Below are 71,250 nucleotides of genomic sequence, written 5' to 3'. Positions count from 1 at the left end.
CTTCTCATGGTGGATTCCATATTCTTTCTTGCCTGATTTATGGACCGTGTCAAATCCCTCACTTGAGTTTATGGGTTTTCTCCCAAACATTCATCACATAATGATAGGGTCAGGAGAAGATTCAGGGGAAAGTCCTGGGCACTCATGAACAGAATCATCTTACCATGTTTTTGAAACGAATTAATCATCTAATGAGATGGCAACCTCCCACATTAAACCGCTACATCTGGAACCCAACGTCATCTACCTACAGCAGTATTGAATAAATAAATACTCACCCCTTGAATGAATCCCAGGAAAAGCTTCCTGTCTGCTTCTGGAATCCTTGCTTCTTCTCCAAGAAGTTATGACCTTGAAAATGAAATGATTCTTCAGGCCCAGCTCAGTGTACCAGGATACGTCAGCTCCAACACCAAGGCAGATCTGCTCCCCGGGAGAAAGAGCCTCATCACACAATGGGCTCCTATGTATACTTTGTCCTGCTGAAGAGCAGACGCAAGATGTCAGGATGAAGTGATGTGCAGATGTGGACGATGTCGTGACTGGGCTTACGTATGGATGGCAGGAGGGGAGTGATGGGGGATGGGGAGAGAAAGGGGGGACAAAAATCCCAGAAAGGAAGCAACCAGGCATTTAGGCATGAAGTTGTTTGAATGAGAGTTTTAAAGAGAAGAAGATGGATGGAATTCAGGAAGACATTATCAACAGGGAGCCAGGCCCCAGCGCCATTTTTTTTTTTAATTTGATTTATATGCCGCCCTTCTCCGAAGACTCAGGGCGGCTTACAATGTGCTCAGCAATAGCCTTCATCCTTTTGTATATTTATACAAAGCCAGCTTATTGCCCCCACAAACTGGGTCCTCATTTCACCTACCTTAGAAAGGATGGAAGGCTGAGTCAACCTTGAGCCTTGGCGAGATTCGAACCCTGCAGTAATTGCAGGCAGCTGGTCTTAAGCAGCTTAATAACAGGGTGCCTTAAACCCTTGTACTACCAAGGCTCTTGAATGGGTGTTGGCCTAGCCCAAAGCTGGGAGGTTCGTTTCACCTGCTGCAAGTTAGCCAATACTGCGGTGGGTTTCACATTTTGTTACCACTGGTTCGCGCACCTGCGCACCTTCCGTGCATGTGCTTTGCGGTTCGCCACGTGCATGCCAGTGGTGGGTTGCTCCTGGTTCACCCCGGTTTGGGTAAACCGGTAATGGTGGTGGCCCACCCACCAGATATCATCAAAAACACTCTGTGCATAGACAGAAGCTACCGCACGAATACCGCACGAACCGGTAGCTCCGGGATTTGAATCCCACTACTAGCTGTGTGTGCCTTCTGCCCATGTGCCTGTCCTTCTGCATATGTGCTTTGCTCGTGCATGCGCCTTCTGTGGCCTCAAAAACATGCCTAAATAGGACGGCATAAAGCCGGGGCGGGTGGTGGGTTCACCCATGATCTCCACTACCAGTTCGGGTGAACCCATCCAAACCAGCTGAATAACACCTCTGGTTTAATAAAGGGTCTAAAAATATTAGCGATAAATGTCGGCAGATCCGTTAGCCTGGTGTGCCGAGCCTAGTCAGAATCTGAGCTGGAAAGATAGATTAAAAATCTCTTTATGTGCGCAAGCAAAAAAGGCACCTTCCTTACCCATTTGAGGAGCCTGTTAGAAAGGTGGAGAATCACTTTATATACAATTCAAACATGGTGAGTTTGGAGTGAGTTCTTTCATTGGTTAATATCATTTGACACATCTCTGATGCAGCACGCGGGCTCAAAGGTTGTAGCATGTAACATGTAGGGTAAAGGTTCCTCTCGCACATACGTGCTAGTCGTTCCCGACTCTGGGGGATGGTGCTCATCTCTGTTTCAAAGCCGAAGAGCCAGCGCTGTCCGAAGACATCTCCGTGGTCGGCATGACTAAACGCCAAAGGCGCATGGAACACTGTTATCTTCCCACCAAAGGCGGTCCCTATTTCTCTACTTGCATTTTTTATGTGCTTTCAAACTGCTAGGTTGGCAGAAACTGGGACAAGGAACGGGAGCTCACCCCGTTACGCAGCACTAGGGATTCGAACCGCTGAACTGCCGACCTTTCGATCGACAAGCTCAGCGTCTTTAGCCACTGAGCCAACGCGTCCCACCGATGTAACATGTACCATCCCACAATTCCTTAGTATGCTCATCAACATGTTCAGGAAGTGTGTTTGCCACATGATCATGAGGGATAATGAGTTTGCAAGTAACTAAAAGTTAAAGCCAATCCTTTACACCCTTGAACAGTTTTCTTATCTGGCTATGGATAGCTTTCTTTGTTCCTTCAAGAATTAGAAACATCAATCAAAGAACCTCCTAGTTACTGAAAACATTAATCAAAGAACCCCCCTTTTCCTGCTGCTATCAGTAACATTGGGGGAAAAACCGCATCTGCCTAGCAGTTTCACAGCTAATACATTTATGGCTAATAAATCATAAAATAGCGATCTCCATGCCAGCAATAGCATCTTCTGGAATACTGCCAGCCTTGTAAGGTAGACCATGTCAGGAAACTGATCCACAACGAGGCCAGAACTATATTGAGATGAACCAGAGTAACAGAATTTTGAAAATCTGCCTCTGTTTTCTCTTCTCGCCTTCTTATACTCCAGGAAATCAGGGGAAGTTCAGCCTGAGTCTTTTTGAAATAATTTCCCACCTCCTTGGACTTAACACATGCTTCTTTGAGAACCTAAACAAATAATTCCCTCAACACTGTCAAACTAGTTACTAAGTCTGCATTACTATTAATCTTCTCATCGTTCCTGTCACCCATCTCTTCCCACTTATAACTGTATGACTGTAACCTTGTTGCGGTATCCTTAAGATTCATATTGACTGTTTCCTAATATGATTTGATTGCTTATTTGTTCCCTATGACTACCATGTACCTTATGATTCTTGACGTATGTATCTTTTCATTTATGTACACTGAGAGTGTATGCACCAAGACAAATTCCTTGTGTGTCCAATCAAACTTGGCCAATAAAAATATTATGTTCTATTCTATTCTATTCTATTCTATTCTATTCTATTCTATTCTATTCTATTCTATTCTATTCTATTCTATTCCATTCTATTCCATTCCATTCCATTCCATTCCATTCCATTCCATTCCATTCCATTCCATTCCATTCTTATTCTTATTCCATTCCATTCCACTCCACTCCACTCCACTCCACTCCACTCCACTCCACTCCACTCCACTCCACTCCACTCCATTCCACTCCATTCCATTCCATTCCATTCCATTCCATTCCATTCTTTTGTTGTCCTAATGGCTTCTGGATTCTTGTTCTAAGGTCATTTCCCTGGGTTCCTTCAGAGACAGATGGAGCTACAGAAGTATCTCCCTGTGAAAGTAGGGCTGTCTTCAGGGGTGGGATTCACATAATTTACCTACCGGTTCGCCCAGCACCAAAAATGTGAGCGTACCATGGCTCCCACCTCCGTGCATGCACAGCCTTCCACGCATGTGCTTTGCTTGCAAGCATGGCTTCCACGCATGCGCACGGCTTAAAAATGTGGTTAAATAGGACGGCATAGCGCTGAGGCAGGTGGGAGGGCCCACCTGCAGATCGCCACTACCAGTTCGCCGAACTGGTCCGAACCGGCTGAATACCACCTCTGGCTTTCTTGCGTACTTACAAATTGTGGATAGTGCCTTCAATAGGGCAAGCTTTCAATTTCCCCAGGAGATGGAGAAGAAGAGACAAAATCCATCACCTTGGTTAGATGCTTCAACCTTGAGATCTGCAGATGAAAGTCAGTTTCAAAATAGAGATTGTTTGGCTAGAATACAGTGGTTACTACAAGAACTAGTGTCAGATGCAGGTAGCTTTCAGGGACAAAAAGTGTTTATCGCCTTTACTCTGCCTCGGCTTCCTCCCCCCAGACTCTAACAACACGACAGATGTCATGTTTTTTTAAGCAATGCATTTGTGATTCCAACAGTCCTCATGTCCTGGTTATGTTATGAGTAGCTTTCCCAAAACCGATGGAGTTTGGCAAGGTGAGGATGTTGGGATCTGTAGTTTGACACATCTGGAAGGTCCAGGCGGAGGAAACAGGTGCCATGACCCCAAAAGCAAAGCAGTTCTGCAGATGTGGCTTAGTTGCATGATGGCAACCATCCAACCAGGCCTTGTAGCACATGCCAAGCCCATGTTGACTGGCTAGGTCATTTCTGTCCCCCAGACTGAGCTCACTAAACATGATCTATGAGCCCTATTGAGCAGACTAGATATGTTTTTTTTGGATAAATCTCGGGTTGGTTTAATTCAACCATACGAAGAGTCTGGTGCTATTGTGGGAGTGAAGCTCATAAGGCCTGGAGCAAAGCTGTGTCTCTTCACTCAGGCTTGCCAATTAGCAATTAGGGACATTAAAATAAAAAAAAAAGAGTTGGCAGGTCCAAGTGCCTGATTTCTCCCTGGGAAGACGGGCAAAGGAATTGTTTCCTCAGTGATAAGATGAAGTGTCCTTGCACCCTGAGCGTTCCTGGCACGGAGAAGAGAGAGAGTGGTGTCAGTCACCCACTGTGCGTCCTGGGAGTTGTAGACAAAGAGGCAGTTGTGATCGTCCATGAGTCAATTGACGACAACCGTGTGCACCGGGTGGGTGATTCAGTGATTCATTGTAAAGACAAAAGCTGCAGGGAACGTTCACTCTGGCTGCTAAGGCCTTACACTTTGGAGCAGAGAAAGAGTTTATTGTCCTCGTCGGAGTATAAATATTTCTATATGTTGGGAGGGTGGCATTGAATATTTCATTGGCCCTTGGGCATTTTATTGTGAATTATCACATCCTCCAGCTGCCCAAACCTTTACCTCTAACCCGTATTTGTAAACATGGAGTAGCCATAGAAACAGGGGTGCATTGCCCCAAGTTGAGTCTTCTTAACCACCATTGGCAGAAATGAAATGTAATCGTATGCATCTACACAATATTTCATCATAAACCATGCTGGTTGGATTCATACAATACTCTTAAATAAAGACCAAGCAACTTGTGTTACATCTTCATGCAATTAGGGAATTCGATGAAAGCCTAGCATGAAGACAGCCAGTATTTCATTGGAGAAACATGGGTCTCATGGGGGTCGGGAACTGAAATGTTGGCTTATTTGATGCCTTTGGATGGACAGGTAGCACTTCTCTTTGAGCTGTTTTGCTAAACTACATCAAACATACAAATATTCTCAAGAGCCGTAGTGGCACAGTGGTTAGAATGCAGTAATGCAGACTAATCCTGCCCACAGCCAGGAGTTTGATTCTGACTGGCTCAATATTGACTCAGCCTTCCATCCTTCCGAGGTCGGTACCATGTTTCCCCGAAAATAAGACCCTGTCTTATATTTTTTTGAACCCTGAAATAAGTGCTTGGCCTTATTGCCATGCGCTCAAAAGTCCGATTGGGCTTATTATCAGGGGATGTCTTATTTGGGGGGGGGGGAAGCAGGATAAAATGAGGAACAATTTGTTGGGGCAATATGCTGACTCTGTAAACCGCTTAAAGAGGGCTGTAAAACAATATGGAGCTTATATAAATACTATTCTAAAGATGCTATTCAAAAGAGGGAAACTGTAGGGGGGAAAAATGCAACAGGATGTTACTTAAAATATTTCCTGCTGGTCAAATATTTTTGACCTTAACATTTTTAAATTTTTTATTCATTAAGAAAATTTATATGGCTGCCCAACTCAGTCGTGGTGACTTCCAGGCGGTTTACAGAAGCAAAACACTGAAATTAGCTGAATGAAACCATAATGGGTTCACTAAAATAATCTAAGCAAGCCATGTGCCGGCTTCAGCTGGTTATCCCATCTTCTTGATGTGTACAAAACCGGTACAGATAAAAAAAAAAAAGCATCTTTAAAAAAAAAAATCAGGATTGCATTATTTTTCTAACTGGGACACAAACAATCAGAGTGGCTCAGCTGGAAACCGGTTTTCAGGATTATCTGAAGATATAATGGCCACTAATAAGGAGTGGACTTTAGTGGATATAAAACAGTCTTCATCTTCATTTTTTTTTTCCCATTGCAACCCAAAATACAGAGCGCATCTTATGCCACAGTGACCCCTAGTGTCACAGTGGTGCACTGTAGCCAGCAGCCATTGCCCAATTTCGCACTGAACCAGGGTTTTTTTGGGGTGAGATGGGGTGGGGTGGGGGGGAAAGTGTAATGTTTTTAAGGAACCCTGATCTATATTCTGGAAGAGAAAGAGGGCCCAATCCAGCCCAGCAAATCCTGATCGATCTAGTAATGTTGCCAGGTGTTCACTATTTGAGCGGACAGTCCGCTTTTTTCACATTATGTTCACTATTTTTTTTTCACAAAATAGTGGACATTTTTTTTATTCAAAAGCTTTATGATGAAATTAAAATGTAATTTAATATTTTACATATTATTATAATATATTTGATGTTTTGAATTTTAAGTAAAGTTTTGAAGTGATTATTTTAATACGTGTTAAAATGTTTGTAAGAAAATATATAATTTAATTGTAAATTTTTTTTTTATTTTTTTACGACTTAACCACCCCACCCACCCCTGCTTGTCCGCTATTTTTTGGAAGCAGACCTGGCAACCCTATCGATCTACTATAGATCAATCCGCAGCTGTAGAAGGTTCACCATAAATATCTCTTAGGACAAGGGTATCTAAGTCAATTTCATTGAGGGCTGCATCAGGATTATGTTTGACATTGGGGGGGATGGGTGTGGCCAGGGTGGGCATGGCCAGCTTGACATTACTCATGTTGAGTGGGGGGCACCTGTGGCAGCTCTGGGGCTCTGCCAGTGAAAACAAACTCCTGAGCTCTGTTTTCGGCTGCAACGGCCTCCTGCAACCCTCTGCCAGTGAAAACGGAGTTCCATTTTCACTGGCAGAGGCACTTGTGGGCCGGTCCTTTGCTGTTTCCAGGTCGGCCTCATGGGCCAGATCTAAGCTCTCTGCGGGCCGGATCCAGCCCTTGCCTTAGAGTCAGTCACTTATCTGAAATAGTATAGGTCAGTGGTGAAATCTAATTTTTTTTTACTACCGGTTCTGTGAGCATGGCTTGGTGGGCGTGGTGTGGCTTGGTGGGCATGGCTTGGTGGGCATGGCAGGGGGATACTACAAAATCTCCATTGCCTCCCCACTCCTGGGGGAAGGATATTGCAAAATCTCCATTCCCACCCAACTCTGGGGCCAGCCAGAGGTGGTATTTGCCGGTTCTCCGAACTACCCAAAATTTCCGCTACCGGTTCTCCGAACTGCTCAAAATTTCCGCTACCGGTTCTCCAGAACCTGTCAGAACCTGCTGATATAGGTCCATGATGGCTAACCTATGGCATGCATGCCAGAGGTGGCACGCAGAGCCCTCCCTGCTTCCCCATGCACCGTCACCCCAGATCAGGTCTCCGTGGCGTTTCTTTCGTGAGCTTCTGTTTCCCTGCAAACGACGAAAAAGAAGCTCACGAAAGAAAAAGATCTTACCTCTTGCCATGCAGCCGGTGTTGGGATGCCAGCCAGCTGGTCTTTGGGTCTCTGCTGCACATGCGCACATGTCTGTGCATGCGTGCATTCGCACATGTCTCCACATATGCACATTCATGCATGTCCGCATGTGTGCACATTCACACGTCTGTGCATGGTCACATTTGCGTGCACGCACACCTTTCAGTTTGGGCATGCACGCGCATGCACAGTTTGGGCACTCGGCGTCTAAAAGGTTCGCCATCACTGCCTTAGGAGGTCCTTAGGTGGACACTACTAGGTGTTCTGTGCAGGGTGATGGAATTGTGCATTGCCTTCTCTGTGTGATGCTGCATATAGAAGCACTGTATTCAACCCTACTGACCTTAACCCTTCCTTTTATGTAAAGCCCAGGCTGTACCTGAATGTATACTGTAGTCAGTCAATATCTTTATTAATCAGCAATTCACACCTTCTTTCTTAAGGTGTCCACCGAAGTTCACACACCGTCTTCTAGACCACAGTAGTTTCTGGTTTCCTCCTGCAGGACTCGATTATGCTGAGAAACATCAGGAACACCAGGAATATGGAGAGGCCCACCACCAAGGCCTCAATGATGGAGTAAGTGTGAGCCAGCTCCCCTGGTGGGCTCACCGTGCCAGGAGAGGTAACTAAAAACTTGCCCGCTAAATGTCCATTCACGAAACACTGGTAGAAAGTGCTGTGCGAATCGTTCTGGAAGGAGAGGTGTAGGATCCCACCACCAGTGGCTTTGTCCAAGCTTTGGGAACTTGTGGAGAAGTTGACGTCCTTCTGGAGAAGTTGAAGGTGTGTCAACGTTGTGAGACCTACCTGCCAGTAGACAGGGCTGATGAAGGCAAGAGACAAGGTCATTCATACAAGGTGAGGAGTCAGACATCAATCCCAAAAGTGTATGAATAAAAGCAAAGGATTGGAAGCCAACAGAGGTACTATTTTTTTTTTTTTAATGCCCAGGTTCATCTATCAGGCTAAGCCCATAGTTGGTTGACCAAATTGCAACTGACAGGACTCTCAAACATCATGCAAAACTAACGGTTTCCAAGCCATGATACTTTGGTTCATATAGCACTCTTCAGTACCAATCACCTAACCACACTGAGGTTGAATGCAATGTGTGAACCCAGCTTCATCTTAGAAGAAGCTTTCCGTGCAGTGTGTGAGAGACAAGAGGAAATGCCTCTTCATAGAGGGTTCTGCTGTCTGCAGTTTTGAAGAGTTTTTATATGGGGCTACCCTTGAAAAGTGTTCGGAGACTACAGTTGGTCCAGAATGCAGCCGCGCGAGTTGTCGTGGGTGCACCTAGGTACACCCACATTACACCAATTCTCCGCGAGCTGCACTGGCTCCCTATTGGTCTCTGGTCACAATTCAAGGTGTTGGTTATTACCTTTAAAGCCCTACATGGCTCAGGGCCAGGCTATCTTCGAGACCGCCTTCTGCCGCATAGCTCCCAGCGACTGGTAAGATCCCACAGAGTTGGTCTCCTCCGGGTCCCATCAGCTAAACAATGCTGGCTGGCGGGCCTGCGGGGAGGGCCTTCTCTGTGGCTGCCCCAGCTCTCTGGAACCAGTTACCTCCTGAGGTCTGGACCATCCCCACCCTATTGGCCTTCCGAAAAGCAGTGAAATCAAGATCGTTATTAAGTACTGAGTCACGCTTGATTTGATGACCTTTTTTCGCTGCAGTGATTAAGTGAATCACAATGGTTTAAGCAAATCTGGCTCCCTCCACTGATTTTGCTTGATGGAAGACAGCTGGAAAAGTTGCAAATGGCGCGACGTAAAGACGCGGCAACGGTTGTAAATACGTGCTGGTTTCCCAAGCACCCAAATTTCGATCATGCGATTGTGGGGAATGCTTGTAACGGTTGTAAAAGTGAGGACCGGTCATAAATCACATTTTTCAGCATCATCTTAACTTCAAACAGTAGTGGTGCGATGGCCTAGAGGTGGAGCTCTCGCCTCACAATCAGGAGGCTGTGAGTTCGATCCTAGGTAGAGGTAGATATTTCTCTCTCTGGGCACACTGAGAATATATCTGCTGAAAAAAAACTCCGCATTGGTGACAGGAAGGGCATCCGGCCACTAAAACACTCTGCTAGCTCCATTCAGTTGCCCAGATTCCATCCCGCAAGGGATTAAGGCAGTGGTGGGCTTCAAGTAATTTAACAACCGGTTCTCTGCCCTAATGATTTCTTCCAACAACCAGTTTTCCAAACTGCTCAGGAAGTTAACAACCGGTTCTCCCAAAGTGGTGCGAACTGGCTGAATCCCACCACTGGATTAAGGGGTCATCAAATGAAGATGACGATGAACTTAACTTCAAACAGTCGTGAAAAGAATGGTGATAAATCGAGAATGACCTGTATTAAGCCCCAGACAAGGATGATCAGATGTTACCACCTGGAGGAGAATAATAGGTCAGATGGACTTGCAGTTGAATTGCTTACTCTGCTAACAGTAGCTTTAGCTTAGCTCCTGCAGCTGTTTCTATTGTATGTGCTTCATTCAGTTGCTCCTGATTATTTATTTCTTTATTTTTTTTTAATGAATCTTGCTGCCAATAGCAGAACTGGAACTCCATCTGGCATCCGAAGGTGAAAGGTTCATGTATCTCGTCAATGATTAACTTGACTTTTTTTTCCTTTTTTTACAATGTACAAGAGATACAAGCAAAACCAAGAGAACTAAATCAACATTTCCTGTTTCTCCTGTTCCTGGTGTTAGGGCTGCTGGCGACAGACTAAGTGGAAGCAATTAAATTTGGATAAGGAAAACTGGTATCCTGAGTGCACTAATTCGACAAAGTTGGCTTCTGAAAATAAAAGCCCGCTATATAATTAAGCGTGGCAAACATAATAGCTGTACTGTATTAAAATGTCTCTGGGTGATTGCAAAAAGCTAGCAGGAATTTGGACTCCTTAGGAGTAATAATAGAAACAATAGAACAGAACAGAATAACAGAGTTGGAAGGGACCTTGGGGGTCTTCTAGTCCAACCCCCTGCTTAGGCAGTTCATTTAGTGACCGTTCAAAGTTACAACGGCATTTTAAAAAAGCGACTTATGAGCATTTTTCACACTTATGACCACTGCAGTATCCCCCATGGTGGTGTGATCCAAATTCAGACACTTGACAACTGACTCGTATTTATGCAATGTCCGGGGATCATTTGCGACCTTCTGACAAGCCAAGTCGATGGGGAAGCCAGATTCACTTAACTATGACCTTAACTTAACAACTGCAATAATTCACTTAACGCCGGTGGCAAGAAAGCTCGTAAAATGGGCCAAAACTCACTGAACAAACCTTCCGCTAAGCAACAGGAATGTTGGGCTCAATTGTAGTCGTATGTTGAGGACTACCTGTACATTAAGCCTACACCGAAGAGAATCTACTACATTTTGTGCGTATGCTAAACAGAATTGGAGGTCTGCCTGATGGAGGCAGTAAAAGCTTTGGTACCTGTAGATGGAAGACGCTGGGCAGCGAAGGTGAGCGGTGGATTTTTGTTGGGGATGGTAGTTGGTAAAGACCAGGAATGGTACCCAGTGGGGCTCCTCTTGGCAAGCCAAGTATGATGTGTCACAGGGCACTTGACAGGTTTCTATTCTCAGCTCTGGTCCCCGTTGTGGCAACATCAAGTACTTCCGCCTAGCCATCCCACAAGGCAATGGCATTTCCTCCTCAGAGTCCATCGTAGTCAGCTGGGCATAGCAAAACCCCACTTGCTTCCGTTCCCCGGGATGGCCACAGCGATCGCAAGACTGCCAAGGACTCCAGGAGGTGAACAGGGTGGCCTGGGCTCCATTGTCGAGCTGCACCGTAGAGTTGCCCAAGGTGGCCTCTCCCAGGCCTGCGTGTGACACATGGAGACGCTCGGCATCCTGAAAGTCAACCTCATAATAGCCAAGGGTGGCGTCTCCTGCACGACAGGTGTACAACCCAGAATCTTCTAGACTGGGACTTGGGATATACAGGTTGCCGGCAATCAGTCGGGATTTGAAACTTAGTCTCTGCAACTTGTCATAGGTAACTAAGGGCCAAGAAGTCCCGCCTGAGCGTAAGAAGGTGAGTGGTTGCTCATTGGTCCAAAATGGGTCCAGGTATTGCCAAGTGATGTACCCTCTGGATGAAGAGCGCGGACAACGTAGGATGACGGGGTTATTGGAGATAAAGGCTAACACGCAAGGTTGGCCAGCGAGACATGGCTGGCCCAGCGAGTGGCCTTCATAATGGTTACCTTCAGCGATGGTTAAGAACAGACCCAGAAACAAAGCCAACAAGGGTGCCCAACAGGACATGGCAAGCTGGATACTGACCTATTAAGAAAACCCAGGGAAGGAAAAATCTAGCTGTGACACCATTCCTGATGTCATAATAGGCAGAACAATGCTGCTGTTAAAACTGGCCCTTGTTCTGGAAGACTAGATACCCAACCAGGTACAGAAGTGGTGGCGAACCTTTTCGGCACCAAGTGCCCAAACCGGAACGTGCATGCATTCTGGCACATGCCGGAACCCTGAAGACCAGCTGGCCAGCACACATACACTGGTTTTTTTGGCTGTTTTGGGGGGCATTTTCAGGCTGTTTTGAGGCCGTTTTGGGGCAGTTTCCAGGCTGTTTTTGGCCCAAAAAAAGGCCTGGTTTTTTTTGCCATTTTTTGAGGCGTTTTCAAGCCATTTGGGGGCCTTTTTTTGGACATTTTCCAGCCATTTTGGGGACCATTTTCCAGCCCTTTTAGGCTGTTTTGGGGGCTATTTTCTGGCCATTTTTTAAAGCTGTTTTCCGGCCATTTTTCAGCCATTTTCAGAAACCAGAAGAGCAGCTGATGATGGTGCGTGTGCCCACAGAGAGGGCTTTGCGTGCCACCTCTGGCACGCGTGCCATAGGTTCGCCGTCATGGAGGTACAGTATTGATTTAGCATCCTGGATGAAATCTATCTATCTATCTCAGCGAAGATTTCACCTGGAAAATCAACACGATCTAGATGGCCAGAAAGGCCCAACAGAGACTCCACTTCTTTAGGGTCTCGCGAAAAAACAAAGTGGAACAACAACTGATGACCTCCTTTTACCGGTCCGCAATAGAAAGTGTCCTCACTCAGTGCATGACGGTGTGTTATGCCGGCTTGACAGCCGCGGATAGAAAGACATTACAGAGGGGGGTGAGCACAGCACAAAACATTGCGGGCGGTCCCCTGATACCACTAGACGACATCGCTAGGCCTCGCTGACTGAGAAGAGTGAGGAAAATCCTCAGGGACGACTCACGCCTTGGTCAGCGCTTCTTTGCCCCTCCTTCCATCGGGGAGGAGATATAGAAACATAGCCAGCCGCACAAAAAGGCTGAAGAAGAGTTTTTATCCATGGGCGACTCCTGAATGAAAAATAACTCTGCAACAACATAGTATGATTGATTCAGGGGAGGGGACGCGACGACGTGCAATAGGTTCACATCAGTGGTGGGTTTCAAAATTTTTACTACCGGTTCTGTGGGTGTGGCATGGCTTGATGGGCGTGGCAGGGGTAGGATACTGCAAAATCTCCATTCCCACCTCACTCCAGGGAAAGGATACTGCAAAATATCCTCAGGACCAGGGTACTTACGAGACCGCCTCCTGCCACCAATAGCCTCTCACCGACCAGTTTGCTCCCATAGAGAGGGACTCCTCAGGGTGCCGTCGGCCAAACAATGTCGACTGACGGCCCCCAGGGGGAGAGCCTTTTCTGTGGGGGCACCTACCATCTGGAACGGGCTTCCCCCAGAGTTACGAAACATCCAAGACTTATGCATATTCCGCCGAGCCCTGAAAACATTTCTATTCCAACAAGCTGGTCTGGCCTAACTCTCCCTTTTTAATTGGCTTTTAAACTGTCTTTTAAATTGGGTTTTAAACCTCTTTAGATAAATTTGGATGTTTTTTAATCTTTGAGCCTAAATTACTTAATCTGTTTCTTAATAGTTTTTAACTTCTATATGTATTTGTATTTATTATGGCTGTTCACCGCCCTGAGTCCTTCGGGAGTAGGGCGGTATACAAATATGAAAAATAAATAAATAAATAAATAAATAAATAAAATGTCCATTCCCACCTCACTCCAGGAAAAGGATACTGCAACATCTCCATTCCCACCTCACTCCAGGAAAAGGATACTGTAAAATCTCCATTCCCTCCCCACTCCAGGGAAAGGATACTGTAAAATCTCCATTCCCTCCTCACTCCAGGAAAAGGATACTGCAAAATCCCCATTTCCTTCCGATCAGCTGGGACTTGGGAGACAGAGAATAAATGGAGGCGGGGCCAGTCAGAATTTTTACTACCGGTTCTCTGAACTACTCAAAATTTCCGCTACCGGTTCTCCAGAACTGGTCGGAACCTGCTGAAACCCACCTCTGGTTCACATGGTACAATAGGACTTGAGTGGTTGTTAGTAGGATTTACTGGGCTAGGGATTTTTTAAAATCTTTCACTGTGGGTTGTATTATGTTGGGGGGGGGTGCACAAAGGGAGACTCAGTCAGTCTCACTGTGCACATGCTACACTCTTGACAATAAAGATTTGAATTGAATTGAATATATATATATATATATATATATATATATATATATATATATATATATATATATATCGAGTGGCAATTTTATTTCCTTTTCAATATTTTGCTATATGCAATGTATCTCCCGAGAGGCCAGTTTAACAAGACCGCTTTATATTATTAATATTTTTAAAAACCCGATTGCGTCTCAAAGACATGTTTACAAACCACTTTTTTTTTAAAAAAAAATCAACACGTAGAAAACGATATATTAAAAAAAAAACAGGTAATAGGAAACACAAAAGTAATAATATCAATGAATAAATAACCAGCAGAGATGTTTTCAGCTTTTCCACGATTTATATTCCAGCCTCTGTTAAAAGTTATCAGTAACATAGACGCCCGGACCAACAGTCTTTTTTTTTTTTTTAAATCAAAGCTCGTAAACTTTCACCTTTCCTGATATTTGAAAGTTGTATTTTTTCCCCCTCTCGGGCAGTACCTGGGCGAGTTCACTTTTTCTTGGGAAGGGGAGCAAAGAGAGGGACTTCGCAAAGTTTCCCTCTCTTCCCCCCCCCTTTTCCCAAATAGTTTGTCTCCTTCTCAAGCCATTCAAAGGACGCCTTGAGGCTTGACCATCGTCCCGAGGGGGTGGTGGACGAAGTCTGACCTTCGTTTTTACTTTCCCTCCACCTTCCTTCATTACTCATCTCGCCCTTAAAAAGTGAAGCCGAGGTCAAGAAACGAGTGAGTCGGTTTCCGCTGTTAAAAAAAAACCTCCTTCCCCGTGAGTAAGCCTCGGCGCGAGGCTCCCCGCTTCCCTGAAGGAGTTGGTACTTCCCGTTCCTTGGGCGAGGTTGCCTTTTGGAAGGGCGGCAGCACCTGTAGCGCGCGCGAGGACCGAGACGCGGCTTAGCTGGGGGCAGCATCGGAGGAGGAGGAACGGAGCGGGTGGCGGAGTCTCACCGAAGAGCTCCGAGGGCGAAGCGGGGCTTTGGAAACGAAGGAGAGCCAGGGAGCGATTTTTATATCCCAGCCTTCCTCCTTCCCGGGCTCAAAAGTCCGTACAAAGGTTGGGAAATGGAGACCCGGAGGACGCGTCGACCGGCCGCCGCGCTTCCCCTGTTGTGGTTCTTGGGCACCGCCTGGATTTTAGGTGAGCGAGTGAGGGGAATAAGGGAGTGGGTGGGTCGCTGGGTGACTGGGTGGGTTTCCCGCTCGACCGCCGGACGGCGTGACCCCACCGCCCTCTTTGCCCCTCCGCCCGCCTCTGAGGGGGGAGACTCCTCGGGGACCCCTTCTTTAGGGCGCAGGGGAGGGGGAGACTCGAGAGCTGATTGGGCGATCGCCAATCGCCCTCCGCCAATCGCCTTTCCCCGCTGCTGCTTCTCCCGCGCGGACTTCGCCGTGGGGGGGGGGGATGATGACCAGAAATGGTTGGTGCCTCTTTTCCAAGCCCCCCCCCCCGCTGCCCCCTATTAACGGCGGAGGTGAGCTCTTTCTCGGATCCCCGATTTTCTGGAGAGTCGCAGTAAACAGCGCTTTTCTGGACAAAACGGGATCCGCACCTGTTGACTGCGCGCAGCGCATGCAACCTGCTGCATTGGGGATTCTGAATGAACCCACTTTCTAAGCGTTAAACAGTAAGGGTAACAGAGTTGGAAGGGACTTTGGAGGTCATCTAGTCCAACCCCCTGCCCATGCAGGAGATTAGATTAGATTTTTTTATTAGATTTTTATACCGCCCTTCTCCCACTGGACTCCGGAGACCTGTACTAGGGATTCGAACCGCTGAACTGCCGACCTTTCTGATAGACATCCCAAGGGGGGGGGGTTGTATACAGGTAGTCCTTGATTTACAACAGTCCGTTTAGTGACCGTTCGATTCCAAGTTACAGCGGCATTGGAAAAAAAAAGTGACTTACGGCCGTTTTTTCAGAGTCACTGACCTTTGAGGCATTTCCCCACGATCATGTGATCGAAATTCAGATGCTCGGCAACTGATTTATATTTATGACCGTTAACGGTGTCCCGGGGTCACGTGATCACTTTTGGGGACCTTCTGACGAACAAACTCAACGGGGGTAGCCAGATTCACTTAACGTCCGGGTTTATACTGCAGTGATTCACTTCACAGCTCCGGCAAGAAAAGTCGTAAAATGGGGCAAAACTCACTTAACAAATGTCTCACTTAGCAACAGAAAATTGGGGGGGGAATCCATTGTGGTCGTAAGTCGAGGACTACCCCTCCACGAAAAGAAAGCCTTTTTTTAAAAAAAAAAAATCCAGTCTACGAAATGCATTTAAAACGAACTCGGTTAAAAGCGATGGAAGGAGCACATGTTGTGCAAATGCAACTTTTGGGATGGTTAATGGACGCGGGCTAAGGGAATGTAGGTGTAGTGAATTGTTCTCGTGGGTGCTGTGATGTTGTGATGGTGCGGTTGTACAAAGGCAGTAATGGGCTTGGTGTGGAGACCTAGGTCTGCAGTTGGTGTTTTTGTGAATGTGCATTTGCACATTCACACCTTCATGGTGGTTTTTGTTTTGTTTGTTAGATTGATAATCCTCCTTTCCACCAGAAGCATATAAAGTGCTTCCTCCAATTTATCTAACAACAACTCTGCAAAGTATGTTGGGCTGAAGGACAGTGACCGGTCCAAAGACACACAGTGGATTTCTGTGGTTGAGAGTGGACTTCAGTCCTGGGTTTCCTCAGCCCCTTAATCACTATAATCAACCATACTGTTTGCTACTGGTGATAAAATGTTTTCTTTCCACCCTTCCCCGAGCCCTTCTTTTCTGACTGAAGCTAGCTAGTTGGCTTCCTTTTCACAGGGAAAATGTCCTTGGCTCTTCTCAGTTCAAGGTTTCTTTACATTTACCTGGCTCATAGCCCAAAGATAGGAGGAAAATACCTCCCACCTCCTCATTTTGCTTTTCCTGTTCGTCATTTGCCTTTTATCTTGCCTGCTGGAAGGAACAAAGAGTAGATCCTCCGGAGCAGGAAATGGGGTGGTTTGAAGCTTTTTTCCTTGTGCACTCTTGTACCAGTGATGGAAAATTAAATGTTTTCGAACTCATCTGGGGACAGAAAGTATAGCTTTGAGGTTCTCCAGCCAGAGCCAAAAATACAGCATCTCTGCAATATCCAGTGTTTTGGGTATTTGCACAAGTCCTGAGGCTACCGTAAGAGTTTATTCGAGTAGCTCTACAGTAAGAACTTTAAGAAAGTTGGACCATAAGAAAGGCTGAGCGCCAAAGAATTGAGGCCTTTGAACTATGGTGCTGGAGAAGATTCCCTTGGACTGCAAGGCGATCAAACCGGTCAGTCTTAGAGGAGATCAACCCTGACTGCTCTTTAGAAGGCCAGATCCTGAAGATGAAACTCAAATGTTTTGGCCACCTAATGAGAAGGAAGGACTCACTGGAGAAGATGCTGGGAACTGGGAAGATCCTAATGCTGGGAACAATTGAGGGCAAAAGAAGAAGGTGGCTGGATGGAGTCACTGAAGCAGTTGGCGTGAGTTTAAATGGTCTCTGGGGGATGGTAGAGGACAGGAAGGCCTGGAGGAACGTTGTCCATGGGGTTGCGATGGGTCGGACACAATTTCGCAACTAACAACAAAAAGAACCATAAAAGCATTTGAAATGCAAGATTTGAAGCCCAAATAATTCCATTTTTTCCCATTGTTGTTTTTCACATCCCATGTGATCAGCACATGGCCTGGTGTGTGGTGTTTGGCATATTATCATTTTCTTGCAAGGTAAAACGAATGACCCATAGAAGGGAAGAGCCAGCCAGCTTCTAACCCTTAATCCCCCTGAAAAGGGGGGAATGTTTCAGGAAGAATCAAGGAACTTTTGGTTTCTGTGGCAAGATCTATTGTGTGTTTGTTTGAAGCCTGTAGGTGTGCCTTATTAGACTTTTCTTCCTGGAAGGCTGATGACTGATCCAGACTGGAGCTGCAGTTGTCACACACATACACACATCGAAACTGCAGGTCCTTTGTGGGAGGAAACTGATCTTGATGCCAATCCCCTTTCAGACTGGAATGAAACCACAAAAACAAATAAAACGAGGGAGGAAGAATACGAGCCTACGAGATACGCATGGAAATAGACTTGCTTTGTCAGAACAAAACTAGAAAAGTGAAAAGGGTTTTCTTTTTGGACAATTTGAAAACAAATGAGAAAATAAAACTTGCCATTATTTTGCCAAGGTGATAAATGCTTGCAATTGGCTGGTACATACAAACAGAGCTCTTAAGAGGCTTTTGATCTTGAATGTTGTTCCCCAAAGAGTAATGGAGGTATGACTGTCTGTCTTTTTAGGCACCAAATAAATATACCCTTCCAAGCTTTTTCAGTGAATATTGATATATTTGGATTTTTTTAATATTGTGCAGTAGATGCATCTTTGCAGTTTAGATCCCTTGAAATTTATGTTCAGGACTTGTAATGAATAGTACCTCAAATTGCTGGGGAGGATGATAGATGCAACTTCGTTCTGAACATTGAAGTGTTATAAAAAAGCAAGGGAATCTTCTTTCTTTCCTCTTGGTCCCCCTTAAGCTTGACTTGGACTTGTCCGTAACAGTGAGTAGGTGGTCAACGCATATCTGTGCTGTGAAGGGGTAGATGGGTAAGTGTAGGCTGCTGATGGTTGCAGACAACTGATGTACACACCTCCCAATTCTCAACTACGTGTTTAAGAGCTGAGGTGGCACAATGGTTAGAGTGCAGTACTGCAGGTTACTTCAGCTGACTGCTAACTGCAGTTCGGCAGTTCAAATCTCACCAGCTCAAGGTTGACTCAGCCTTCCATCCTTCCGAGGATGAGGACCCAGATTGTTGGGGGCCATAGGCTGACTTGTAAACCGCTTAAAGAGGGCTGTAAAAGCACTATTAAGCAGTAGATAAGTCTAAGCGCTATTGCTATAAGTGCTATTTTGTGGAGATGTGAATGCTGCACGCTTATTGGCTGATCCGACTTCCTGTTGGGAGTGGAGAGGGGGGAAGAAGGCCAGGCTCATTCAAACTTTTACAAGTTATGGACAAATTAAAAGTTATAAATTGGACAAATAAGTTATGTCCAATTGACATAACGTAATGGTTGGAAATTTGTATGTCCTGAAATAATGCTCTTGACAGGCTCAAGGAAACTATGCTGAGAAGATAAGCCAGCTCTGGCTGTCTTGTCATGTCATAATTGGAAGGAAGGAATGCTGTAGAAAGAAAGTGTGTTAGCATTTAAGGATGTTGTATTTACTCACCGTTCCTTTCTGTCTGCTCCAACCTACAGATTCTGCCATTGCAATACAGGTCAGTGTGCTGAATCCTTTCAATGTAGCCATCCTGTTTCAACCTGTGACTCTGCAGTGCAATTACCAGACTTCAGCAACTCAGCCTCCTATTGTCTTGTGGAAATACAAATCTTACTGCCGAAGCCGCATAGCTGATGCTTTTAACCCCGGCAGCCAGGAGAGCCAGCTCAACAACCAGCTACAAACGAACAATCCAGGATACAACCCTTATGTGGAATGTCAAGACAATTCCAGGACCGTGCGAGTTGTGGCCACCAAGCAAGGCAATACAGTCACCCTGGGGGAATTCTACCAGGGCCGGCGCATTACTATCACAAATGGTATGTACAGGACACCAAAATACTGGCTCACAGTCTTATCACATAGTCATTGTTGTTTGGTGAAGACAGAGAGCATAAACAAGAATGCCAGGTGGCAGATTTAGGAAAGTTGTTTTTTTTAAATAGTCCATTACTAATACAGGTGTAGGTAGGTGAGTGAGCATATTTCTGTAAACTGTGTCTGTGTTTACCAATCCCAGCCGAAGTTAAAATCATCTTAGCCTACAGAAAGGTGTGTAGAAAGACATGCTTTGAGAAATGGATGCATTGCTATAATTTACCTTACGTTACAAATCCTCATAAATCTTTTTTGAGAGGGTAAGACTTCATAGCTGTAGGGCTTATTTTTTTGTAGCATGAACCCAGAATTCTGGCTTATTGTGACATGTAATCTACAGCAGTGGCCAAAATGGTGGAAACCTTTTGGGAAAAGTGTATTTTTGAGGTTTGATGGCTAATAACACCACTTTTTTTTTTTTTGGAGTTTCAAGATAATCCTATTCCACTGCTAGAATGGCCTGGGAATAGCCCAGACCTTCACCCAATTGAAAATCTATGGAGCCCACTAAAGAAACTTGTTAGTCAGAAGCGACCCAGCAATAAAACCCAGTTAATAGAAGCAATCATTCAATCTTGGTTTCATATTATAACAGCTGCAGAACTAAAAGACTTGGTTCACTCCATGGGAAGACGTTGTAAGGCCTTAATTCATGCTAAAGGTTACCCAACTAAGTATTAACTGACATGGTGATCATTTTTGTATATCTCATTTCACTTTTCTTTTTTTCATAAAAGTTATTGCATTACATTCTTGATTAAAGTATCTTTCCATTGATAAATAATATCCATTGATACTACTCAAAAAAAAAAGTGGTGTTATTAGCTAGTTTTAGAAAATACACTTTTCCCAAAAGGCTTCCACAATTTTGGCCACTACTAAACTCAGTGTTATTGGCTGAGTCGTGTTATGGTCCTTGTTTTCTTAGTCTGATAATTAGCAACGGTTGGGTTCGTTTTCCCAATAGTGGTATCCTTTCCTCCCCATTTCCAGGTGGATATAATGATATTTGCTGCTTTTCACTATTTTAAGCACTAATGTTACAAGAATTAACTACAGGATTTTGCTGGAAAAAAACCAAACACATAAATGCTTTCCTGAGGGTTTGAACTTTGAGATCCCCTTGAATTCAGAGACCTTTCAACCATGAAACTGTGAATGAATGGAGAGTAAAAGTATTAAAAGTTCTAAATCGAAATAACTACTGCTATGCTAAAAAAAAATCAGGTAAAACTTGCTTTATAAATAATAGACATTCAACTGATTGGTCCAATTTTCTATTGGGGATATAAACTTTTGTTATTTTATTAGTTTTAATGCTTTTCAAGTTTTTTTAAAAAAGTTCAAGCTAGATTGCAATAAAGGGATGCTCAGTGGCTAAGATGCTGAGCTTGTCGATTGAAAGGTCGGCAGTTCAGCAGTTCGAATCCCTAGTGCCGCGTAATGGGGTGAGCTCCCATTACTTGTCCCAGCTTCTGCCAACCTAGCAGTTCGAAAGCACGTAAAAATGCAAGTAGAAAAATAGGGACCACCTTTGGTGGGAAGGTAACAGTGTTTCGTGCGCCTTTGGCATTGAGTTATGCCGGCCACATGACCACAGAGACGTCTTTGGATAGCGCTGGCTCTTTGGCTTTGAAACGGAGATGAGCACCGCCCCCTACAGTCGGGAACGACTAGATTGAAATATCCAGCTGAACATGAGAAGCTAAGGATATTTGAACCTGATTAGTATTTGAGTGGTAGATCAGAAGAGACTTCCTGTCTGTAGGCCAGATAGGGAAGTGACGCCTACACCCTGATTTCTACAGAAAGAGTATCGTAAAACTTTGCAGACAGGAAAATTATATTACAAAATAATATGAAGGACCCTTTGAAAAATAAAAAAGCTGTAAATCCCTTCAGCACAGAATAGAAAGCTGGCAAAAGACCAGAATTTTGTTTTTATTCCTCTTTAAAGAACAAAGAAAGTTAGGTGTGGCCAGATTCCGTAACTTCCCCATGCCCTAGTTTCCTTTGGCGAGGAATATGTTTACTTGTATTGGAATGCAAGGAGCAATTTTCAACAGAGAAATCTTGCTTTTCCTCTAAAGTACAATAACCATTATAAACATTTTTCAGAAAAAAATGTATTTCTAAATAAGTGGAGAGAAATATTTTAGTTTCAGCCTACTCAACCTCAAGCTATAGATCTTTGTCTAACGTGTGATTTCTCAGTCTTACCAAACTTTAAGAAAGGTGGACTTCGACTCTTAGAATTCCCCAGCCAGCAAGACTGGCTGGGGAATTCTGGAAGTTGTAGTCCACACATTTTAAAATTGCTGAGCAATACCTTGTATTCCATGAGAAGATAATTTGGTAACCTCCAGGTGTTTTGCACCACTTATCTGGTCAGCCATAGTGTGGCCAATAAAGAGAAACTGTTCTTCTTATTCAATTTATTAATCTGTAGTCTTAAAAATGTTGCAGTTGCAAATATATGGAATATATATATGACTTATTGGTTAACAACTTGTGCTATAAATATTTCAGTTTCCTACAGCTGGAACTAATCTTTGGTTCTTCGGCGTAATCCTTCTGCTATTTACTCCATCGTAATCCTTTTGTAATTTTCTCTTGTATGTTGTGTGTCTGAAAACCACTGCCAGACTCTGAATATTACTTCATTTTTAATGCGGGTGTTGTTTTTCATAACTATTGCAAGGACCTGAAGGGAAGTTGAAAACAAGAATGAGCAATGCAGATGAATTTAGCAGGTCAAAAGTCCATGGCAATACCCCACAGCCTTGTGATAACATGTTCTAAAACAAGCACCAATGGTCAGTTTTAGAAATGCTACATGTTTTTTCTCTCATTTACTGCATGACCCCTGTCCCCCAAATCATAGTGTAATCATCAGGAGCTTTTCTTTCAAGTTCTAGCAAGATTAGACTCATGCTACGACTGTTACATTTAGATGTTTTCTGTTTTGGTTGTACAGGGAACAAATACCCTGTACAACCAAACAGAAAACATCCAAATTTTGTTATTGATTCTCCCTGTTTATATTCTTTTTCTACTCTTGTAAAAACAGATTCTGGCAATGCACAACACAGAAAACCAGGTTGAAGTCTAGGGGGCATGTAACAATCATATTTTAAAAGCAGCTATCTTATAAATAATACAGTATATGTTTCTTTGCTTCTGAAATTCATGCTGTCAAACAGGCATGATGGTTTCCTTATTAGAAGTTATTCACCCAGCATTAATCTGTTTTTTTGGCTTTCCTACGGAATTTTAATTGTTAGTGCAGTTTAAAGTCTTGCTCAAAGTTTTATTCTTAGTAAGAAAAATAGAAATAAGTTTTAAGTAGTAGAGCAAGGATACACTGGGTTTTGAAACTAATGACCTATTTCTGTTTCTACACATGCTCCATAATTGCATGAGGAAGAAATTGTATTGAATGAGAAGTAATAGAACTGACAGTTGTAACTTTTAGGCTGGAGCAGTATTTCTCAATCCTGGAAACTTTAACGTTTTGTAGACTTCGATTCCCAGAATTCCCCAGCCAGCATGCTGGTTAGGGAATTCTGGGAGTTGAAGTCTGGACATTTTAAATTTGCCCTGGTTCAGAAACAAAAGAGTTGTGGGAATAATGTTTTGAACGTCTCTTGCAGAAAAAAGTATTGTACTACTAGAAAACTAGCATGCATACTTTCTGCTTGAAGTTAGGTAGGGGTTTGTTCTCCTCCTCATTTATTTATTTATTTATTTATTTAAATTTCTATACCGCCCTACTCCCGAAGGACTCAGGGCGGTGAACAGCCACAGGATAAAACACATAAATACAAAAATTCAAAATAGAATAAAAACAAATTAAACAATTTGGCTGAACAAATTTAAAATACCCCATAATTTAAAAACAAATTAAAATTTACATTTAAAAAGGGGAGAAGATTTAGGCCAGGCCAGCTTGATGAAATAAAAAAGTCTTAAGCGCGCGATGGAAGGTGCACAGATCCGGGATCCTCCGTATCTCCGGGGGGAGCTCGTTCCAGATCGTAGGTGCCCCCACAGAGAAGGCTCTCCCCCTAGGGGCCACCAGTTGACATTGTTTGGCCGATGGCACCTGGAGGAGCCCCTCTCTATGGGAGCGTACTGGCCGGTGGGAGGCTATTGGTGGTAGCAGGCGGTCCCGTAGATAACCAGGTCCTAAGCCATGGAGCACTCTAAAGGTGATAACCAAGCGCACTCGGAAGACCACGGGGAGCCAGTGCAGCTCGTGCAGGAGAGGTGTTACATAGGAACTCCACGTCGCTCCCATAACCACCCGCGCGACCGCACTCTGCGCCATTTGGAGCCTCCGAGTGCACCTCAAGGGGAGCCCCATGTAGAGAGTGTTACAATAATCCAGACGAGAGGTGACGAGGGCATGAGTGACTGTTGACTGTGTGTCAACACTCATGCTGACATGGTGTTGCACTAGGAGTGGGGAGACCCAGGTTTCAGTTCTCCCCCAGCCATGGAAGCCCCCTGAATGAGCTGGAGTCTATCACTTTCTCTCAGCCCCCAACTGGGAGGTAAAAGAACATCTCCCTGCAAATCTATATTGGACCAGGGTGGTAGATCATGGTCCATTACTTTCAGTGAAGAGGCCTTCTTCATGCAATGGCTTGATTCAGGCTGATTATGGCATCAAAACCAACATTGGCAGGTATCCTTCCATGTTGAATATTTTAAAGCAATATTTCCTCATTTGAAATGTTACAAACTTTAGCCTACAGATTCAACCTTACTGGCAATGTTGATGGATTTATTTATTTATAATAAGGCTATCACCCTACGAGAGAATCTAAATTATATAGCAGGGTGATGTCCTGAACCAAAACTGCTGTGTACATGAAAGTGCCTTTCAGACCTATAATTTATGTCTGAAAGGAGACGTAGAAAACTCAAACTAATTTGCAGGTTTTATTGTCCAGTTGCTAACAAAATTGGTAGTTTTTCAGCATCTGCAGCAAGCCACCTGCACCTGATGAACTTGGAAGATCGTGAGTTGGATAGATCCGTTCACTCAGTTACCGATTCACATATGAACTTCCTAGCAGTTTTGCTGTTATTGTGTCTGTTCCAGGGATGAAATGCTCCCGGATCGGACCGGATCGCCTGATCCGGTAGCAATTTTTCCCTGTGGTTCGGCGATCCGGTAGCAATCACCACCCCGGTGTTATTACTTCCTGGTTTTAACCAGGAACCAGAAAGTTTTGCACATGTGCAGAAGGTGTGCGCGGGTGCAGTGCGTGCGCTTCTGAATCGGTAAGGAAGGTAAGTAGATTTCACCCCTGGTCTGTTCCTGAGACTGTGGCACAACTGACATGTTTTGTGCACTACCTTCCTTAGTCTCCTTACTGAAACATTTCATAAGGGGTTCCATAAATTCACTGCGGTTGCAAATAGTTCTCCCTCTGCATTAGCCTTGCTGATGAATTTGATTGCAGTTTCTGAACCACGCCTGGCACATTGCCCGTGTTTACACCCAGACATATAGATTTACTTGGGGCCACTCTCTTGAAAGGTTTGCATAAAATAGCATTGAGTCAGCTCAGCTCAGCTCAAAACAAACTTTTATTTTTGACTCCAGCGAGAAAAGAAAATCACATTTCATATGAAAGGCTACTTAATAAGTAGTTCTGGTCAGTGGCCCATCACTAGTATGCTGCATACTACCAAATTATTTTCCTCTCCCAATGGCCCCTTGCATCATTGGCGACTGTTCTTTTCTAAGTCCAAAGAAATTGCTCCTTGGAGAAGCACTGACTTGAGCAAATATAATATTGTCACTCTCTCGCTATATATGGTACAGGTCATCCTCCACTTACAGCAGTCCATTTAGTGACCGTTTAAAGTTACAACGGCATTGAAAAAAGGGACTTATGACTGTTTTTCACACTTATGACCATCACAGCATCCCCATGGTCATGTGATTTACATTTGGACAACTGGTTCATATTTATGACGGTCGTTGCAGAGTCCCGGGGCTATACGATCCCCTGTTTGTGACCTTCGGGCAAGCAAAGCCAGTGGGGAAACCAGATTCACTTAACAACCGTGTTACTAACTGAACAACTACAGTGATTCCCTTAACAAATGTGGCAAGAAAGGTCGTAAAATGGGGGCAAAACTCACTTTGAACACATTTCTCACTTAGCAACATCAATTTTGGGCTCCATTGCGGTCACAAGTCGAGGAGTACCTGTGTATGGCTTCACAATGTACAAATTGTCTTTTGTACATTGTACAAAAGAACTCTCTGTCATTTCACATTTCTTCTTTCTCTCGTATAGAAATCCATGGGTGCCTTTAAGGACTTCTACGTCCCATGATGGCACTGAAAATTTAAACATCTTGCTTGGGGTGAGAAGCTAAGCAGAGTTAAACTTAATCAATATGTTGGTCAGGAACCTGTTTGAGAATGGCCTGCTATAAAAATCGAATAAATAAATGAATAAACTTGCAACATGTCAGCTAAACTGGGAGTTTTATTTATTTATTTATTACATTCCTATGCTACCATCTTGCTGAAGGCAATTAGGCAGTTTACAGACATAACAATTAAAACATACCATAAAACATTAAAACGATAAATAGGAATCTTAAACTTGGAAAATTCCTGGAAGAAGGCAAACTACTGTTCGGTGGCCAAGGGGATTAAATATTTATTATTATATATAATATTTATAATATTAGATTTATAAAGGCCACCAAACTTGAATGATATGACTCCGGATGGTGTAAATCTATTCATGAAGTCAGTACAAAATGAGATTCACTTGAAGGCAGGGTGGATTTGATTTAAATCGAGTTGATTTAAATCACAATTTAAATCATGATTTAAATCACTAGTAAAAAGGCTTGATTTAAATCAACTCGATTTAAATCATAATTTTTAAAGAGCAACTGTCATCTCTGCTACTCCTTTGACCCACTGTTGACTCACTGATAGTCCCAGTGTTGCAGAATATACAGCCTCATGCTACATAACTAAGCTCCATTTCATGCTGAATAAACTAAATTATTTATGTATCTTAAATAGAAAACTATCTTACGATAGATTTTTACCCCAAAAGTTTTTTATTAAAATAAATTTGATAAAAATAAAAAAAAATCCGATTTAAATAAAAAAAATCCGATTTAAATTTTAAAAATCTGATTTTTTTTTATTTTTTTTAAAAAATCATTGATTTTTATCCACCCTGCTTGAAGGACAACTTACTTTCATATAGCCTTTTGAGGAAAGGACTAGCAGCTCCAATGAGGAGAACACTGTAATTCCTCTCAGCCAAGGCTTCTGGTGACCAATTGTTTATGATGTTGTTTTTCCCATGTTCTTTTGTAATTATATTTGTATTTTGGTCTGTGACCGCAAATAAAAGTTAATTAAAGAGGTGCCTTTTATAAGACGTTAGTAGCACCACACCAGTGGTAAACATGGAATTTGGAGCCTGGAGAAAACTTTTGGTCAGTTTCATGCTTTATCTCCTGGATGGAGGTTGCTTTCATTGGAATTTGATTTTTTTTTTCTCGTCTTCTCAAACAATTATTCTTCTGCCAGTTGAGAACCTTCCAGAAGTTCTCTCCAATTAATTTCCCATTGTAGCTGAAACCTACAGTAAATTTTGAACAAGAATTTGGGCAAAAGTAAGAGGGCAGCTCCATCCTTTGAGTTTATGCTGTTAGACAAGAGAGTCCAGATTTTCAGTGTTAATCTAATAACTCTCTTCAGCCAATAGCCAGGGCTTCTAAAACCGACACATTAAAAACCAAAAGACCATAACAATAATTTGTTTGTTTGTTTATTTGGACTGCTTCCTTGATATTGTAATTTGATACATATTTTGAGTTTTCCTCTAGTAGCAAATTGGTAAGATCCCTTTTTTTTTAAAAAAAAATGGCATTCATGTGATTAACAAAAGTCTCAAAATCCTGGTGACTTTGCAAATATGTCCATGTTGTTTTCATGGAAACAATAAAGAAGATTTTTGCCTCTGTCCGCTTCTGAACCTGGTACAATAATTGCTAAAAAGATGGACTTTATGAGATGCTGCAGTGTGAGAGATACAGGAGATAGATAAGGGTGTATGAGTTGGAAACCATCATAGAACAATTATGACTTTAGATCCCCTTAGTGGTTACTTCTTTAAGCACAATTATTTATACATGTTAAAGTGGTTTTTATATTCATAGGGGCTTGAAACATTAGGCGAAATGAAAACAGATTCTGGAAGCTGCATTGAATAGGTAATCTTATTTGAGAGTCAGATTCTGATTTTTTTGTGTTGCAGTACAGTATTATATCCTCCGTAATTTTAATCCTTTTGGCTGAAGTTGTTAAGTCCTTCCAGAATGCAAGTCACAACATTCTTGTTCTAATACTCATTAAAGAAGACACTGATCTATAAATTCAATCTACCCATGTAATAGCTAAGAGATGACTCTTACTTTATGGCATGTAAGCATCATTTATAAGTTCAAAACCAGATCAGAAATGTGGAAGACAGAGCTACCATTCTTCACTTTTCTTTGTGTAAACTGGCTTATTCCTACGCAGGAGAAGACAGAGTTCATGATTTCCAAACATTTTAGGTGTAATCTTTCATACAGACTGTATATTAAGGGAGAGAAACAACTTCGGTTGGGCTGAAACCAGAGAAAAATGAAACTCGCAAGCCTTTTCTTTTACATCTTTGGGCATAGTTATCTAACGTTCCCAATATTTTGTCCTCCTGTCATTAAAATACACAGCTTTCAGGTTGGAGTGGAATACTTTTCTGCCTTGTTAAGCCTGTTGCGGTTGGCTGTGTATATAGATTTAAGCAATGTAGGGATCTCGTGGATCAAGCTCAAATCTATATCTCACTTTGGGCACAAAGCCAGCTGTGTGACTTTGGGCTAGTCACTTTCTCTCAGCCCTAGGAAGGAGGCAATGGCCAGCCATTTCTGAAAAACCTTGCCAAGAAAACTGCAGGGATTTGTCCACTTCCCATTAAGTGTTCATAATATTGTTTTAGCCCATTGCTTATCTCAGTTCTATAAGGTTTGGGGGGGGGGATTTGTAGATTTGGTTCTGGTGTACCCCTGTATTACAGAATGAGAAAAAATTTCTAATATAGACCTTTCTATAGAATAGAATTTCAGGGACGTGGTGGCTCAGTGGCTAAGACACTGAGCTTGTCGATCGAAAGGTCGGCAGTTCAGCGGTTCAAATCCCTAGTGCTGCGTAATGGTGTGAGCTCCCGTTACTTGTCCCAGCTTCTGCCAACCTAGCAGTTCGAAAGCATGTAAAAAATGCAAGTAGAAAAATAGGGACCACCTTTGGTGGGAAGGTAGCAGCGTTCCGTGCGCCTTTGGTGTTTAGTCATGCCGGCCACATGACCACGGGGACGTCTTCGGACAGCGCTGGCTCTTCGGCTTCGAAATGGAGATGAGCACCGCCCCCTAGAGTCAGGAACGACTAGCACGTATGTGCGAGGGGAACCTTTACCTTTACTATATAATAGAAGGGTATTTTTGTGAAATAGCACATTACTCATACTTTTTTGAAGTTACTCATACTTTTTGAAGTTACTCATGCGCCACAAGATAATTATACATAGATACAGTGATGTAGTAATGGGATGGAATGAACTAATAGCTAAAAAAAATTCCAAAGAGAGGAAATTGCTAATTCTCCCCCTCCCCAAAGCCTTGCCAATATTTTGTAATAGCAAGGATACAATTAAGTTATAGCACATTTTAGCTGTTGGTTTATGATGCTACTGATTGAGTAACCAGGTCAGCTGAATCTGTTCTTACGTTATGCTGAGAATAGAACCAGAATTGATGCAGTGATTCAGATGTTGGGTTTGAATGAGAGACCCAAGTTTTGTTCCTCCTTCAGAAGTTCGCTGAATGGCTTTGGGCAATTCACTTTCTCACAGTCTGCCTACTTCACATAGTTTTGATTGAGGGCAAAAAAAAAAAAAAAAGAAAAAGAAAGAAAGAGGAAGCACCGAGGATGCTATCTTGAACTTCTGAAGGAAAGTAGAATACAACTATAAGCAATACACAAGCATTTCATCAGCCAGCTCTGTTCATTCCTTTATTCCAACGAAAAATGGATTTGGATAATAGGAAAATAGGTAAATAATAACGGATTGGCCTTCCTCATCGTTTCTCTACTCTTTATCATGGGCACATTCAGCTGATGATTGTGAAGTTCATAAATAATTTCTTCCTTTTAACCATCCTCAGGTTTCTGTATTGCGGTGCTGCAATCTTGAGCAAAGACAGTACAGCAGAAGCTCTGGTTACGACCATAATGTCAGCTTTGGAATCCATATTAGGCCGGAAGCTTCCACGCTGCCACCTTCTTGTGTGTGGGAAAGTAGGAGGGGGGATTTAGTAGAAGGGAATGTATTTAGACAAAATAGCATTCTTCCTTTTGGTCGAGGTCAGGACGATCCTGCATCTGGAGGAGGAGTGGTCGGAGTGCTGTCTCGAGATGGGACGGATGGTGATTGGAACATGTGATCGACTGAGGAGTGAGGGGATTGTTTTGGGGGGTTTGATTTACTGAGGGAAAACCCGGACTTCTCAGATTTGGGTTTTCCCAGATGTGCCAGTTATTACCTACTCTAATAAATGGAGCTTTGAGAAAATGCTTGCTTCGGAGTTTTTAATTGGAGTTGGGGTTTTCTGGAACGCTGACACATAATTCGTTTCATAATTTTGGTCGCAACCTGATTTGGTCGTGACCCGAACCTACTTTTGGAAATTCAGCGCTTACCCCCCCCCCCCCCAAAAAAAAAAAGGTGTGGAAGGGGAAATAGCCGTGAAAAAAAAAATGTGAATTTTTTGGTCGGAACCCGATTTGGTCGTGGCCAGAAGTGTTCGTGACCAGAGGTTCTGCTGTATAGGGAATGAATATGAAGAATATTCTTTATTTGAGCATCTGTTTGAGGAATTGATTTGGGGGTCCATTTTGACAGTTCCTTTTTTTCCCCTTCATTCTTCCTGTAGATGCTGACCTCAGCATAGAGCAAACCGCTTGGGGGGACAGTGGTGTTTATTATTGCACCGTGACATCTTCCCAAGACTTGCAAGGCAACAACGAAGCCTACGCTGAACTCATCGTATTGGGTAAGTGAGGACACTCTTATTGAATGCAAATAATAGGAAGGACAACAGGACACCTTAATTACATTAGCTCCCCCAAAGGTAGGAAGCCAACTTGGGTGGCAAACAAGATCTCACTCACAAAACTGGCCACATCACCTCCCATCTATTAAAAGGGTAAAATTTGGTTTTGATTTGCCCGTAGAAAGAATGAGTTCACGGCATGCAGCTCCTATTACTGAAAAAGTGTCCTTATTGCTCACACAGAAATGCACACGGCCTTGGTTCACACCTACACCAAAGCATAGCGTGGTTGGCTTGGGTTTGGTTTTACAAAGCATATTGGACAAATCTAGCCATTGTGGTTCGTAAACCATGGTTTAAGGCTTTGCATGTTGTAGGGACCAATATTTGGCTCAGCAAAGCATGACCGATGAACATTGTAGTGTGAAACACATCTATAACCACGGCAACCACAATTTTTCTCCCACCTGGCCCATTTTTTTTATTTACAGATGGGCTTTTCTTGTTTTTAAGTAGGAGGGAAATTTCACAATTACCATCTTCCCACCCCCAATCATTTGTGTTCTAAACTGAAGCACCCCAATCTACTCTACTCTTGTTTCCCCTCCCCCCCCATATCTGTATAGGTCCAGCCTGAGAGTTAGAGTGTATGTGTTTCATCAGCACTGTTCTGCTTCCTTTACTGTGTCCTGGCCTTGCACTGTCTGCTTAATTTCCAGCTGGGTCAGTCCCAGTGCCTTGCCTGCCCAAGGTGCTACTTCTCTCTCTGTCGCCATCTTTTTCATTGCGAATGACAGAATTTGTATCATTTCTGGGTTGATAGAGATATCTGGACATCATTTGGTTCGTCCTGGACACTTACAAGCTTTTCCCAACCTGGCACCTTCCAAAATATCTGCAATTACAGCGCAGTTACCTCTGAAGGATACCAGATGTGAGAAAACTGCTGTAGATTCAATTACTTATATGACAACCAAAGTTAGATGCTGGGCTTATTGGTATGACAAGGTTGGATTTGATTTAAATCAACTCGATTTAAATCATAACTTTTAAAGTGAACGTTTCCTATTTAGCTTGCAGAGCTTGGATTCATTGAATGAGTTTACCAAAAATGTAAATATTGCAGAATATACAGCCTCATGCTGCATAACTAAGCTCCATTTCACACTGCTGAATAAACTAAATTATGAATGTATCTTAAATATGCAAACTATCTTTAGATAGACGGTTACTCCAAAAGGATTTTATTAAAATAAATAGAATAGTAGAATAGAATTCTTTATTGGTCAAGTGTGATTGGACACACAAGGAATTTGTCTTAGGTGTATATGCTCTCAGTGTACATAAGGAGAATAAAATACATTCATTCATCAAGAATAAAAAGATACAACACTTAGTGATAGTCAAGGTTACTAATAAACTATCAAATCGTACTAGGAAACAAAAACAATATAGTTGAAACATACAAGCCACATGATTATAGTCATAAGTGGGAAGAGATAGATAATTAGGAAGGAAGAGAAGATTGATAATAAAGACTTAGTGAATAGTTTGACAGTGTTGAGGGAATTATTGTTTAACAGAGTGATGGCATTCTGGAAAAACCTGTCCTTGTGTTTAGTTGTTTTGGTGTGCAGTGCCCTGTAGCATCTTTTTGAGGGTAGAAGTTGAAACAATTTATGTCCAGGATGCGAAAAAACTAAAAAAAAACTAAAAATAAAAAGATAGAAAACTATCTTTAGATAGATTTTTTACCCCAAAAGCATTTTATTAAAATAAATTTGATAAAAATAATAATAAAAAAATCTGATCACACCCTGGGTGTGGCTTCTAAAGTAGCTTCTAAAGTACCGGCTGGTGCTTGTGTCCTGATTTTCTTCCCACACATTGGTAATGTTGTCATCAACATGCTCCCTGCAGAATTGTATGTGTGAGTTCCTCCCGCTAGAGGGAGCAGACCAAGCAGAAGCTCGTGTGTCCCCGGGTAGCGTTGATGCACAACATTATTATCTTGAGGGGGGGGGGGCTGTTTCCTTTCAGATACCAGAGTCTCTGGAGATCGACTGTCATTTCCTGTTTCTGCCAAACTCCTTGCTGAGAGCTGCGATGGATGGTGTACCTGGTAGTGCCAGGATAAATTGTTCAAACAAACAAAAATATATATGTAGGGCCTTATCTGGGAAGGGAAATCTTTCAAACATACTGCTCAGTAAGGGTGTGTTAGGTGTGTGTACGCACCTTCCTTTTCCTGACTTAGAGGCCCTTGGCAATGCTCTACATAAGCAGTTGGTACCTTCTAAGCCAGGGGTCCCCAAACTTGCAGCTTTAAGACTTGTGGACTTCAGCTGGCTGGAGAATTCTGGGAATTGAAGTCCACAAGTCTTAAAGCTGCCAAGTTTGAAGACCTCTGTTCTAAGCTTTCCTCATATCTCGAAGATGAAAGCCGTAAACTTAAACACTCATCACTTCTCTGCTGAAAGAATTATGCCTTGCTTGTCTGGAGATAACCCATTGCGGCAGGAAGAGTACGTTTTTTCCATGTTCTTCCCTGGGGCCAGTTTGTTTGAAAGGTTTGAAACCGATATTTAAAAAAAAAAAAAGAACAGAAAACTTGTCTTGGGTATAATCGTTATGGACCAGCCAAATTGACTAGCTAAATAATTGAGAAGGCTTGCATTGTGTGCAGCAGAGATGGCCAGAAGGTCGATAGATTTACTGAGAATATTCCAAATGTTTTGTATTAGCTTGGCGTGAACTCTTAACTCTTGGTGTGGAACAGCAGTGACACAGTTTTTCTTATCGTCTAAGGAAACTTGTGGGGAGATAGAGGAGAAGAGAACCCTTGCAGGAAAGGATGTGGGTGCAAATTGTAGATCGCTGATTAATTCATGGACTGACCATGTGTCAGATATGCAGGTTCAGCAGTTTGGCCTTGGCTTTTTCAGCCTCTCTTTTACCACTAATTTCCACGCAGGATTCCAGTGAAGCATCGGAGTGGTGCGGCGGCCTAGAGGTGGAGCTCTCGCTTCACCATCGGGAGGCTGTGAGTTCGATCCTAGGTAGAGGCAGATATTTCTCTCTCTGGGCACACTGAGAATATATCTGATGAAAAAAACCTCTGCATTGGCGACAGGAAGGGTATCCAGCCAGTAAACACTCAGCTCCATTCAGTTGCCCAGACTCCACCTCGCTAGGGATTATGGGGTCATTAAAAGAGGATGATGATGATGATGATGATTCCAGTGAAGCATCAAGTCAATCTACTAAGCTCAGTGTTAATGGTATCCGTGCTGTTTGAGAGTAGTTGCTTGTAAAGGATATGGGGGGGGGGGTCCTCGGTTAACAATGGTAATTGGGACTGAGGACTCCAGTGCTATGCAACAGTGTCATGAAGTGTGATGTCACACGACATACGATGGCAGTTCCAGTCGCCCTCCTTAGGTGACTCCCAATGAGATTGCAGCATCCGATGGTCATGTGAGCAAACTTCTGCAAACTTCCCCATTGACTTTGCTTGTCAGAAGCCAGCAGTGAAAGTTGCAAGTTGGGGACCATGTGGCTGCAGGGTGCTGCGATGTCACAATGGCAAGCTGGCCGCTAAGCACCTGAATCGCGATCACGTAACGACAGGGACGTGCGGTCCATCAATGTGCCAAGCGTCCTTGCTGGGCTGCTCCTACTGTAAATGGCCTTACTAACTAGTCGTGTCCAACTCTTTATAAAAATCTCCTGGCAGCTTTTCCTGCATGGGATGGAATTTAGTTGATGTCTTCCATGAAGCCCGTCCCGCCAGTCCCTTTCTCTGGCTCAGAAAGCCTTACTTCTGTGTCAGCCAGATATCTTCGTAACTTTTTTCCTGTTTTGTTTTGTTCTGTAGGCAAGGCCTCCGGTGTCTCAGAGCTTTTGCCAGGCTTTCAGATAGGGCATATGGAAGGTACTGCCTTTTTTCTTCCATGCTTACTTTCTAAAAGTGGTTGGGAAAGGGTTGACTTCACTCCCTCCCTATTATTTTTATTTTTTCTACCACCTTGAATTTTCTCAAAGTTAGAAGTAGAAGCGCTTGGAATGCAAAGGATTTTGAAATGCTTGCCTGTCTGTCTGTCTGTCTGTCTTCCTTTCTCATTTACTGTCATCATTTTGCAACATTTCCGTTCTCCTCGTACATTGTAAAAATGTGCCCCTTGGCACCATTGCAAAAATGCGGGCTTTAGAGCGAAGGGATATTGTATTGTGGAGCTTTGGGCCGAGTTACAAATGCAATCCATAGTCTGCTTCATACCTCTCACTTTATGTCATGTTGGGCCTGGAAGCTTGGATGTGCTCTTCCCTTCCTGTACTGACTGTTCATGGCAAGCTGGGATATGGTGGGGGGCCTCGTTTGGAAAAGACACTTCTGAGCCTGAAGTGTTCATCAGTCCTCTGTCCTTGTTCTATGCCCCCCCCTTTGAAATACCTTTCTGCTTAGTGTAAGTTGAGGTCAAGAGCAGGGGTGGGATTCAAAAATTTTAGCAACCGGTTCTCTGCCCGGTTGCTGGGTGAGTGTGGCCATAGTGGGCGTGGCCTACTCAGCCTCCTGTATCATGCTGGGGCGGGGGAGGGCTTTTCGCCCTCCCCAAGTTCCGGAGGTTTTCTTTGAGCCTCCGGGAGGGTGAAAACAGCCTCCCCTGGGTTCCGGAGTCCCTCTGGTGTCCGGAAACGGGCCCGTTTCTGGAACTTCCGGGAGGCCTGTTTTTCGCCCTCCCCAGGCTCTGGAGGTTGGAAATTAGCATCCGGTTCGCCTGAACCAGTACAAACCGGCTGAATCCCACCCCTGATCAGTAGTATTTGGTAGGTGGGATTTTCCACGTTGTCATGAAGTATAAATTGTCACTATAATAAAGTCCAATACTTTACAAATAATATTGGAGGGGGAGGAAAATGTTCAGAATCAGTGTTATCCATCACAGAGGATATGTATGTCCAAGTGAAACAAAATCAGCATGGGTAGTCCTCAACTTGCAACAGTTCGCTTAGGGACCGTTGGAAGTTACAACGGCACTGAAAAAAAATGACTTATGACCATTTTTCACACTTAACGACCTTTCCAACAGCCCCATGATCATGTGATCAAAATTCAGATGCTTGGCAACCGGTTCATATTTATGACCGTTGCTGTGTTCCGAGATCATGTGAGACTCCCCCCGCCCCATTCTGCGACCTTCTGATAAGCAAAATCAATGGGGAAGCCAGATTCACTTAACGACCGCAGGTTACTGACTTATCCACGGCAGTGATTCACTTAACAACTGAGACCAGAAAGGTCGTAAAATGGGGAAAAATTGACTTAACAAATGTCTCACTTAACAACAGAAATTTGGAGCTCAATTGTGGTCGTAAGTCGAGGACTACCCACATAAAGAGGAACGGAGGAATTGCACCTGAAATGGCCAACTGAACAGATCAGTTTATTCCAGAATAAACCCTTCCTTTGCTAAGCCCATCCTTTGCTAAGGACTGCTACCTTAAAAGTCTATGGGGACTCCGTTATTTGGGGTTTTGCTCCACTGGCCAGACTCAAATGAAGAGACTTTTTTGAAACTTTACCTATGTTCTTGGGAATCCTCCACTGCAGCTCTCCAGAGGGGGGCACCCAGTGCATAGAATCAAAACTAAATCTCCTATAGATACCAAAAGGAGGGCAGTTAGTGAGATGCTGGGAATTGTTTCCCCCATCTTTATGGACTCTTGGTAGAAGTTAACAAACAGACAACAGCTGACTCTCTCGATACAATGGGATTCGTTGGTTGTATCTCTGAGGGCTGCTTCCATTGGTTTCTTCCTAGATTGGGTCTTTGTGGTCTTGGTTGTGTTGGCCTTCTTTCTGGTCTTCCTGCTCCTTGGAATCTGCTGGTGCCAGTGCTGCCCCCATACCTGCTGCTGCTATCTTCGATGTCCTTGTTGTCCAGAGAAGTGTTGCTGCCCCGAAGCACGTAAGTTCCCTTTTACGGATCCGGTTTCAGCTTTCCCTGGAAGTGGTTCCACAGATCTTCTCGAAACGTCTGTAGTTGTTCGTCTCTCAAGGAACAGGTTCTTCTTCTTTTTCTTGTCAGTAGAAGAAATGTGAAGAAATAAATACGTTATGTGTATTTATTCAAGCAAAACGTTCCGGTCTCAAAGAACAGGTTTTTTTTTTCTTCTTCTTCTTGTAAGTAGAAGAAACGTGAAGAAATAAATATGCTGTTTGTATTAGTTCAAGCAAAATGTTCACCATGTTCCACAGTCTGAGGACTTCCAGCTGTGTTGGGTTGGGAGTGCTGTAATCCAGGAGTGGGATTTATCCGTTCGGACCGGTTCGGGAGAACCGGATGCTAATTTTACATCTGGTTCGCCGAACTGGTAGTTGCAAAGACTGGCTGGCCCCTCCCCGCCCCTCCCAGGAGTCTCCATGCGGCCCGTTTTGGATGCCAGGTAAGTGCAGCACTCTCATGGATGCTTTGGGAGGGTGAAAAACAGGCCTCCTGGAAGTCTGGAAACCAGCTCAAGGAAACGCTCGGGAGCCTGGGTGGGGAAGGCGAAAACACTCCCCCCCCCCATGGTGCAGGAGGCCAAGGAGGCCACGCCACCATGGCCACGGCCACCCAGCAACTGGGCAGAGAACCGGTTGCTAAAATTTTTGAATTCCCCCCCCCCCCCGCCTGCGTTGTTATCCCTTGCTGGCTGCTGGAGATTTGGAAGTTAGTCCAGCACATTGAGAGGGCCACAGATAAGGAGGAAATGCTTAGCAAGGCATGGCTGGAGAGGGGTGGGTATACTGAGGCCATCCCGCTCAGAACTACAGCAATAAACAGAGTTCAGACTGGCTATCCGGATTCCTAAACTGGGTGTATTCAGGGTGTGTCTAAAGTTAACACTATTTTATTTCAGAAGCTTTAATTTACAGTCAAACTTAAAAGGGCTCCCTAAGAACATTTAAGCAAAGGGAGTCCTTGTTTTATGACCGCAATTAGGACTCTGGAATTCTGGTCGCTAAGTGATGTGGTGGTTAAGCAAGTCATCATATGACCAGACTCGATTTTAGGGCCATTTTTTTTTAACCAGGGTTGTTAAACAAATCTAGCTTCCCCTATTGATTTTGCTTGTCGGAAGTCATAAATGATGATCATGTGACTACAGACTACAGCGATTATTATAAGTGTGTGCTGTTGCCGAGTGCCCAAATCACAATTACGACCGTGAGGGTGATGCGATGGTTGTAACTTTGAGGTTGCAAGACACCATTTCTTTCAGCGTTGTCACAACTTCGAACCATTGTTGCACGAGTGGCCGTAAGTCGAGGCCTACCCGTACAGATGATCAGTATTCTGTGATTCTTTACTTGCATCCCTTACCACCATGCCCTCCTCCTTCCTCCCAACCCAAGATCATTAAATTGAAAAAGAAGCACTATTATTAATCCTAGAAGGCCGCAAAGAAATCGAATTTTATCTAGGGCATCACCTTCTCAAGGTTAATGGCTGTTACTGTGGGTTGTAATCCCTGCCAAGTGCTTTGCAGGGCAGTATCGCTTTGCCACATGCAACGTGTCTTAAAAAGCAAACACCAGCCCTTTATTTGGACCAACTTTATTTCTTTGCCTTTCCAGTGTATGTAGCCGGGAAAGCTGCAACATCTGGAGTCCCCAGTGTTTATGCACCCAGTATTTATGCCTCCAGCAATCCGTTGAAGTCAGCTCCCCCAGCCACCATGATCCCTATGGGCCCAATGTCTCCAATGTACAATGGTTATGGAGTGGATTATGATCGAGCCAGCTCAGGTAAGTGGCTTGTCTTGACTGAATTGTACTAGCCCCACAGCTAGTTCGCAGCTAGTGGAATTAACAGTCAAAAACAGGGGTGTCAAACTCAAATTTCATTGAGGGCCGCGTCAGGGCTGTGGTTGACTGCGGAGGGGCGTGGCCAACTGGGTGGGCGTGGCCAGCCTGATGCCACTCACTGGGCGTGGCTGAGTGGGTGGGTGTGGCCGAGTGGGTGGGCGTGGCCAGCTTGACGCCTCTCCCCAAACTGCTAGCATGTTTCCTCTTCACACTGGGTAGACTAGGCCGAAGCAGGGGTGAAATGCTACTGGTTCACTCCGGTTCAGCTGCTAAACCTAGCAAAGCTAGATGGTGCACACTGTGCATGCATGCTTTTGGCTCGCACTGCGCATGCACAGGCAGCGAACCAGTGGCAATCCGAAGAGGATTTCACCACTGGGCCGAAGTCACCCTGGCCCGATGTTTCCTTTCCCACTGGATAGACCAGGCCAAGGCGACGCGGGCTAGCTCCTTATATTTTCCTGGACAGTCCCGCGGGCCGGATCTGACCACATTGCGGGCCTTGTGTTTGACACCCCTGGTCTAAAAGATCTTGTGCTACTCTGAGGTTTACCCTTTTGAGTTGTCTCCTTGCATTTTGGATTGTCCTCAAATCTAATTGGATGTCCTTTCTGGATGTCCCTAATGCTAGATCTCTGACCATTGGAATCAGTTGATCAAAATTGGGGGGAAGGGAAGAATTCTCTCTCTCTCTCTCTGGAAAGCTTCAATCAGCAGATTTTTGTTATGTTCTGGTTCTCTGGTATTAAGCAGAAAGTTAGACCAACTAGCCACTTATTTTATGGCTTGTCAGGGCTTGTATTGTAATGTGCTTAGTGAAAGCATAGCTTACAATGTTGTATTGCAGGCCGCTGCTAGGATTCAGAAGTACAGCCACGGGGCAGTTTGTCCTGCCTACTACTGGTTGCATGTGTCACATCCCTTTTATGGAAACCTTTTTCTGTCTTATGATTGCATTACAGTTGGTGGAAACAGCTCCCAAGTGCCTCTCCTGAGGGATACAGAAAGTGTGGCAAATGCTGGTAAGAAGCATGGAATGGAGTACCGAGTTTGCTTAGATAGTGTGCTTCTGTCTGATCAGGCTTGGTTGTGGGGAAACCGCTCACGCTGATGATTCAACATTTTGTTCATCAGAGGAATTATAATGATCACATTGCTTCACTTGGCTGATCCAGCTGTTTGCAGCTGAGGGTGATGCTAATTCTTCTTCCTACCACATAGAATAGGAAACACTGTTGTAGTGCTTGGCTTCTGGAGTGCCACTATCTTTGCTGCTGAATTTTTAGATCTACCCTTCCTACATAGAAAAAAAAAAAATCCTCCACTTTTCTCTAATTGGTGCCGTGCAGCTATGTTAGGATTTCTGCTTGCCGAATTGCTACCTAGTATGACCAAGGTGGAAGTCCAATACATCTAAGCTTCGTAAAATTAAACCATACTCATTTTAAACAAAAACCCTCCCAAACACCTGTCAGAAGAGCTACCTTTTGAAGAGACGCAACCTGAGACATTTTTTTGAGATTCGTGCAATCTTTGTGCCTAGCAAGATTTTGCTAGACATCAGCGGGCTGAAAATATGAACTTTTCAGATGTTGGCTCTTCGAGATAAATTCTCAGTCCAGCAGGAAGGTCTTCCCTCCCTCCCTTAGAAGGGAAAACATGAACCCACTCTTCTTCTATAGTATTACAACCTTGAGCTTTAACTCTAAATTTGTTAATGAAGCAAGAGGTAACTAAATCTCCCAACACCCCCCATCCCATGTGTGCTTCATGCCACCAGTTACATCTGCTGCAATCAGCAGCACTTGGTGCAAAGCACAAAAGGGGGATTACAATTGGCAGAGAAGGTCCTGCCTCCTATTTCAATTTCAAAGGCGACAGTGGTGGGTGAATCACACGATTGCCAACTTACTTGGCAATCTCCCCAAGGCATACGGCTCTGTAAAAATAAAAAATTAAAAAATAACCGCCCTATGTCCTAAAGCCTGCTCCTGATCTCTCTTCCCCAGCTGTACGCAGTGGTTATCGCATCCAAGCCAACCAGCAGGATGACTCCATGCGGGTGCTCTACTACATGGAGAAGGAGCTGGCCAACTTTGACCCTACTCGGCCAGGGCAGCCCAATGGGAGGCTTGAGAAAGGTACTTGCTGGGGTCCTTCTGTGTAGGAACAAGAGTGTGCCCAGTTGATCCTTCACTGAGTTGTCAGAGCAGTTTGCCCTTTAGTGTTAGGAGGAGAACGGATAATTAATTCTCTCTGTCTTGTCTTCCAGCCTCTGTGTTGAGTGAACTAAGCTCTCTTCATGAAGATGATCGGCGTTACGAGCTGCGGCAGGGCATGGGGAGGCTGCGTGGCCAGGCCATGTCTCCCATCAGTGATCTGGAGGAGGAAAGTGTACGGAGCAGCGAGAACCGGCGCTTGCTTCCCCCCGTCCCTTGGCGTGACCGTTATGAGGACTCCCCACCACGAAGCTATGGCCGACGCCCGCGTTCCCGCTCGGTAGATGCTCTAGATGACTATGAACGGGATTCCTACCCTTCCCAGCACAGAGGCCGGGGCCAGCACGGCTCAGACAATGAATGCCATCACCGCGATTATTCCCCTGACTCCCGTTACGACTCTGAGCGCTACTGTAGACGCCGAAGTCGAAGTCGGGATGACCTGCGGGATCTGGAGCGAACCCATTATGATGACCGGCTCTTGGAGGAAGCCCTACGGAAGAAGCAGCGGGCAGGTAGCCGTGAAGACCTGGATCATGGAAGCGCATCCAATGGGAGATCCGGCCACAGGAAAAAACGGGATGAAGATAGCAGTGGCTTTCCTCCGCCTCCTCCGCCTCCGTACACAGAGACCGAATCGGTGTCTTCCCGCAGCAAGGAGGACTGCAAGCTGCGAAGGGTGAGGTTAAAAAAATGGGGAGAGGACGCACAAGTGTAATGCTTTATAAATGGAGATGTCCTGGATAAGGTGAAGTTAGATACAGATTAACAGAGTTGGAAGGGACCTTGTAGGTCATCTAGTCCAACCCCCCACCCAAACAGACCCTACACCATTTCTGATAAGTGGCTGTCCAGTCTCTTCTTGAAAGCTTCCAGTGATGAAGCTCCCACAACTTCTGAAGGCAACTTCTGTTCCATTAGTTGATTGTCCTCACTGCCAGAAAATTCCTCCTTATTTCCAGGTTGAATCTCTCCTTGTTCAGTTTCCATCCATTATTCCTTGTCTGGGCTTCAGGTGCTTTGGAAAATAGCTTGACCCCTCCTCTCTGTGGCAGCCCCTCAAATATTGGAAGACTGCTATCATGACTCCCCTGGTCCTTCTCTTCACTAGACCAGCCATGCCCAGTTCCTGCAACCCTTCATCGTATATTTTAGCCTCCAGTCTCCTAATCATCTTGGTTGCTCTTCTCTGCACTTTTTTTTAGAGTCTCAACATCTTTTTTATAGTGTGGTGACCAAAATTGGATGCAGTACTCTAGATGTGGTTACTAAGGCTTTATAGTTATTAGGCTTATAATTGTCCCTTTGAGCAAAATATTCACATTATTGTTAAGTGTGTATGAATGGTTTGTGCATTATCTTTCATTATCATGTATTTGGTTGTATTTACACTACTTAATGCAGTGTAAACCCACCCAATCATGCCTTGTTGAATAAATCAGGACCAGACAAACCACAGACCAAATTGAAAGTATTTTCTGCATGGGGTAAATCAAGCAGATTTCCTAGGATTAGCCCTATTCTTTAAAATTGAATTAGCAATCACTGTTGTAGGAAAACCCCCTACATTTAGATATTTAGATATCTAAATATTTAGATATCTAAATAATTAGATATCTAAATATCTAAATATTTAGATATTTAGATTTAAATATCTAAATATAGATATTTACATCTCTAAAAAGATATAGATAAATATTGGATTTATCTATATCTTTTTTATGTCTCAGTGAAATCCTGATCCAAGAAGCCAATGTTTGCACCTTGGAGCCTGTCTGCAAAATGTGTGTTTGGGTGTGTGTAGCCAGTGTGATATTTACTTTTAATCTTGTGTTGTTAATCTTAAAACGATTCTGAATATACTGGAGGAGATTTTATGATATGATTAACCTTGATTTTTCTCTTTCCGCTACAGAATCATGCTGTCAGCAGAGAAAGCTTGGTGGTTTAATTCTTTCTGCTCTTTCTGGAATATGAGAGACCGTGAGTTGAATGGCTACAGGAACACTCTTCATGTGTCAGCATTTGTTTTATTCAGGAGAATAAAAGATGAAACAGGACAGCATTTATGTTGGATCTGAGCAGTCATCAAAAAAACAGGCTGACTGCACCCGGTCACCTCTCAATGTTTTAGCTCATCTTCATCAGAGGCAGGCTAGGATTCTTCAAGATTCTTTAAGATTCTTAGTATTATAGACATTGTAAAACACATTTTGGGTACCCCTTTTGAATTTCAGAGCGATCTATTTCTGAATGTGCTATTCTGGAAAGAGGATCATGTGATCGCTGGATACTGTTCAAACAGGAAGGAATTGTTTATTTCATTGAACACCACATGGACATCGAACTTGCCTTTTATTTCCCCCTCCCCTCCTGTAATTTTGAAGAGGATTCCAAAGAAGATACATTTATATATATTACCTTTTTCATTCTGATTTTAAAGGAGTTCTTTAAACACATTTGATACTTAAATAATGTGACTTTGTGTATAATTTTAGGGGTTTTTAGAATCCGAGTATGAAATTACTGATGCTGTAAATATTTAAGTGATAAGCGAGCAAGGTGTGTGTTCGTTTTTTTACTTTACAATTTCTGTATTTTTTTTTAAAATGAGATTACATTTTTTTTGTAATGAAAATAAAAATGAACAGCGCTCCTGTATCGGCTAGGTTCAGCATTTTCAGAGCAGACTGAAATTCCTCCTGTTACCAGTCTTAGTCCAGTCTTCCCAGCTCTTTTATCTTCCAGATGTATGAGATTGCATATTGAACATCTATAAACATACATTCTGAAAGTTACCCGCCATACTGGAGGACGTGAGAAAATGTGAATGATTCGTTCATTTTAATAAATAACAGATTCCTGCAGTTGCTGTTTATTTTGAAAACAGTCACCTGTGCATTGTTGGATGACTTACAATTCATCTTTTCCTGAAACTTGTCATCGTTGCAGTTTTACAGAGAAAAATAAATATAGATGGATGATACTTTAGAACTGTCCAGCAGGAGGCAAAAATTCTTGTGTAGAATTATAACATAATTCCAGGAGTTGCTAGCACAGAATGTGTTTGTATTCACCAATCAGGTCAGTTACCTTTACATATCTTGTTGAAATGGTCATAAAACAAGAAAGACTACCCTCGCTCTTCAATGCCTTCACAATGTAGGGATGTGTTTTCTGAATAAAAAGGCGAGATTTTTCAATGGTGCCTTGGGTATTATTCGTAGCATAAACAGATGTTCTCAAGGATATGTGTACAAAAAACACGCGTAGCATTTTATAGGTGTGAAACTGCATGCAACAAAGCTGCAGTGAGCAACAAAGCAACACAGAAAATGGTCGTCTGTGTTTAATTCTTGGCAAGCAATAATGTCTCATGGTACAAACTTCCAGCCGCCACTTTTAACTGCCTGATCAATTAGGTTGGGTCCTTCCTAAGATTTCTTGTCTCTCTTTCCCTCTTCTCCCAGGTCATCTTGATATTCCATTAAAACACGGGTATCAAACTCGTGGCGTCACATTGCCGTCATGTGACGTTTCATGACATTTTTTTCCCCTTCGCAGGGGTGGGCGTGGCCTGTGCATGACACACCTGGCCTGCGGGCCGCCAGTTTGACAGCCCTGTTAAATCATGTGTAAAGCTTGAATGAAGCAATCCTGGTGAACAGGAGCAAGATGCAGTTCTTTTATTTTTAAAAAAGTAGTTTTAGGTATGGAATCCATGGATCAGGAGTGTCAAACTCGTGGCCCATGGGCCAGATGTGTGTCATGCTCTGGCCATGCCCAAGCCCTGTTTAGCGAAGGGGAAGAAAGTCACGATACGTCACGTGATGACGCGAGTTTGACACGGCTGCCATAGATAGTGTAGTGATGTCGGATTTGGACTAGAAATGGGGAGCCTGTGAGTTCTGCTGCTCCCTCTGGGATGGAAACTGGTCATGTGTTTTTGGCTTATCCCTCTCCTCGGCCCAACCCATCTCACAGGGTGCTGTTTGTAGGAAAAATCAGCATCAAGGGACATTGCCTTGTACAAAAATGAGGATATAAATCTAACAACATAGCTTCCTCCTTTTATTTGTTGTACTTACAATTTAGAGCCCACTAACCAGTAACTTCAAATAAATGGATCAATAAATAATGTGTAGGGTTTGTTTGTTTTTTTTGAACTTTTTAAATGGATAGCTAGAACCTGCAACATCAGATTGGTATCAGATCTGATTCCTTTATCCATTCTGCTGTTTTCTAACTCTAAATAGTCACCCTTTTTTCGGTAGATAATTCTTGCAAATCGCTCCTTTAGCCTTGTACCTTCCATCCAGTTTTGCTTTATTTCTTGACCTACTTTCATCCTAGACTCCTTGAGCTTTCTATTTATTTTTATTTGCTCCAATTTATGCACTGCCATTCTGTTTTCTTTAATTGCCCTGGCCTCTGGCCTCAACTGCCTTTTCCCATATAAGATCTGTCCAATCTTTTCCAACACTGCCAAACAGGGGGAAAAACATCTCTTTGCCCTCCCAAGAAATACACGATGCTAATAATCACTGCTTCGTTCAGGAAGTCCTTTAGCACTTTGCAATACTCAAATCATTTTATTGGGCCTGAAAACAACGGTTTACAAAAGCCTGCCATACTGAATCAAATGACTCTGCAAAACTGCTTACTACTGTTTTGCCAAGATTTAAAATGGCAGTTTGCGGAATGAAATCTGTTGAGCTGAGTGCACAAATAAAATCGTTTCATATGTTTGTTTAATGATTTGCAAAAGGGTTTTTCAGTCACTAGATGTCAACTCACGAAATTATTATTTTTATTTTCGTCAAGCATGTATTTTATGACAGATACAAGTGTAAACATAATTATAAATACATGAAGAGGATATGAATAAAAGAAAACATTAGGACAGGGACAGTAGGCACGATGGTACACTTATGCACGCCCCTTACAGACCACTTAGGGTGAGGTCTACAGTAGACAGTCTTAAGGTTAAAGTTTTGGGGGTTTGGGGAAGAAACCACAGAGTCTGGTAGTGCATTCCTGGCGTTGACAACTCTTGTTACTGAAGTCGTATTTTCTGCTGTCTAGTTTGGATCGGTTTACTATGAGTTTGTATCTATTAACCTATTTTGGTAACTAGATCTAATTATAAATTGAATTACTGCTTTCATTAATTCCCATTGGCTCAGGTAACCTAGAGAATCTTATCTGAATCCCCACCACCTGACTGCTCTGTGCCTCCGTGTCCTTGGCGGAGCAATTCTTTCTTTGTTGCCATTGTTCCTCTTGCATGCTTCAATGGAGAGCATGAGTTATTTTTAGCTGCGTTTCATCATTGCCCTGGGCCTCCAAACCAATCATCTGTGCAATTCTGTAGAGTCAAAACCCGTCTTCAAACTCTTGTCCAGCTGATCCTTTCTTTGGCTTCACTAGGATGCTTGTGATGGTGAGAAACAGAAAGACAATACAGGATTCCAAAAAATGGACCTTGGGAAATAAAATGATTATGGCAGATTGAGATAGAATTGTTTTCTTGAGGGGAGATAGTGATGGATATGAAGGTCTGAAAGATGCTTCTATTGATGCTACTGCCATCTTCTTCATCTATTGAGTGATGGAAGTAATGTGAGTAAGACAAACACATTCTTCATTCCTAAACAGAAGATTGAAGTGGAAAATCTAGATCAGCTGTAAAGGATTTTTTTAAAGGCTTCTAATCACTGTTCTCCCCACAAAATCAGGCTTTATAATTTCAAATCAGTATCTTTAAATGAATCCAACCACAAAGCAATTTTAAAACAGGAACACTGAGTTCAGTAGGTTCAGCTGCTAAGATATGGTTTGTATGTATCTGGCTTAGCACAATGCGAAATCCCAGCTGTTGTTTACCAATTATGTTGAAGATAATTTGAATTTATTCAAGCAAAAAGCAGTGGCTTTGCATAATATTTGAACTCAGCCACTTTCTTAAGATATTTGATCCTCTTTTCAGGAACTGATGGCAAGAATGATGTAACCTGGATGCTTTTTGCTTTTGTCCTAGTCATGGAACATGAAATGGGATGGGAAGCTTGCTATAGATTGGGGACCCCAAACTCTTCAGCTCTCTTCATGAATTTTCAGATTGTTCACTGATTCCCTCAAACCAGGGGTGAAATTTAGCAGGTTCTGGAGAACCGATAGCGGAAATTTTGAGCAGTTTGGAGAACCGGCAAATACCATTTTTGGCTGGCCCCAGAGTGGGGAGGGAATGGGGATTTTGCAGTATTCTTCCCCTGCCACACCCACCAAGCCACACCATGCCCACCAAGCCACGCCCACAGAACCGGTAGTAAAAAAAAAATTAATTTCATCACTGCCCCAAACATTTATTATATGAAAATAAGTTAATAAATAAGTAATAGTACTAGTAAAGTAATAAATATTACTTTATTTATTATGACTAAATTAAATAAATTATAAATGAAGAGGCAGCTGTGATTTCACATTATATATACAGTATAATACCTTAGATTGTTAGATACTTGGTTAGGAATTTGAATTAAGTTTTTGTGAATCTTATTGTAGATTATTCATATAATAATAGTAACATGAACAACAAACCCTAGTTAATGCTGCCTCACCACAAGCTACCTCACCGTTAGTGCTGATTGGCATGGAACTCTATAGAGACCCAAAGAGATTGAGTCCAATTAACCTTCCATCATTTTTCAACCACCTATTGACTCCCAGCTATTTTTCAACCCCTTAGATCAGGGCTGTCAAACTCTTGGTCCACGGGCCAGATGCGTCATGTGCTGGCCACACCCGGTTTAGTGAAGGGGGAAAAAGTCCCGATACATCATGTGATGCTGCCATGACGCCGTGAGTTTGACATCCCTGTCCTAGATAGTCCCATGAATTCTTGAGAGTCCATATTGACCACTTCGATGAACTCTGGGCTAGATCTTCCGTGTTAGCTAGGTGTGCTCTAAGAATGATGTTTTTTCCCAAGGACATAGAGGAGAGCGACGGTTTCATCAGCATCCTTCTTCCCCCTTGTTGCTCCTGTTTCTTAAATTATTAATAGCTCAATTGTGCTGGCTCATCTCAACATCAGCACCGAAGCCGGCTTGTACCTGTGGTGCCCTAGCACCATGTGGCAGGGCTGAGATGCAGAAAACAAACTTTAATCAGAAGGCAAAACCAGTCTGGAAGAGTTCTTGCTAATGTTCATCTGCTGAAACATTTATTCTGTCTTTCACACTGAATCTGTTTTTTCCCCCCCTTCCAGCTTTTTCCTGTCTCTCTTCGAAATCAAACTTTATATTAGTTGTAATAAGAGTCCATATTAGCTGAATGATTTTTAATGAGCTAATACAGGGACACAAGGGACGCAGTGGCTCAGTGGCTAAGACACTGAGCTTGTCGATTGAAAGGTCGGCAGTTCAGTGGTTCGAATCCCGAGTGCCGTGTAATGGGGTGAGTTCCCATTACTTGTCCCAGCTTCTGTCAACCTAGCAGTTCGAAAGCACGTAAAAAATGCAAGTAGAAAAATAGGGACCACCTTTGGTGGGAAGGTAAGTGTTCTGTATGCCTTTGGCATTTAGTCATGCCGGCCACATGACCACGGAGACATCTTCAGACAGCGTTGGCTCTTCGGCTTTGAAACAGAGATGAGCACCGTCCTCTAGAGTCGGGAACAACTAGCACATATGTGCAAGGGGAACCTTTACCTTTAATACAGGGACACAATGTGTAAAGTTCCAGGCAGGTTTTCAAGAATTCTTTCTCACAAGGGGTGACCTTGATGAGTTTATGCCCTGGAGACAAATTCCTTGTGTATCCAATCACACTTGGCCAATAAAGAATATTCCTATTCCCTAATGCTTTATTCTCTCTCTTTAATCCTTTGATGCAGAATGTCTGAGAATATAAACACTTGCACCCTAATAGGAATCTGGATTTTTTTTCCTATTCCACCCCCTCCCCCAAGAGTTGAAGATCCAGTATCTGGTTATTACTTGCAAGCAAGTGGTGCGCTAGATTGTTTTTTATTTATAAGCACTTGAAAATGTCTAGGAACTGCTGGGGGGAAAAAAAAAAGACACATTTCAAGTTATTTATTTTGATGTTTATTTGAAAACTGCTTGTCTCTCTTAAAATGTTGTTGACCAGCACTGAGGAAATCTAGTCTCCAAATTAAACACCCCAAACTTAAATTTCTTGCAGGCCTCCCCCTCCTGCTGCTCAACTGATCATATTCCCACACAGGTGTGCTGTAACACAAAACCCCTGATTTTTCTCCAGCCTTTTTCCAATTCTGATCATCCCAGCTAATACGGTTGGGCATAGACTATGGGGAAATGTAGGTTCCCGTAGGTTTGGCAGGAGCCTCTTCATAACCCAAAAGATTCTAACAACAACGCACAATGGCAAAAGGACAGGAGGGGGAAAAAAAAAAAACAAAAAATATCCCCTCTCCACAAGGCTTATCATTCTCCTTCAGCCGTGGCAGGTAACCACAGCCTCACTGCGCACGCGCAAATGGGAGGCCAAAGCAGCCGTTAGGATGCTCCGGGTACCACCGACCGACTTGAGCGGCACAACGCACGCGCGTTACGGCTCCTTTGAGAGCCCCCCCTTCCCCGTTTAGAGACAGAGGGAGGCGTGTCTTCTGAGGGATGGTGGGGGGTAGGCTTCGGCTGCTGGGCGAGGGGGCGGGGCCTTAGGCGTTGCCTAGCAGCTATATAAGCCACCTCTTGGCCGTTACTCTCCGTGTTCGACGCCGTCGAGGATCTCGTTTCGGTTGGGGAGGCGGACAGGTGAGCGGGAGGGAAGGGCAGGTGGAGAACCAGGGTGGCCGGCAGCCCTCAAGAGGCAGGGGGCTTGTTAAACGACTTCCCCCCCTTCCCCTGGCTGCTCTAGGGGGTGTTGGGGGCACCTCCCATCACCCTGAGCTCAAGCTAGTGGGGGATGATGGGCATAGCAGAGGAGTAATTGGAGGACCCCACACACACACACCAAGCAAAATGTGTGTGTGTGGGGGGCTTATATATAAATCAGCCTGAATTGTGCGGATGAAGAGAGGGTGGTGTGGAGTGATTTAAACAAAGATGCTAGAGGGGAAAAAAAAAAAAGGGAAACGAAAAGGCTAGGAATGGACCCTAAAAAAAAAAGGGGAGGGGGGAGCAGAAGTAAATCGAAGGGGTTCCCCAATATGCTGGTTTGTGGGAGAGGGAGGAAGGTCCCTTAAAAAAGCCGGATAACCTTGGAAAAGGCATACAAGGTTATCCGGGAGAGCATCCGTAGCATTTGGTGGGCTGAAGGAGGGATGGGGGCAGAAGGTGGTCTTAACCTGGTGAGAAAAGGATGGATGGGGTTGTGGGACATTTAGAGGAGTGATTGTATCTTCTTGGCACGCAATCGATACCTTGCTCTTAACAATGATACCTTGCTCTTCTTCTATGGGGGAAAAATGAGAGTTGGTTTTTGCTCAAGCCTTTGGAGGAGTGCAGGCTTTTTTTTTGACCCCTTGGTATTATCTGGAGGGCATTTCTAGATTTGGCATGGGGGAGAATGTCTTAGATGGGATTGCTAGCCGCCGCAAGGGAGGACCTGGGCTGGTTGCTGCAAAAGGGCAGTTACTCGGAAAGCAGACAGGGGAAAAAGGGAGAGCCCTTGTCCTTGGGAAGAGAGGATGCCTGCAATAGTCTTTGGGGGGATTATGAACAGCTGGGGAAGCTTACAGCCTTTGTGAGATGCAGCAGGAAGGATTATCTGCTCTTCTTGCTAGAGAAAAGATCCCAGAGTACAGGAAGATGGGAATGCAGAGTCATCTGCTTGTGCTCCCTGGTCTGTGCAATGGCTCCCTCTAAAAAATGCAACTGCGTCAGAAACGCCAGGAGAATTGATAATCCTGATTAGATTTAGAAGGCTGCTAGATGGGGAGCTTCAGCCCTTGACCTTCACTTGGGAAAGGGAGCACTTTTTCTGTGGGTTGGTTGCAGAAATTGAATGCAATATTAATGCTATCTACTGTATGATTTTTTTCTCTCCTTCTAGCTCCCTTAAACCTAGCTATTGGATTCCCTCACTCCATTCCCTGTTCCTGTTTGAGAGAAAAGGGTTATTTACCCTCTTCTCGAAATCATATTAAAAATTTGTTCTAAATATACCCTGATATATTCATACTTAAGTGGAAAAAGGTACTGTGTGGCTATATGCATCTTCAGGCGTCTGGACTAGTTCATTTAACATCTGATTTCATCTTTTTGAAATGGAGAAAGTAAAAAAAAAAAAGACCCCTCTAGTTTGCTTGCTTCTAAAATTCAGCTCTGATTGCACAGATCTGCCTTGTTGATGTGACTTTCTCACTGGCATAAAAGACTCGACAGGGTTAGGATAACCTTGCCTCCATTTGCCAGCAGGATCCTAGGTAGCAGTCCTGCATGATTATTGTAAGAATGTGTGATATTGTGAATAAAACCACCCCTCCATTGCAAATTACACAGTGTAGAACTGTCTGTTCTTCCTATGATGCACATTTTTGTGCTCAAATATTTTGCCTATATTTTTTTTTTTAAAAAAGCCCTTAAAGCTTTTTTGATGGTTCTAAATTTAAGCATACAGAACATTGTGCTAAAATGTTTTTTTTAAAAAAATTTTTTTAATTGTCACTAGTTGACTAAGCCAGAGTGGCTTGATTTTTGCACAGTTGCTTAGTCACGGTGGGCAACCGACATTAAGCTTGATGGTACAAGAAAGTGCAGCTGGTGTCTGGCTAGCTTGTCTGCATTGGAGATTGCAGCAGCAGCAGCTAGGTGGATTTGGGGGAGAAATGATCCTGGGATGAAATGCCTGACCTTTCTCTGATAGGGAGATATAAGCCTTCATTACTGCGGTGAATGGATTATTTTGTCTAGGCCCCCAAAGGGAAGCATGCAAGTTGGGCTTCTTGTCTCTGCTATGGAAATCAGAAGCCAGCAATGGAGGGCTGGAGGCAGATACCGGGTGGAGATAGGAGAGACAATTTTCTAATGGAAAATTTAGATTGCATTTGCTGTCAGCAGGATCAATGTGTAGGTACTAAGAAATTTCTACTTAAATTTCTGTCGCTATGGTTGTGTGTCTGACATTAAAAACACTATATCTAGCCTACATTGTATATAAGCCACTTCTTGGGCGTCAATTCTATGCTAGGGACTTCTTCAAGGTCATATCTGTTGCAACCTAGATAGGAAAAAAAAAATCCAGACTGCTTGTACATGACGAGACTGGTCCTGGGCTGGTATCTCCTTAATATGTTTTTGGGTAAGCTTGGCGCTCAGTTCCTGGCCACGGAGTAGCACTGCAGCAACTGAGAGCCTGCAATGAGAATGAGAATGCATTTTTTTTTTTAATGATAGGTGAAAGTTTTCATTCCATATATGAAAGGTTGGAGTATCAAAAATGGTATAGTCAATTTTATGTTGGTAGGGAATAAATATTTCCTGGGCTAATCTTTTGTGGCTATTATTAAATCCCAAGCCATTGCCAAATATGCTTATACTAATAGATGCTGAATATGCCAGTTTATATATATGTTAAATAAAATAAATAGACGAGAAGATCCTAGAATTACAAGAAGATAGCTCATATTCTCCAATTTTTGATTTCTATAGCAACAGTTTTTCATACTTGAACTGCAAGCTGTTGCTACTGCTATACTTCAGAAGAAAGGTTTATTTCTTTCTTTTGGCTTTGCATTTAAGGTATGTATTCCAGCTTCCTTTTAGTGCAGTGTTACACATAAATAATTACTAAACAAAAAGATTGTCATGAATCGGCTAAAATGTTTCTTTGGGAGTACTGCAGAGTTGAATTGGCAGGGATGAAATGAAGATGGCTTCTGTTCTGTCCAGTAGTTGCCAAGAAGTGCGGGATGTGCTGTCAGAAAATGATTTCAAATAAACACAAAGTCCAAGGGGATGTATTTATTGGGACAAAATGTGTGTCTCATCGGATTACCTGGCTTAGTTTGATTTAATACAAGGGTCCCCAAACTCTTCAGCTCATCAATGCCTTTATGAAGTTTCAGATTGTTCATCAACCATGAAACACATGAAAGTAATAAATAGTACTTTAATAACAACACAACAAATAATAGATAACAGTGACTCTATAAAATAGGCAATATTTAAAATATGTGGTTTAACATACTTTTTCTTACTAAAACTGTTGATATCATTAATGGGAAGCCTGCATCAAAAAAGGGCATTGACATTTGTTGGAGAATAGTGAATTTTAATCACAATCTTCCAGGAACAGTCTTTTGACACCCAGACATTTATTGATCTTATTGTGACCACCAGCTGTTTATTGACCTCTTGGATAGACCGACTGATCCTTGGGGTTGATATTGACCACTTTGGGGAACCCTGATTTAATAGATCTGTGCTGGGAGGGAAACAGTCAGGGGTGAAATGCTACCAGTTCGCTCTGGTTAGGGCAAACCGGTAGTGATAAAAACTACCGGTTCAGGCAAATAGGTAGTAAAAAATGCTTTAAAAAAGTAAAAAAAAAAGGTTCCAACGATTGTGCAGCACAGATGATTGTCAATCAGCTGTGCTGCGTGATCGTCAGAACCTTTTTTTTTTTACTTCTTTAAAACATTTTTTTACTACCTATTTACCCAAACTGGTAGTAAAAAAATGCTTTAAAAAAGTAAAAAAAAAAATTCCCACGATCGCACGGCACAGCTGTGATCATCGGAACTTTTTTTTTTACTTTTTAAAAGCATCTTTTTACTACCGGTTCGGGCGAATAGGTAGTAAAAATGCTTTTAAAAGTTTTTTAAAAAGACAGTTGGCCACGCCCACCCACTCACATGACGCCCACCAAGCCACGCCCACAGTACCCGTAGCAAAAAAAATTGCATTTCACCACTGGAAACCGTGCACTTCAGTTGGAGTATTCCCCCCCCCCCGAATCTTCCAGCTCAAGAAGACCCAAAAAGTCTTTGAAGATACACATTTAGGATAGTTAATTGAAACCAAGTATTTTGCCCTATCCCAAGTTGTTTGAGATAATACATTTGTCAGTCTGTGAATTAGAACATAAAAGGAAAATGAAGCAAATAATTTTGAAAAGGGTTTGTGGATGGAGATGGAGTGAAGTGTTTTCTGACAATGGTTAAAGAATGCTCAGCTGAGAATATTAACTTTTTTTGAAATCCTGTTTCAGTGTCTCTAGGCAGAGAAGCAGTAGATAGGTCAGCCAGTATATGAAATCAACGCAATAGTTCACCGAAAATGGATCAGTGTAGCACATCAGTTAGTGTCAAAGTGTTCAGGTAAGAAAATATCTTGAAAGACTTTAAAGGTTAACTGCTAACTCTCCACCGTGAAGTTTATGGAATCGATATAATCAATGGTAAGATCTTCGGATTTATGCCCTGAAATAGGGAGGAGGAACTTGTGATCTTCCAGACATGGTTGAACTGCTTTTCTCAGCAGTTTCAGCTGACCTGACAAATGGTGAGGATGATGGGAATTGTAGCCCAGCAATGTTGTAGAGGTGGGCATATGTTATCCAACGCTTCATTAAAGGATAGTGGTATGCCTATCAATATTGAGTATTGTTCTTGGAAAGAAATGACTTTCATGTCTACTCACAAACCAAGATCAGTGGAGGGATAGGTGTTGGAGCAAAAATAACAGCATTTCAGAAGCCTGCCTAGCCACATGGAAATTATTTAACATCTATCTGTTGTATAAAGTGTATTTTTTGCTGAATGAGTATTACAGCTATACATGGAAGAAAATATTTTCCCTGTTTGGCGACATCCAATAACTTTTTGGTTGTCCTCCCAAATAATTATCTTGAATATTCTTTACATATATAAATACCAGTATTTCTGAGCATTTGTTTTTGCTTGTTTGTTTCAATTTCACAAATATCATGTCCATTAGTCTTGAAAGAATTTGTAGAAACAGTTGAAGATATTATGGTGATTGGAGTAGATATGTACATGAGATCTGCCATTCCTTCTCTCTTGGAATCTAAAGTAACACCTTTGTCAAATTTTAGTTCTCCAGATTCCTGAAGAAGAACTATAATAGTTTCTAATATGAATTTAATAATAGATAAAATGTACTCATTGCAATCATTGATCAGAAACCATGACTTACAAGTCATAATGGCTGGGTTTATATTTTGCATTAAGCCAAATACAAATAAATGATAGAATGGCTTAGAGAGAAACCAATCTACATGTGAATTGGCCATAAGTGGTTCAAGAGAAAAATATTTTCAGATCCACAGTATGCACACATATACACACACACATATATATACATACATACATACACACACATATATATACTACATACTATATATGTATATATGTATGTATTCACACACAAACACAGACATAGCCTGATATAGTATAAGGCTATGCTAGAAGAAGCCTACAAATGTCAACCGAGATAAATTTGCAATTACTTTCACTCTTTTCGTGATGTTGATATTCCTCCAGGCTTGAGATCAGTGACGGGTCTCCTCCAAAGATCTCTCCTGAGCCAGTGCCAGGTACCCCGGAGTCAGAGCCCGAGCCTCAGCCACCCACCCCAGAGCCAGAACCAGAAGCTCCACCTCCACCCCCTCCACCACCTCCACCACCACCTAAGAAACACATGGCGGAGTTTGCTGTTGGAATCAATGGGTAAGCTTTTTTTTTTTTTTCTTCAGTGCCCAGTGGATATTTTTGTATTTTGTTTTTTAAGACGAGGTTGGGAGATTCTGGGAGTTGGAAGTCCACATATTAGGAAACGTTAATCTAGTTTCTTGAAATTCCCCTCCCCCCCCATGATAGAAAATTAAATGGGTATTTTTTTTTCTTCTTGGTCTTTTGCAACAATAATGTTCAAACAAAACCTTTGTGATTGAATAAAGTTTGCTGGTTTGATTCTGAAGCTGGAATATTTGGGTTGCACTATGTGATTGTTTATGTTAAGTTGGAAAGTTGCAGTGAAACCTAGGTGGAAGCACAACATGAAACCGAGAGGCAAACCCCTGACTTCAAGCCTTCTAGTTTCTGGGAATCTTCCTGCTGTCTTTTTGTCTATCCGAAGGTCATAGCAATTTCCTGAGGCCACTTTAAAAACAGATATGGGCAGAGGTCATGCCCGTGGGACCCGAGCTTACCTCTCTCATGGTGGCTTGAGAATTCTGGGAGGTCTAAATGTCTTAAAATGAAAAATTCCTTATGTGTCCATCACACTTGGCCAATAAAGAACCTATTCTATTCTATTCTATTCTATTCTATTCTATTCTATTCTATTCTATTCTATTCTATTCTATTCTATTCTATTCTATTCTATTCTATTCTATTCTATTCCCTCCTCTCCTCTACATTCTACAGTCTATTCTTTATTCTGTCTCCTCTCCTCTCCTCTCCTCTCCTCTCCTCTCCTCTCCTCTCCTCTCCTCTCCTCTCCTCTCCTCTCCTCTCCTCTCTATTCTACATTCTATCCTCTATTCTGTCTCCTCTCCTGTACATTCTCCATTCTATCCTCTCCTCTCCTCTCCTCTCTCCTCTCCATTCTCCATTCTCCATTCTATCCTTTATTCTGTCTCCTCCTCCTCTCCTCTCTCTTCTATTCTGCTCTGCTCTGCTCTGCTCTATAGGTTGAGAAACATTGCACTAAGGGAAGTCTCTTTTCAAGTAATCCTTTCTGCTCACCTTAATTGTACCAAAGGAATGTGAATGTGCTCTTAATGGATGGGCTTCTTTGCTTTTGCAGATTTGGACGTATTGGGCGCTTGGTCCTTCGGGCCTGCGTGGAGAAAGGGATCAAAGTTGTGGCCATCAATGACCCTTACATTGATGTGAACTACATGGTAATGGCTTTCTTATGAGACTACACCAAACCTCTTGTGGAAATTAGTTTAGTTTCCTTACGGGGCAGGAAAGGAAGGCCTGATATGAAAAGTGTCAGAGTTCATTGAAACCCTGGTAAGAAGGTCCTTTCTACATGTCCCCGATCTCTTTCTGTGAAATATGCTGGAATGGAGAGGAAGTTGGGAGTCCAGCAATAGAGTGTAAGCAGAGGTTAGGACTTTTCTAATTTGATACCTAGTTATTCTTGGGAAACAGGAATGATCTCTTGTTTATAGGTAGTCCTTGACTTACGACCATAAGTGAGCCCAGAATTACTGTCATAAGTCGGTGCTGGTTGTTAAGTGAATCACTAAGTGACTGAACTGATTTTGCAACTTTTTTTTTGTGGCACTTGTTAAGTGAATGCAGCAGTCCTAAAACAAACCCATTGTTTGCAGTGGGCGTTTTTTGCTGGAAAATAAAAGGAAATGTCATTTCTGGCAAAAAAAAATATATATGTTGTAAATTGTAGGCCTGTGACCTCGGAGGCTGCAAATGGACATAAATGCAGACTGTTTGCCAAGCACCCAAAATGCAATCACGTGACCACAGGGCTGGGATGGGGGCGGCGGATGTTGGAACTTCGAATCGGGGTTGTAACTAAGCAAGGACCACCTGTATAAGAATTGGGTGCCTAACCCTTTGAAATCCCAGCATCCTTGTGCAGTTGTCAGATGCCTGGACAAATGGAGATTGGCTGTCTCTTTTTAGACCTCTATCAAGCTAGAGAGGTAAGTGGTGCGGTGGCCTAGAGGTGGAGGTGTCTCCTCACAATCAGGAGGCTGTGAGTTCGATCCTAGGTAGAGGCAGGTATTTCTCGGGGCACCATGGGAATATATCTGCTGAAAAAAACTCTGCATTGGCAACAGGAAGGGCATCTGGCCACTAAACACTCAGCTCCATTCAGTTGCCCAGCCCCCACTCCGGAAGGGATTATGTGGTCATTAAAAGAAGGTGATGATCAGAGAGATGGCACAAATTCAGTTCTCCTGGCATGATGTGGCTTTAGCTTCTTTCCTCCACAGGTCTACATGTTCAAATATGACTCTACTCATGGGCGCTTCAAGGGAGAGGTCATGGCAGAGAGTGGAAAGCTGGTAGTGAACGGATCAAAAATCTCAGTATACCAGTGGTAAGTGGGAGGAATAAGACGGAGCATAATGCATTCATTCCATTTCAATGTTTTACCCATTTAAAATATTTTAGTATTTTAATATTCTCAGTAATGTGGTCTGCCCAGGGAACTTTGGTAGTTGGGCAGCTTAGAAAGACAGTTATGAGAATGTAACTATCTTTGTGTATGTGTGCTTTCCAATCATCGTTGACTCCTGCAGGTTCCTTGGCAACGTTTTTCAGATGTAGTTTGCCGTTCCCTACTTCCTTGGGCTGAGAAAAAAAGACTGGCCCAAGCTCACCCAAATGGCTTTGTGGCTAAGGTGGAATTTGAACTCACAGTCTCCTGGTTTCCAGCCTGCAACCTTAACTCCTGCGACAAACTGTCTCTCTTATCTACCCTTACGAGATGTCTATTTAAAGAAGTTGAGACTTTTTTATTGAGGCTGTGTAAACACTCAGCTGACTATAAGAGTGCACAACACTATTTCATGGGGTTTGTTCTGACCTAGGCTTCCTTAGAAAGTAATCAGCACAAACTTAGTCCCAGCAAACCTCTTTAATTCATATGGCTGTAAATTACTATCATTTACAGTCCGCAAGGCTTGATAAACAGTCTTTCGCAGGAAGGTTATCAACACCCATCTATCTCACATGGAACGCTGCCAAAGAGCTAATTTCCAGACACAGGGCAAGGCCACACTTGTCACAGAGTCACAAACAGAAGTTTCAAATCTTGAATCGGCCAGATGAACTAATTGCTTCCTGCAAAAGCTCATGTCCCATTCACTTCTCTTTTATGTCTTATGGGAGGGGCCAATTCATCTCCAAGCCTTACTCCCAAGTCGACCCTGTTTCTTTAATTGTTCCTGTCTCCTGGCAGCTCTGCGCATGCACACACTGGGAACAGGCTCACGCTGTTCTTCTGCCTCGCTGATGTCAGACTCCGGAGGCAGAAAAGAACTACCAGATGGCCTTGGCCCCCTCTCTGCCTCCGACTCAGAGCCATCATCCAAGCCTTCCCCAGACTCCAGGACTGGTCCACGTTCCTCCCCAACCTCCTCACTATCCGAATCTGTTGCCAGGTCTGGCCACTGGCGGACCACAACAGGGTTTGCATTAGTGTGGCCTCTGTGTGTAAGAAAAATAAAATGAAAAACAATTACACTATTTAGCAAATTTATATAGTTGCTCTTTGGTCAAATGTGTCTTTGGAGATGGAGTTCTTACAATGCTTTAATTTTCTGACGCCTTCCCAGGGCATCATAATTTTGGATTTAAACAGGGTGACTAGTGATATTAGAGTAAAACCAATGCTTTGGGCTCTTTGGGGAAGGGTAGTCTTATCAATTCTCTTCCATTTTATACCATCTTCTTTCTATCACAATACAGATAATGCACTATAATGAAGCAGATTTGCTTGTCTGGATTCAGCATGTGTGAACTTTTACCAATTACCATTTATTGCACAACTCATTGCTTTTCCCAGTATGTGAATCTAGTTGAGGTGCTACTGCAGAAGGGTAAATCTTCAGTGGGAGTTGCACACTTAAACAAGAAAAGAGCATGTGAATGTCAGGGATGCTTGTATTTCTAAAGGTCAGAGAGGAGAGTGGATTCCATGACATGTTCATCCAATTACTTGGCTGAAGCCTAGGGGCCCTGAAAGTAATCTCCTGCTTGAGTAGAAGTCTGGGCAGGTGCAGGTCTGAATAAAAGTCTGAATAAAGATTGTCCTCTTGTATTTCATAGCATGAAACCAAGTGAGATTCCTTGGGCAGATGCAGGTGCCTTGTATGTAGTAGAATCCACTGGAGTCTTCCTCAATATTGAGAAAGCTTCGGTAAGTATCTTGAGGTAGGTCCTTTCTCTGAGATAAGTACCAGTGTAAAGGTAAAAGTTCCCTTCGCACATATGTGGTAGTCGTTCCCAACTCTAGGGGGCGGTGCTCATCTCCTTTTCAAAGCCGAAGAGCCAGCGCTGTCGGAAGACGTCTCTGTGGTCATGTGGCCAGCATGACTCAATGCCAAAGGCGCACGGAACACTGTTACCTTCCCACCAAAGGTGGTGCCTATTTTTCTACTTGAATTTTTTACGGGCTTTCGAACTGCTAGGTTGGCAGAAGCTGGGACAAGTAACGGGAGCTCACCCCGTTAGGCAGCACTAGGGATTCGAATCGCTGAACTTGCCAACCTTTTGATCGACAAGCTCAGCGTCTTAGCCACTGAGCCATCGCATCCCCTAAGTACCAGTGTAAATGCCTTTTTATGATATTTGCTGGGTTTGAGGAGATTTCACTTAGATGCTTGTTTTTTATAATGGGCCAGCACAGATTTCTGCTGCAGTGGAATAAAGCATACAATCTTTTAGTTATCCTTATTGAGGCTGTTTGTCCTATTGCCTGTGGGCTGTCAGAATCTGATATTCTATAACGGAAATCTGCCATTTTTTTTACAGGCTCATTTCCATGGAGGAGCCAGGCGAGTAGTGGTGACTGCCCCATCGCCTGATGCACCCATGTTTGTTATGGGAGTCAACCATGAGAAGTATGATCCATCTAGCATGAACGTTGTGAGGTAAGATCGAATTTGGCCAGCTGAAGAAAAACTTATGAGTTGACGGGCAGTGACCAATCTATACAAAAATCAGTGCAATCCCTTCCTCCCTATAGGCAATTAAAATAGAAAATTAAGAAAATTAAGGCACAACATAGCAATTTCACAAAAACAGACCCATACCTATTGGGCTCTCCTAATATTCCTGGCCTTGAAGCCTTGGGGAAAAAAATCCAGATTCTGGCAACCTTCTAGAAGGCCAAGAGGATTAGGGCCCTCTGAATCTTAGGAAAGAGGCTGTTCCATAGGGCTGGCTCTGTGACAGGGAAGGCAAGTCTTAGCGGCTCTATTCACACCATTTAAGAAACTTAATTGAGTAAGATTGCTTTGTAATTTCATTCTGTTGGGTGAGTTTATGGACCAACATATTGAGCAAGGTGTAATTATGAGGAAAGATTGGATGTGCTTTCTCAGCTAATATTTGAAGCTCATGGCACCCTTTAGAACTTTACCAAAGCCCTAAATGATGCTGTCTTGGCATGAATCATTAGAAAATGATAGTTTTTGGTTCATATTTGATGGATTTGGAGATGGAGCTAAAAACTTAAGAGAACCTAAGAATACAGATCTGTGTTGAGATGTAACTTCATATGCAGGTTGTTGGGAAGGTGCTGAACAACAACAACAACAAAAAATCAGGGTCATGTGTAACTCTTGCTTTCCAGCAATGCTTCCTGCACCACCAACTGCCTGGCACCTTTGGCCAAGGTCATCCATGAGAACTTCGGCATTGTGGAGGGCCTGATGGTGAGAACAGTGTCATTCTTTCCAACGTGCTTATTCATCTCTTGATTTATGGCTTTTTTATACTGCCAAATTCATACAGGAGAGCCAATTTGATGTCATGGTTAAGGCACCAGGTTAGAAGCTTGGAGATTGTAACCATAGACCCAAAGCCAACTGAGTGATCTTGGGCCAGTCGCTCTCTTTCATTCCTACCAAGAAGGCAAGGGCGCACCACTTCCAAAATGTTGGCAAGAAAACTTCAGGGATTTGTCCAACTGTTGTCAGGAGTCAATATTGTATTAAAGGAACACACACACACACACACACACACACACACACACCACACACACACAAAAGAGAGAGAAAAGTAAAGACAGCTAAGTGCATATATAGATATAATCTACAGAGCTGTAAAAGCAATTCAACCTCAAAAAGAAAAAAAAACCAGTTAAAATGACTTTCTTTATTCCAGAAAGAACACACTTTCTCCTTCTGATAAAACCCAGATACTGCCATTCCTGTGTCTCTTATAGCTATGAAGGTTTGAGAATGGAGTTTCTCAGGAGATGGCTGGGGGTGTTTTGATTAATCCCACACATCAACTAATAAGAAATTGCAGCACTTTCAGTTTGCCAAGTTATACAGTTACAGCTGTCCTTAAGTACCAGGCTTCCTAATCAAGTTAAGGGAGTGGTGGTGTAAAATCCCGATTATGGTTGGCCAACAGTCATATTTTGTTCTATTTGCCTAGAGCAAAATCATTCGTAAATCATTTTTTCCAGTTTGAATTGATTTTTTTTGGGGGGGGGAGATTTGCTATAACTTTTCATAAGTTTTGGCATGTGGCATTTGTGCATCTGTCCAGATAAAAATCAGAGATTGCAAATGATAGCAAATGCACCCTAAAGTATTATGTACTGGTTCCGTTTGTACATACAAAAACAGCCCCTTTAGGAAACCCAAGTGACTTGTTTTGATCGCATCTCCTGTTGAAAACGCTTTGTATGTCTGTTCCTATATATCAACTGACATTTCTGGTCTGCAGACCACTGTTCATGCTTACACTGCCACTCAAAAAACGGTGGATGGACCTTCTGCCAAGGCATGGCGTGATGGGAGGGGTGCTCACCAGAACATCATTCCAGCTTCTACCGGTGCTGCCAAAGCTGTGGGCAAGGTCATTCCTGAACTTCATGGGTATGCAGAACAAATTTAACTTCTGAAAAGTGGGGGGGGGGGGGAGGGGGAGGGCACTGTGCATTTGGGCCAATCTTAAAGATGTGACCATAAGAGACAAGCAAGGCTGTATTTCTAATTATTGATCTATGACCATGAAAATGAGGGAAAACCATAGAACTGCCAGGATTTCATTCTGAGAATATTTCTCGGACACCAAGATGTTTTATATTATTTATCCTGTAACCCAGAGGTCTTCAAACTTGGCAGCTTTAAGACTTATGGACTTCATCTCCTAGAATTTTCCAGCCAGCTATGCTATGCTGGCTGGAGAATTCTAGGAGTTGAAGTCCACAAGTCTTAAAGCTGCCAAGTTTGAAGACCTCTGCTGTAACCCTTGATCATTAGCCATGCTTACTTTGAAGAATGAAAGAGCTAGTCTAAAACCTATCCTTACTTTTTTTTGAGTGAGTTATATAGACGGCTGTCTCAGTGGGGTCAATCTGCCCCAATGTGGTAGGTTGATGATGTCATTAAGGAAATAATGAAGACGTTAACAAAAACGGAGAAAACAAAATAGCACAGATTCTGCCAAATGATATTTATTGCAGTTGGGAATACTTATGTTGTGGTCTGTTGGCTGCCGGCCCCTCCAGCAGCCGAATCAGATGAGGAGGAGGAGGCGTGGGAGTCAGGGTTAGCATCAAAGCAACCCGAGAGCTCCGAGGGGAAAGAGGGAATGGAGCTGTCAGAGAGAGAGACAGAGGCGGAGCCTGGGCCATCCGTCAGCCCTTAGATGGAGAGTCAACATCCCCTAGATCTGGAGGTGGCTGATGAGGAAGAGGAGGAACAGCTGGGTCCCAGTGCGCAGATGCACAGAAGGCAGAGGAGAGGAGAGCAGTGGAAATCTATGGTCCGGTTCTTGGGATGGAAAAGCCACTGCCGCAAAGCCCCATCCTAGCTCTGGGGATAAAAGGCAGGGGGCGGAGATGAATAGATGTGGCAGAAAAGTATTCATCTCCCTGCTGGACAGACTTGTTAACCTGCATTGAGAGAGAAACTTTTTTGCCAGGGCTGCCGGTGCTCCTAATAAAGGAATCATTGATTTAAATACAGAGGGTTTATCGTATTTGGGGAGCTGGGTCAGAACAACTTAGCTGGAGTCTTAGTCTTAAATGCCAGTTCTCACCCTCATTCCTTGGAGGACAGAGTGGTTGGTGGTAAGACACTTCAAATCTAGACCGCTATGGGAACTGTTTCTTTCTCCTTTTAATGACCAAATCTCTTCTCCACCCCTCCAGGAAGCTGACTGGCATGGCATTTCGTGTGCCAGTGTGTGATGTGTCTGTTGTTGACCTGACCTGCCGCCTTTCTAGATCAGCTACCTATGCTCAGATTAAAGAAGCTATCAAGAAAGCAGCTAAAGGGCCAATGAAAGGGATCCTGGGATATACAGAAGATGAGGTAAACATGATGTTTATGTTTCCATTGGCGAGCTGCAGGATTATTTTAAGATGCTCCAATGAGCTTAAGCTTCAGCAGATTTAAGGCAAGGCAACCTCTAGAGTAGGCCGGCATAATATGCTCTAACAGCTGATTGTTTTGTTTGCTTTTTGTAATAATGCCGACAAATGGAAGCCCGTGATAAGGGACAGGCTAGGGAAAGCCACTGGTGGATTTCTTGCTGGTGGGAAAAACATCACCAGTTGTTAATGTGAGTTGGGGGTGAAGGAAGGAAAAAGGTGAGTTTTGGTAGACAAGCCAGTGGGTTTAGTTTTGTGTGAAAAGCTGATCTGAGGAGTGGATGGGGGTTTCTGCCTTCTGTATGTTACCAGGAAGCCTCTGTTCACCCAGTGGATCAATTTTTGCCCAACCATCAGATTATCCATGGATTATCCTCTCTCTCTTTCCCCACCTCCCTCCCTCTCTCCTCTTTCAGTCACCTGACTTACTCTTGCTTTTTTTCCACTCCTTTTTCTCCCTGTCACTCCATCTTACTCTCTTCTTTGCTCTCTCATTCTTGTACTCTCTCTACAGCAGTGTTGTGTGTGTGTGTGTGTATGTTTTGTGCTGAGCGGTGGTGGTGGATGGATTTTCATTCTTTAACCTGTGCTGTTTTGCTGGCAGTCAGAACATTTATCTATTCATGAAGACAAGGAGCTGGCATCAGATGCCCCATGCTTTCTCCTGCTGCTCAAGCCTTAATGCTCTTCACCAGCGTTCAAAGGGAAGAGACTGTATCTACGGCTTCTGAAAATAGCCAGGGAGACTAGTGGGCAGGTCCCAGTGCCTTTTGTGTAACCACTGTAGTCAGGGGTAGTATTCATTTACCTTCGCTACCGGTTTGCAAATGTGAGCGAGCACGCACGCTCGCTCCGCTCGCACACACCACCTCTGCGCATGCGCAGAGCATCAAAAATGGGACGGGTGGGTGGGCGGAGCCTCCTGCAGTCGCCGCTACTGGTTTGCCCGAACCGGATAGAACCGGCTGAATACCACCACTTACTATAGTCCTAGTAGAGGAGAACATCTGTAGCTCAAGGAACTACCAAGGAGGAAACCACACCCCCACCAAAACTGGCAAGGCAAATTACTATATATAAACAGGCAGGAAGCCCCATACTCTCTGACACTGAAGATGGATTATGAACTATTTGCAACCAAACAACCAAGCTCAGAGAGCACCAAGAACTGCACACCACTGAGATGCAAAAGATCATGCATATAAAAAGCTGAGTGGGGAGAAGATGGGAAACACCGTTTTAACCTTGAATCAGATAAATATACTTAAGCAGCCTCAGCTATAGACTGGAGACGAGATGACGTTATGTCATGAGGCCATGTCAATAATGGTAAGTGAGATAGCTTTGAGGCTCAGTGGGATGTGTGGATAAACCTAAGAGCCAGCTACAGGTTGTAACAATTAAAAACAAGTGCAATGCCAGACACGGTTTTTGATAAAGGGTATCAAAATGGTGACCCCCTTTGCCAGGCTGCTTCATCACTTGGGATTGACGTGCAAAACATTTGAATTTGAAGCACTCCCATTTCAAGTGGAGCGCTCTTGATCTTCTTGGAAGGGTTTTGACATTCAAAATCCAGGCTTTGAGCCCAGGATGTTGGTTATTACAAGTATCTCCTTCCATCTTCTTTGTATACGGTAGTTTTCTCTTCTTTTGTTTGCAGATTGTTTCGACTGATTTCATTGGTGACAATCGTTCCTCTATTTTTGATGCCGCAGCAGGCATTTCCCTCAATGATAACTTTGTGAAGCTCATCTCCTGGTAAGCTGAATCCTTTGTTTCATCTCCCCAGTTGAGCTTTCCAAGATATTGTAGCTCATAAGGAAAATGGCCAGGGCATTATCTCATGATCTTTTGCCACAAGTAGAATTGCCCAACAAAATGGTCTGAGTTGCTTTCCTTCACCAGTAAGGATATATAGTTAGATGCCTCCAGTCTGTCAAAACACCAGACCATCACCTGCAGGGTTAATTTCATCAGCTAATTCAAATAATGGAGAAGTATTGAACTGTAATATGGAAAATACACCTGGCATTTCCCCCTCATTTAAAACTGGGATGTTTTCCCAATCCACAGAGTATCTACACTGCATTCAGACATTGAGCTTCACTTAGTTTTAACCAGATTTGGTTACAAATGCAGGCATTGGATGGAAAATGATTTTTTTAAAAAAATTACTGTCTTATTACGAATGGTCACTAAACAAGGTAGTTGCTAAACAGGGAATGCCTGTACAACTACCACTGACTTGCAACACGTTATAATTATAGATGATAGTTAGTGCATTTTTCCTTAACCCAGGGGTTGGCAATCTTAAACCCTCAAAGAGCCACAAAGGTCCTAACTGGAATCCCCTGGTTCAATTCTGGAGCCAACCGGAAGTCCGGTTCCCCCACCATAGAGTCTCCTCTCCTAGTACGGTATTCTTTTTCCTCCACCTGTCCAAACCAAAAGTCCTATCAATTGTGGAGCCGACTGGAAAACCTGCCCCTTGCCATAGAGTCTCCTCCTGGCACGCCATGCTTCCCCCCCCCCCCGGGAGCTCCTCTCAAAATTGTGGTGCCGACCAGCAACAGGGAGCCACAGCAGAGGGATGAAAGAGCCACATGCGGCTCCAGAGCCGTGGGTTGCTGACTCCTGCCTTAACCCAATGTTCCAGAATCTGGAAAACTGAAGTATGGAATAACTTCAGAACGGCATTGGATGTCGAGCTGGCTCCAGCCTTTTGACTTTTGTACAATGTCATTCTTGAATATAAAGATTTGTTTATGTGTGTTTTTCCCCGGCAGGTATGATAATGAATATGGGTACAGCTGTCGTGTAGCAGATCTCCTGAAGCACATGTACAGCAAGGAAGAGATTTGAACCCTGAGTCCGAGTTACATTCCAGGCTATTCAATTGAGGGCCTCACCACTTTTAGTCAATAGATTCTTTGCTTCAACCACAGAATCCTAAACACTGCACTTTGTGTAAAGCTTTGTGTGTACGTGTGTGCGTGTATATCCGTGAGCGTGAATCCTTCTTTCCATAGCAGCTTATTTAGTGAAGATAAATTGCACCAAAGTTCCTCCCTGGAGAAGGAGTCTCATCTCTGGGGTTATGCATTGGTTTGTGTGGCTGTAGCGTCTTCAAGATCTTGCAAGTGTTGAAATAAAAACCACTGGAGTTAAACTGGCCTTGATTTGTATCCATCTGATCTTAACGTCTTAGGGATTTGGAATTCGTGCTCTTGATCATGTCAAACGAATGTGCTTTGGGAGGTTTCTGAGCACTGAAAACTGCCATTTCCCTGGGAACTTTTGTTTCGCTTCGATTTATATTCATGGATAATTTTCTCGTAAGAAAAACTCACATTGTGCTTTGTACAACCACACACCAAAACTATAGCCAGTGATAGTTTGAACTTGTCAGAAATCAGCATGGATTACAAAGGCTATGCAAATCCTGCTCTCTTAATCACTCTTTTGAATGGTGTCAGAGGATTCTTTCTGACACCATAATAGGCCATATTTCTGAATGGAATCATTTTGTACATGCAGAAGAAGGAACTGTTTGGAAATGCAGCAGTGATCAGGGTTTTACTTTTTATTTTACTCAAGGCATCTGGTAAGATGGTAACTATGATGGAGAATGTCCCTGGTCTGTCTTTACAATAGGAATCAACTCAGATGTTATTGAGATATGTTGTTGTTAGTTGCGAAGTCGTGTCCGACCCATCGCAACCCCATGGACAACTTTCCTCCAGGCCTTCCTATCCTCTACCATCCCCCAGAGACCATTTAAGCTCACGCCAACTGCTTCAGTGACTCCATTCAGCCACCTTGTTTTCTGTCGTCCCATTCTTCTTTTGCCCTCAGTCTTTCCCAGCATTAGGCTCTTCTCCAGTGAGTCCTTCCTTCTCATTAGGTGGTCAAAGTATTTGAGGTTCATCTTCAGGATCTGGCCTTCTAAAGAGCAGTCAGGTTGATCTCCTCTAGGACTGATCGGTTTGATCGCCTTGCGGTCCAAGGGACTCGCAGGAGTCTTCTCCAGCACCAGAGTTTAAAAGCCTCAATTCTTTGACGCTCAGCTTTCCTTATGGTCCAACTTTCACAACCATACATTACAACTGGGAAAACCATAGCCTTGACTATCCCCAGTTTGTTGGCTATGTGCACTTTTGTATTGAGATATAGTTCCTAGCATTCAGCTTTCCCAGCTCCATGTTCTGGAAGACACTTCATAGGAAACTTCTACACTCCGCGCTTTTTTTCAAAACTTCAACAATGGTAAGCTATTTTGCTTAAGAAAATGGGATTCTGCTTCTAAATTTGCCTTATTGCTAATAGTAAAGCTAATGGTATTTTCAGATTTTGTTGATCTTCTCTGCAATTTACTGGTTTCCTGGACTGCAGGCTAATTTTAGCAAACAGCTTTGGACTCCTTATAGGAAGAAAAGGGGTGTTGCTGTACCTATTGTTAAGGAACAGGAGGTTGGAGATATCCAATGCAATTACAGTTATAAGAGGAATCAACAAAGCCATTCGCCAGTCCAAATTACCCTTTTGGAATAAATGCACCTCTTAACCTCTGGAAGTGTTAGAAAACACTTCTCATTACCCAGAGCCAGCAAAGAGCCAGTTGGAGAAATGTAATTGGGCTGAGTTTTCATCAATCACAACATCCCCTGTATACTTATTTAAAAAATTCCTTGAAATGTTGAGCAAGAGAGAAAAGCAAGCAACAATAGAAATAAAAATGTTGGAAAGACTAATGGTCTTCCTTAGCATAAGGAACCAAACTAGAATTGTGGCAGCTCGCCTTATATTGGCAATTTTTGCATGACATACTGAATCTTGTTACTGGATTAAGTCTTTTACGTAAAATATTGATCCATAAACTAACGGGCTGGGTGGGTAACCCACACGTATATTTTAAAGCAATTTTTCAACCTCAGAAATAAACTCCAAAGTGCGGTTTGATTTTGTTTCAATCAAAATTAGCAAAAGTCCCCTGAGAGAAGTATTGATATTATTTCCTTTTCAGGCGGCTGGATTTTGCTATTCTCACTAGTTTAGATTAAGAAGACATAAGAATACAATTAAACTATCCTAAAAATAACAACATAACCAACATTGTAATCAAGAACAGCAAATGGTTCTAAGTTGAGCCCTCTGGTTCTGCAAGTTCTCCTTAATGAAAGGGTCAGAGATAATCCCTTTTTAATATGCAATAGGATTATGCCTAAGGAAAAGCGAGTATCCTATCCGAATATCCCCCAGATCTCCCTGTGGCTGCAGAGAACATCTGGTGCCTTGAGCTTTGGAAAGATTTATCACAGCAGAAAGGAACAAATAAAACTGCCGACTCACTGACTTCTTGTGGTTTCCAGGAAAGAGGTTGAAGGGGTCACAGTACAGGAGTGAAAAGATAAGCAGCCAATTTACAGAATCCCAGGAGTGATAGAATTAGGATCCTTCGGTTTCGTTCATCAGATGACCGGAGCAATGACTATTGCTGAAGTCAAAACAGTAGAGTAATATTAAAGGGGTGGGGACTTGCATTGGCGTTACTAATCTGGCTGGTTGGGACTTCTATGGGTTTGCTCGCCAGCAGGTTCCTAAATGAGGAAAGGAGATGGATTCTTCTAAGTCAGGGGTGTCAAATTCGCGATGACATGTCACATGACATATTGCAACTTTCCGCCCCCTTCGGGGGTGGGCGTGACCAGCACATGACACATCCGGCCCTTGGCCCGCAAGTTTGACACCCCTGTACTAAGTGCATCAGCGTCAAAGCCCCATCTTTGCAAGTATCAGAATCATAATAGAATCAAAATAGAGCTGGAAGAGACCTTGGAGATCTTCCTAGTTCAGCCCCCTGTTCAAGCAGAAGATCCTATACCTGTGATGGTGAACCTATGGCACATGTGCCAGAGGTGGCACGCAGAGTCCTCTCTGTGGGCATGCGCCCCGGCCAGCTGCTCTCTTCTGGTTTCCGGTATGCCAGCTGTCCGGCAAGCATGCGTGCGATGGAACCCGGAAAAGAGCAGCTGGCCGGTGTGCATGCGCACGATGGAACCCGGAGAGCAGCTGGCCTCTGTGCACATGCACACTGGCCAGCTGCTCTCTTCTGAGGTTCTGGCGCTCCGGCCAAAAAGGTTAACTGTCACTGTCCTATACCATTTCAGACAAGTGACTGTCCAGCCTCTTCTTAAAATCCTCCAGTGATGGAGCACCCATATCTGAAGGCAATTGTTCCATTGGTTAATTGTCTTCACTGTAAGGACATTTCTCCTCAATTCCAGGTTGCTTCTCTCCTTGATTATTTTCCCATCCATTGTTTCTTGCCTTGCCTTCTGGTGCTTTGGAAAACAAGCTGACCCCCTTCCTCTTTGTGGCAGCCTCTCAAATACTGGAGTATTGCTCTTAAGTCCCCCCTAGTTGTTCTTTTCTCTAGACTAGGCCAAACCCAAATCCTCCAACCGTTTTTCATATGTTTTAGCCTCCAGGCCTTTGATCATCTTAGTTGCTCTTCTTTGCACTTCCTCTCCCCCTCAAAGTCTCAACATCTTTTTTTGTAATGTGGTGACCAAAACTGGATGCAGTATTCCAGATGTGGTCTTACCAAGGCTTTATAAAGTGGTACTATAATACTTCATGTGATTTTGATTCTATGCCTCTGTTTATACAACCCAGGATTCTATTAGCTTTTTTGGCTGCTGCTGCACACCATGGACTCATGTTTAAGTGATAGTCAACCAAGACTCCAAAGTCCCTCTCACAGTTACGGTTTTGGAGGCAGGTTTCGCCTAATCTGTACTTGTACCTTCTGTGTTTTCTGCTCAAGTGTAAAACTTTGGGGGCGAGAGGTGGGAAAGGCACAGTATTCACAGGTGCCCAGCTTTTCCACTGCTGGATGAGTAAGAATTGAAGATGCAGCATGACTTAAATCGATCAAGTGTCTATGGAGATTTCTCAGTCATCCCAGGTCATGGTTGTCCCAAGGGTGCTTTTTCAAAAGGCAACCGGACTTTCGTTTTTTTTTTCTTTGAAGACCTTTCGCTTCTCATCGAAGAAGGTTCTTCAGTTCTAAAGAAGCTTCTTGAATGAGAAGTGAAACACCTTTAAAACCACCTTTGGGATAAACCGATTAAGAACTGCAACTTTCCTGCGATGTACTTTTCGTGGATGAAATGCAACAAATGAGATATCCGGAGC

General features: G+C 43.2%; 3 protein-coding genes across 3 annotated transcripts; 2 read left to right on the top strand and 1 right to left on the bottom strand.

The window, feature by feature from the left end:
* Positions 1–8,002: 8,002 nt before the first annotated feature.
* FAM187B (family with sequence similarity 187 member B) lies at positions 8,003–11,833 on the bottom strand. The gene is made up of 2 exons (XM_070949231.1): positions 10,995–11,833; positions 8,003–8,357 (listed from the first exon to the last, which is right to left on the bottom strand). Exons 1-2 carry the CDS (start codon positions 11,831–11,833, stop codon positions 8,003–8,005), a joined length of 1,194 nt encoding a protein of 397 aa, XP_070805332.1.
* A 3,183-nt stretch (positions 11,834–15,016) lies between these two features.
* On the top strand, positions 15,017–43,396 carry LSR (lipolysis stimulated lipoprotein receptor). The gene is made up of 10 exons (XM_070949636.1): positions 15,017–15,225; positions 19,375–19,716; positions 30,809–30,928; positions 34,806–34,862; positions 36,751–36,897; positions 38,550–38,720; positions 39,743–39,802; positions 40,790–40,921; positions 41,053–41,678; positions 42,915–43,396. Exons 1-10 carry the CDS (start codon positions 15,150–15,152, stop codon positions 42,948–42,950), a joined length of 1,767 nt encoding a protein of 588 aa, XP_070805737.1. The 5' UTR covers positions 15,017–15,149; the 3' UTR covers positions 42,951–43,396.
* Positions 43,397–49,755: 6,359 nt separating this feature from the next.
* GAPDHS (glyceraldehyde-3-phosphate dehydrogenase, spermatogenic) lies at positions 49,756–67,211 on the top strand. The gene is made up of 11 exons (XM_070950162.1): positions 49,756–49,800; positions 55,494–55,679; positions 56,761–56,857; positions 57,923–58,029; positions 59,763–59,853; positions 60,468–60,586; positions 61,291–61,372; positions 62,397–62,548; positions 63,829–63,991; positions 65,714–65,811; positions 66,840–67,211. The coding sequence occupies exons 2-11, from the start codon at positions 55,651–55,653 to the stop codon at positions 66,913–66,915; spliced, it is 1,014 nt and encodes a 337-aa protein (XP_070806263.1). The 5' UTR covers positions 49,756–49,800; positions 55,494–55,650; the 3' UTR covers positions 66,916–67,211.
* Positions 67,212–71,250: the final 4,039 nt, after the last annotated feature.

The sequence above is a fragment of the Pituophis catenifer genome, unplaced genomic scaffold (assembly GCF_029215685.1).
Source record: "Pituophis catenifer annectens isolate HBS135680 unplaced genomic scaffold, rPitCat1.0.hap2 SCAF_9, whole genome shotgun sequence".
Lineage (NCBI taxonomy): Eukaryota > Metazoa > Chordata > Lepidosauria > Squamata > Colubridae > Pituophis > Pituophis catenifer.
This window is presented reverse-complemented; position numbering and strand designations above follow the sequence as displayed.

Excerpts from the sequence above, each read along its gene's own strand:
- LSR (XM_070949636.1), top strand. The coding sequence starts at position 15,150 with ATGGAGACCCGGAGGACGCGTCGACCGGCCGCCGCGCTTCCCCTGTTG. Across the intron at positions 19,717-30,808 it reads GCGCATTACTATCACAAATG|ATGCTGACCTCAGCATAGAG; the intron begins GTATGTACAGGA and ends TTCTTCCTGTAG. Across the intron at positions 39,803-40,789 it reads AGAAAGTGTGGCAAATGCTG|CTGTACGCAGTGGTTATCGC; the intron begins GTAAGAAGCATG and ends TCTCTTCCCCAG.
- FAM187B (XM_070949231.1), bottom strand. The coding sequence starts at position 11,833 with ATGTCCTGTTGGGCACCCTTGTTGGCTTTGTTTCTGGGTCTGTTCTTA. Across the intron at positions 8,358-10,994 it reads CCAGCGTCTTCCATCTACAG|CCCTGTCTACTGGCAGGTAG; the intron begins GTACCAAAGCTT and ends TGCCTTCATCAG.
- GAPDHS (XM_070950162.1), top strand. The coding sequence starts at position 55,651 with ATGGCGGAGTTTGCTGTTGGAATCAATGG. Across the intron at positions 58,030-59,762 it reads AAAATCTCAGTATACCAGTG|CATGAAACCAAGTGAGATTC; the intron begins GTAAGTGGGAGG and ends TGTATTTCATAG. Across the intron at positions 60,587-61,290 it reads TCTAGCATGAACGTTGTGAG|CAATGCTTCCTGCACCACCA; the intron begins GTAAGATCGAAT and ends CTTGCTTTCCAG.